This window comes from Lepus europaeus, chromosome 3 (assembly GCF_033115175.1).
Source record: "Lepus europaeus isolate LE1 chromosome 3, mLepTim1.pri, whole genome shotgun sequence".
Taxonomy (NCBI): domain Eukaryota; kingdom Metazoa; phylum Chordata; class Mammalia; order Lagomorpha; family Leporidae; genus Lepus; species Lepus europaeus.
This window is the reverse complement of record NC_084829.1, coordinates 132,152,170-132,224,258: the sequence shown is the minus strand read 5'-3', so window position 1 is coordinate 132,224,258 and position 72,089 is coordinate 132,152,170. Positions and strand designations below refer to the sequence as shown.

Below are 72,089 nucleotides of genomic sequence, written 5' to 3'. Positions count from 1 at the left end.
TTCATGAAATAAAATAAATACTCTTACTATACACAAATACCTAGATAAGTCTCACAAATATGATGCTGGGCCAAAAAACATCCATAGACCAAAAGTTCATATTGTATAATTCTATTTACCTAAAATTCAAGATCAAAATTAACATACAAAGATAAAAGTCAGGATTGTATCTTTCCTGGTGGAGTCAGGCAATACCTTTAGAGAACCTAAAGAGTGTTGCCAAAGCTTTGACAATATTCTTGTTATCGATTCAGGCAGAGCATGTTAAATTTACAACAATTCATAGAGCTAGCTGAACATTTAACAGTTACACATTTTTCTGTATGTGCATTATATCAAGTAAATGTTTTCCAAATGAAAGAGCATTTCTGAACAAGAAAGTACAAAGGAAAATCTCCAGGGTTCAAGGAGGAAGAGGAAGTAGTTAATGGAGAGATAAATGAGGCTTGAAATTAAATCTGTCCTGAGGTCATTGCCTGATCTCAAGAACTCAGGGAGCACTGAATTTTAACTTAGATACCTGCAAGAACAGTGAAGCGAAATGGAGATCCTGGACATACGGTTGGATCCTCTAAGTAGGAGGCAGGAGAATGTGTCTCGAAGGTATTCATCTCTAAGAAAATAGAAGTGCCAAAACACTTCTTATCCTTTATGCAGACTTTTGGGGAAAGATACTCAAAACTTAAAATACTCAAACTTAAAATTCCCTGTGGGGTCTGAAAAGCCCAAAGCAAGGAATTAAAGCATTACGAGGTATGTGACATCCCAGGACGCTTGGTTGAAGCAAACAATGTCCTCTATGCAGGCACACACTCCCAGCTGGGCAGCAAAGGAATTCTAACAGAGTCGTTTCTGAAGATGAACTCAAATTACAAATTTTAAAGAAAATAATCTATTGCACACATTCAATGTCATTTTTCTACTTAGAATAAACTTTAAGTAAAATTTAAGTCTAAATCCTAATGATTGATACCTAAATCTTGGATAAATGCAAGTAGCAAGTATTGTGTTTTACATTTTTTTTTTTTTTGACAGGCAGAGTGGACAGTGAGAGGGAGAGACAGAGAGAAAGGTCTTCCTTTGCCATTGGTTCACCCCCCAATGGCCGCCACGGCCAGCGCACTGCGCTGATCTGAAGTCAGGAGCCAGGTGCTTCTCCTGGTCTCCCATGGGGTGCAGGGCCCAAGCATTTGGGCCATCCTCCACTGCACTCCCGGGCCACAGCAGAGAGCTGGCCTGGAAGAGGGGCAACTGGGACAGAATCCGGCGCCCCAACCAGGACTAGAACCCGGTGTGCCGGTTCCGCAAGTAGGAGGATTAGCCTATTGAGCCGCGGCGCCGGCCCTGTGTTTTACATTTTTATGTGATATATAGGAAACTGATTTCTTTTCAGAGCTAAAAATGAAAAAGATAAGTCAAATATATAGAAGATTGAAAATGGAAAAATCTAATGATATGAATCCTATTTGCTAGGATTATGGAGTTTCAAAGACTTTGATGTGTTATAGATGACAAGACAAATACATATCCAAATGAAAAGACAAGATCTTTAGGGAGATGGCCATCTAACTCAAAGTAACTCTGTATCCTTGGCTCCCATGTACATTTTTTGTAGGATACACTTGTTACAAGGACTTATACATTTAACACATAATTGTGAATGACTGGGTAATATTTCTAGAAAATACATGAAGTCAGTTTCCCTTCCCTTTGTGTTGGAATGGGTTTGCAACCATTTGAGTTAACAAAAGGTGAAAACAAGAAATAGTATCAGTAAGTTGCTTAGATGCTAGGAATAAACATACACAAACTGTCCTCTGCTCTGCATGAATAACCATAGGCAGGAGCAACATGATGCAGCAGCTAAAACCAAGCATTATAAACATAGCAGGACTTTTGAAGAGTCCAAACAGCTGTGAAGTACACTTTAGGTCAGAGCTTATTTTATGCTGTGACGCCGTCATGGTTTTGTTCCATTGCTAATAATCAAGATGGCACACACCTTCTACTATATAATTTGCATTGTCTCAATCACACACACACAAATAACAGAAAGTAAATTTAAGTAAAACAAAAAAACAATTTTTTTAAATTTTCCAAAGTTTGAAGACTTTTGAGGATAAAGTTTTTAATTCAATAATACACTATGAGAAACAATGTCTTGACCAGCCTTTGTCCTGACTGTCGAGGAATAACTTAATACTTTATTCCTTTTAGTATTTTTTGTTCTATTTAATACCATTGGTTGAAATCTTTAATTAACACACAATTATTCTTAGGTGTTTAAATTTAACTGAAAAGTGATCCCTGTTAAATTTAAGAGTGGGAATAAGAGAGGGAGATGTACAGTTCAGCACATGCTCACTCGGACTTAACCCTAATGGTAGAGTTAGAAATGTGCCAGGGGATTCTAATTCAATCCCATCAAGGTGGCATGTACCAATGCCATCTCACTAGTCAAAGTGATCAGTTTCAGTTCATAATTGATTATAATGATAGGATTAAGTGTCAAAGGGATCACATAAACAAGACTAGTGTCTGCTAATACTAACTGATATAATTAAAAAGGAGAGAACAATCTAACATGGGAAGTGGGATACACAGCAGACTCATAGAATGGCAGATGTCCTAAACAACACTCTGGCCTCAGAATCAGCCGTTAAGGCATTTGGATCTGGCTAAAATCCATGAGAGAATTTCAGGCATGGAAAGCCAAGACACTCTGGCAAAAACAACAACAACAACAACAACAAAACCTAAATGAAAGATCTCTGTGAGTGAGATCCTGGTGGAAAGAATGGGCCATCAAAGAAGGAGGTACTTTTCTCTGAAGGGAGGAGAGAACTTCCACTTCGACTATGGCCTTGTCTAAATAAGATCAGAGTTGGTGAACTCAAAAGGCTTCCATAGCCTTGGCAGCTCATGACAAGAGTCTCGGGTGGATACTGACGTCATAAATAAGAGTGTCAATTGTTAAATCAACAACAGGAGTCACTGTGCACTTACCCCCCATGTAGGATCTCTGTCCTTAATGTGTTGTACTATGTGAATTAACGGTATAACTAATCCTCAAATAGTACTTCATACTTTGTGTGTTTTTGTGGGTGCAAATTGTTAAAATCTTTACTTAGTATATACTAAGTTAATCTTTTGTATATAAAGATAATTAAAAATGAATCTTGATGAAGAATGGGACATAATTTCTTTATAGTTGCTTTCAGTGAGAAGGCCAGCCCATATCACTTGCTCTGTCACAGCTGGAAGTGAGTTTCATGTGCTTAACCTGTGATGTTACTTAATTGTCACAGGGCTTTCTTAAGTTTCATGTATCTTCTTTAATCTATCTTTGAAGACTTTTTTTTCAGAAATTTATACTTTACAGTTAACTTTTTCAGGTAAAAAGTAGCTCATAGTATCCTCTTGCTTTCATCTCATTGACTGAAGCATTCATTCATTTCTAGTATTACTTTTTTGTGGCTTATTTTTCTTGACCAATTTCAGTGGAGGTTTGTCATATATATTGGCCTTTCCAATGAACTAATTTTTTGCTATGTTGATCCTTTGTATTGAGTATTCCTCTACTCTTATTTGCAATTCTTATCTTTATTCTTCCCTTCCTTCTATTTCCTTTGGGTTAATATTTTGTTTTTCAAGACTATATATGATTCATTAGCAAGTCAGAGTCATTTCTTTGGTAGTATGATTTTGGGAAAAATCATATTGATACCAATTGACAATATTCATAAGGACAGAAACAAAACTTTCTCATCTTTGTATTTTCCTAACCTAGCAAGTATCTATACTTAGTCAACACTCCCCTCCCCCCATCACTACTTTTTAAGCATCTATAAAAGTGCATTGTAGTGCAGTTAATCTTTGGAAAACCTCAAAGCATTTGGTCCATGTTGCAACACTGGCCCAAAATATAGTCTTTAAGAAATCACTGGGAAATGCTTGTGTGTATCACTAATGCTGCAAATATAGTTTTGTGAAACTTCATTTTGTACCTTTGTCAGACCAGTGGTTAAGAGTGTTACACTACCACAGTTTCAATGATCATTGATTACTTAAAAATGTACTGTATATGGGTGAAATGGTCATTTTTTGCATTCAATTATTGTCTACATTCCCCTTAAACTAGGGTCTTTTTGCTTTTTAGTTGTTAAATTCCTTATTCAAATTCCTTACTAAATTCCTAATTCAAGATTAAGCCTTATTACAGTACTGTAAATTTAAAATATGTTATCTCAAAAGCTAAAAAAAAAAAAAGAAAGGATGGTGTGAGGGAGAAAAGAAGAGGGAGGCAATATCTTTAAAATTCCATCTACAAACCATGTTAAACCAGTTAAAGACTAATTAATTTTTTCTTTAAGATTTATTTATTAAGATCTAAGTTTGTGAAACTCAAGAGGCTTCCATAGCCTTGGCAGCTTATGACAAGAGCCTCAGGTGATTACTGACGTCATAAATAAGAGTGTCAATTGTTAAATCAACAATGGGAGTCACTGTGCAACTACTCCTCATGTAGGATCTCTGTCCTTAATGTGTTGTATTATACAAATTACCGGTAAAACTACTATTCAAACAGTACTTTATACTTTGTATATCTGTGTGGTTGCAAACTGTTGAAATCTTTACTTAGTATATACTAAATTGATCTTCTGTATATAAAGATAATTGAAAATGAATCTTGATGTAAATGGGATGGGAGAGGGAGTGGGAGATGGGATGGTTGTGGGTTGGAGGGAGGTTATGGGGGGAAAAGCCATTATAATCCAAAAGTTGTACTTTGGAAATTTATACTTATTAAATAAAAGTTAAAAAAAGAGAAAGGAAAAGAAAAAAGATTTATTTATTTATTTATTTGAAAGGCAAAGTTACAGAGATGCAGAGGCAGAAGCAGAGAAAGAGGTCTTCCATCCACTGGTTCACTTGGGCATCTTCTCCTGCTGTTCCATCCCATAGCAGAGAGCTGGATAGGAAGTAGAGCACCTAGGATTCTAACCAGCGCCGATATGGAATGCTGGCACTGCAGGTGGCAGATTTACCTGCTATGCCACAGTACCACCCCAAAAACTAATTATATTTTAAAAAATAAATAAAAATAAAAATTTAAAGAATAAAAAGAGAAAAAAATCACTGGGATTGTCCAAGCCGTATTAAGATATAGCATAATGCATCTATTTCAGTCCCCTCAAATCATTGTCTGTATCAATGCATAGAAGCAACAATATTGAATAGCTTCTTAATATCTCCAATTTTCTCTGAAATATCTTTGGAGTTCTTAAAAGGCAAAGCAGGGTAAATTTTCTTTCTAATTTCACTTGGATCTGAGGATAATATTTGGCTAGCTGGCACCTACAAGTAACTGTAAATAACATTAAAAATTGAGGTAGTTTATCTTATAAATAAGTCACATAAATTAATGTTATTTATTATTAACTATAACTAACCATCACAATTTGATTTCTATAGGGCTTCTGTACACTTATGTTGCATGTTTTCAATGTATGGCTCAGATCATCCTTATGAATATTTATTTATTTATATCTGAATAACAATCAAGGAGCCGGTGGTGTGGCATAGGGGGTAAAGCCGCCACCTGCAGTGTCAGCATCCCATATGGGCACTAGTTTGAGTCCCAGCTGCTCCACTTCCAAACCAGCAGTAGAAGATGGCCCAAGTCCTTGGGCCCCTGAACCTGTGTGCGAGACCCGGAAGAAGCTCGTGGCTCCTGGCTTCAGATCAGTGCAGCTCCAGCCACTGAGGCCAATTGGGGAGTAAACCAGTGGATGCAAGACCTCTCTCTCTGCCTCTCCTTCTGTCTCTGTGTAACTCTGACTTTCAAATAAAATAAATAAATCTTTAAATGAATGACACTGAAAAAAAACATAAATAAGATTATTCATTTTGCTACAGGGAGAATATTGAAAACACAGACTGTAGACCCTAACATTCAAATATCTTGTCTTGCCAATCTCATTCCCAAGTTGTTCCATCCTTTAGTCATGAATGAACTCTTAGATACCCATGTATGGAAACAAAGAATCATGCCTGGTGGCAACGACAAATCATTCTAGGGTCCACTTACAGTTATACAGATTCCCTGTAAGGGATATAACGCAATACACACTTTGGATCAAATAGTCTGTATGACTGAAGATGTCTGATTTCAAACCGCATTAGAAAGAACTACCATGAAAGACAGCAAGAGTGAATGAAGCAGAATGGGCTTTAGGTTCTCTTCTGAAGTCTGTTATGAGATTTCATTGATGCTAAAATAACTTTCTAAATCTCATGTTTCAGTAAATATAGTTTTCTTGGCATGGAATTATAAAAATACCATCTCCCAATTTTATGGGCTTCTGGGCCTAAATAAAAATGTTATCTTAGTGCATAACTGAGGCTATACATAAGGGAAAAGAGACCAGAGTGGGGGGGAAAGCCCACGAGTCTGAAACAGATAAATCCACATGCACTCTGTGAAGTATCTAACTGTGGAGACAACCCCGTCATTGCTGAGCAGCCACAAAGGTATGTCTGGAAGTGAGCAAGCCTCTCTGGGGCCCTGATGCCTCGCAGAGGAAGCCAAGAGAGAGCAGGTCAGTGAGATGATTTGCCGACATTTGAAGATCTCACTGGACTGATATTTCGATTCCTTTCTACAATTTGGTCAGACAAATGTTTCTTTTCCAAATATGAATGCGAAGCTAGACAGAAAAGTTCAAGAACTCACTAAGCCTTATTCAAACACAATGCTCTTTTGATTTTGCTTTTTAAAATACATAGATTCATCCATTTAAACTGTAGCATCAATGTGAAATGGAATATTATCATGAAATAGGGAAATATTCTATGAAATGCTCCCAAAGTAGCATTAGCTAATGTGGAAAAGACCACTTCACAAAGCAAAAGAGGTTTAAAATTGGAAATGTTTTAGACAGGAATATTAAGTGCCTTTTAATTCATTTTTATATCTTTTTTTCTAGATCTTCCATGTTTCACTAGCAACAAATACAAATAATGCTTAAAATATCTTACAGTGTTGAGCATTTAACCTAGCAGTTGTTTTAAAGTAACAGTTAAGATCTTGTGTCCCATATTGGAATGCCTGGGTTTGATACCTAGTTCAAGCTCATCATTGTAACTTCCGCTAATGCAGACCCTCAAAGGCAGAAGTGAATACTCAAGTGACTGGGTTCCTGCCACCCATATGAGAGACCTTGTGTTCCTTGCTCCCGGCCTCAGCTCAGCCCAGTACCCACCACCGCATAGTGAGTCAGCAGATGGAACATCTCTCTCTCTCTCTCTTTGTCTCTCTTTAATAAATAAATACATAAAATGTTAAAAGAATTCTTTAGTTAAAATGTATTCTGGCCCAACTTCCCCTCTAAATTCAGGAAGAAATATTCAATATGACTGCAGCTACCACCAATCTGTTGCCTTTATCTTTGTAATCTGACCATACCACACTACAGCACTCGCATAACCTGAACATGTTAGCCCACTTCAAGTGCCTTTCCCTGTACTGTTCCCTCCGTCTAAATCAGTCTTGTCATAAATCTTCTCTTTCCTTCAAGGTCCATCTCAATAAGCTGTGACTTAATCTCGGATCCCTACGCTCCAAAGCCATCTCTGAAGTAAACAAACTGCCATGGTCCTTTGTTCTCCTATCTAACATGTTGTGCTTTGTTTTTAAGTGGGAAAAGAGTAAATCTCAACAGGAAACTGAAGCTCCAAGGGGGTGAACAATTGTACAACAGCTCAAATATCTACAGATAAACTATGCAAAGCTCTATATTGAAAGGATTATACACGCGGCTCACTAGGCTAATCCTCCGCCTTGCGGCGCCGGCACACCGGGTTCTAGTCCCGGTCGGGGCACCGATCCTGTCCCGGTTGCCCCTCTTCCAGGCCAGCTCTCTGCTGTGGCCAGGGAGTGCAGTGGAGGATGGCCCAAGTGCTTGGGCCCTGCACCCCATGGGAGACCAGGAGAAGCACTTGGCTCCTGCCATCGGATCAGCGCTGTGTGCCAGCCGCAGCGTGCCAACCGCAGCGGCCATTGGAGGGTGAACCAATGGCAAAGGAAGACCTTTCTCTCTGTCTCTCTCTCTCTGTCCACTCTGCCTGTCAAAAAAAAAAAGAAAAGAAAAGAAAAAAAGAAAGGATTATACAAGGAAATCTATCAGTTGTTGCCACAATAATTAACTTGTCTCTTCTATTATTTTAACTAGAGTCCATCTACTAATTCTAACACAGATTAAAAAAAGCAATATTGAAATCTGATTTCTAAGCTAAGTCTGTTTCAGACAGAAGTGAGAATGGTTGCTTTCTGCCATTATTTTGTCTGTATCTCCACCTTCTATGAACTCTTCACCATACTCATACTACCAGAAGGGATATCCACTGGGTACCTCCTGAACATCATCACACCTACACAGATGTCCCCTACCCCAAACCTTCCATGCATGCTCCCTATGCTCACTGAACTTCTCTGAAACACTCTCTCTTGGGCAACTCCTTTGATCATTTGATTAGCTTCCAAGGAGTTCTTAAAAATGATGTGCTCAATGTTCTAACCATTCACAACAACATGCTGTACCTACGGCCAAGATATCACCTAAATGAGTGGCTCACTGTATTTGGACTCTGAATTATAATAAGAAAATGAAAGCTTATCATTTATATGACAGTGTGAAGTCTTAATATTTTCACCAATAGTGTGTGGAGGTTAGTCCTTTTCAACAAAAGAGCCTAAAGGCCATTACTGCTTGCTCTCAATCTATCCCCAAATCACAGAAGCAAAGACCGGTTTTGGTTCCACCATTTAGTTATTGTGGGAAAAGGACCAGCCTCAGACACACTGGCTACCCAAAGACTTTGCCAATAATTTGAGAAAATGGACCAAATGAAAATGTAAGTGCAAAAAAAAAAATGTTGAATCCCAAGTTAGAAAAGTCCGAAGTTTTTTGGTTTTTTTCTTTTAAATGAGTTTATAAAACATGCAACTAATGGAACAATCTGTTTCAGGTTTCCGGGACAATTAAGACAGAAAGGAAAATGATTACCTATTGGAGTAACTTTTTAACACAAATAAATTTGTTTTAGTAGTGGATGCCTAGAAGAACTTTTATGAACTGTAATATTCAAGTAAACAAACATACACAACATGTTTATTGCTGTTCCCACAAATCTCTATTTTCTTTAAGTACTTAGTTTCATCACCCATATTTTCATACACTACAGTTCTTTTGACAAGCATGCCATGCAAGATTCAAGAAAGATCACTCTATTTCCAGCCAGGTCTCTATCCCGACCTTAGCTAACTGCTCCATTGAGCAACCATTCGGACTGCTGACACACAGCCAAGGACTGCTTCCCAGGGGCTGTTGAGAAAATGCAAAATTGCTCTCAGTTTGCATTCTGTCACTAAAACCTCCATTTTCCTTCCTGGTTCATGAAAATATTTCCTTTCCTCTGGTGCATACTATTCCTAATGCTTAAAATACTTGGCTCTGTGTACATAGGAGAAGAAATACAATTTGTTCTAGGCAACTATTGTGTTAGGCTATAACGCTTTCAATGTAAATCTCCAAATATTCCACCATTTGATTGTCCCAGCAATGCTATTTTTTAAAAAGATTTATTTATTTAAAAGGCAGAGTTACAGAGAGGCAGAGGCAGAAACAGAGAGGGAGTTCTTCCATACACTAGGTCACTCCCCAGATGGCCGCAACAGCCAGAGCTGTGCCAATCCAAAGCCAGGAGACAGGAGCTTCTTCTGAGTCTCCCACATGGGTGCTGGGGTCCAAGGACTTGGGCCATCTTCTACTACTTTCCCAGGCCATAGCAGAAAGCTGGATTGGAAGTGGAGCAGCCAGAACTCGAAACCGGCGCCTATATGGAATGCTGGCGCTGAAGGCGGCAGCTTTACCAGCTACGCCATGGCTTTACCTGCTATACCACAGTGCCAGCCCCCACCGCAGTCAGCACTATTAAGGATTCCCATTTTCAAAGAGAGCCTCACATTGTACCATTGGAGTTAAGATCAGGTTTAGTACTTGGATTCAAAATTCATTGATTTTTCCATTATAATCTTCTACTCTACCTTATTCAAATTGTTGCTATCTATGAGTATTGCTTATAACATGTATATTAAGAGGGCAACTACCTGTTTCTCTTTGGTTAGCACTTAGCAGAGTTTTATCTAATATTTTTAGAGAAAGTGTGTACCCAACAAAATCAACTGATTCTTCATTTCTTGAAGATAAGAGAAGATATATTTTTACAGGTTAGTCAATGAAATTTTTTCACAAGTATTAGAGCAAAGGGAATGAGAGAGGAAATGGGTCTACTTGATGCCACCATGAACAAGAGCATAATATATCGTAACTTCTCATCTTCATGGCAACCATGCATAGGCTACTGTATCTCATAGATGAGAAACCCTAGCCACAAAGAAGTTAGGCATCTTAGGCAATTCACACAGTATATGGTGCAAATGGGATTTCAAGCTAAGTCTATCTGATTCCAAGTACTATGGTATTCCCATTAAACCATCACACCATCCTCTAGTGTGGTTTCTTAGGCAAATTCTACCAGAAGAAAATTTACTTTGCAAATTAGAAAAAAAAATCAACCTAAGCCTACCTTGATTAAAAGATCATGGTCTATCCCTAACCAGACAGTGATTCTGTGAGACAAATTGGATGTGCACTTGGCACTAATTGCCTGTTTCGTCCTGGAGATACTTGTATTATAATACAAGTATTTCTTTGGGAAGAACCCAATCCTTTAGCCTCTCTGGCACTGTCTAGCATGACTCAAGTCAGACTACAACAGCTCCAAACAACCCCTTCTAAACAAGACCTTAAGAATGTCAGTGACTAAGGTAGTATTGTTCTCAGATGACCTTGGGTGGGGGCCATGTCCCCTCACAAGTATGAAAAATTAAGTGTTGCGAGATGGGGAAACTTAAAGTGAAGGGGTGTTACCATTTTCAGCATGAAAAAAATTGTTTTAATGTACCAACTGACTACATATTTCCTGGTTAATGGAAGCCCTCTCTCAAATCTTATTTTTTCCTCTTTGGTAGAAAGAAAATGAAAGATAAGACTTAAATGAAGTTACCCTCTGAAGCCCTACAGGAAGTGTTTATTTTGTCTTATGTAGAAAACCACAACCAGTCTCCAGAAGAACTTGATGTCCCGGTTAAGAAGGAAAGAGACCATGGTAAACAGCTGGAGGGAGCTGATAGCATGTCACACTGGCTGCATTCTTTGCTAGCCCCTTGAATTGCTCATTTCAAAAAAGGAGAAAACATTTCCTGCCTCAGTGCATAACAGAGGAAGGCAAACTGTCTGGAATGACCTCAGAAGGCTTCAGACTTCAACAGAATTTGCTCAAAGCTTCAATCAACTGAACATTTGCCATACCACTTGGAAAAATGCCTGCATTTAGGAGGAAGAAAGGGAGAAAGCCTCCCCGTGAGAGAGTCTCAACAAGAAATCATTACAACTACTGAAAATATTTTCATCTTTGAGGTGTATGAGTGAGCATATCAGAATTTTTGGTATGTTTCTCCAACGACTCATTCCTAGCCAACTGTATCTTTTTGAAAACAAAGGATCTAATCTACTAATATGTGCAATACCTGGAGAATTTAACATATTCATTCATTGGTCCATAGATATATCTGGAGCATTTGCTGTATTTCTGATACTGATCTAGAAAATGTGGCCTGACTGTGAACCAGGCAGTCAACTGGCCCATCCTTATGAGCTTTCAGACTAGTTCAGTGGTCTTTATCCAGTTTGTGAACCAGAATCACCAGGGTGTTTTCTGGTTTTTGTTGCTTTTTGCTTGTTTTGGGTTTGCTTTTTTTTTAAGACGCAGAGTTACGGGGCGGGGTTGGGGGGTAGGGTGAGGTGGGGGAGTCAGAGAGAGAGGTCTTCCATTCTCTGGTTCACTCTCCAAATGGCAGCAATGGCTGGAGCTGGGCTGATCCAATTTGAAGCCAGGAGCTGCTAAGTCTCTCACGTGGCTGCAGGGGCCCAAGCACTTGGGCCATCTTCCATTGCTTTCCCAGGCATCAGCAGGGAGCTGGATCAAAATTGGAGCAGCTGGGACTTGAACCAGTGCTCATATGGGATGCTGTGCTGCAGGCAGAGGCTTAACCTACTACACCAGAGTGCCAGCTCTACTAGAGGGCTTTTAAAACAGAACACTTCCAAGTCCCTATTTTGCACCAGTTAAGTCAAAGTCACTGGTTTGTAGATGCACAAAATCAAACTGAAAATGAACAATACAGTGTGGTGAACTTAATGACTGAGAAAAATAAGAGCTATTTTGAAAGTCCTCGAAGCATGTTTTAAATGATGATTTATCAATTAGTCTAGAAAACAAAGGGAGCATGGGCATTCTGAACAAAAGTAAAATCCAAAGGCAGGCACATACATTTTTTGGGTAGCACAGTGGTGGTGTTATTGCTGGTGTGAGGTCCAAGGTTCAAGGCCAGTCAGACAATCAAAGAGACTGGATGAGTAGGAGTGAGACAGCAAGAAAACCCCAATTCTCATGCTGAGGAGCCAGTATTTATTCCCAAAACACTTTAACTTTTCAAGCAAGTTTAAGCAAGAAATTCATGTGATATTACTCATTCTTTTAATTCCTTTACACCAGGCCACAGGCATATAAATTTTTGCAGATTTCTAAAAGCAACAAAACAATATAATCTCAAATTGCATCATCTCTTAATGCTGGAGGAAATCAACACTTGATCTGCTACAGCTATCTGTCATCATTGCATTCAAATTCATGCCCAGTAGGTTTATATTTCCTTTCCAGCAGAACCAGCAATTTGTCCTGCTTTAAAGATCTGCCCAAGGGTAAGGCCTGAGTGATGCTGAGGACACATAATGCCCTTGTTCCCAGGAAGAGGAGAAAGCACTGGGGTATGGAAAGAATAATTTGAGCTTTGTGCAAGGCTGCTGGTGGAAGGGAGCACTGACTATTCTGAATTGTTTTTAAAGCATTTTGTCAGTTTGCTTACCAGATAAGGCTAGAATGAGGACCACTTATTTTCCTGGGAAATAATGATAAATTAAACTTGTCTTTGCCTGCTGTGCCTATAACTGCCTCCTGGGTTCCATGAGGCCCCAAAACATGTATTTGTTATTTGTAATTTATTTTTCCACTATTTATAAAATAGTGAGACAGTCCTAACAAATAAGGAAAAAATTCAAGTAGAGTGCCAACTCTTTTGACTTCCATATTTTGATTTGATTTTAAAAACCAATAACTTATTCTATGATCTACATGAAGGATCTATGGAAGTGAGATCCCAGTGGAAAGAAGGGGCCATAAAAGAAGGAGGTACTTTTCTCTGAAAGGAGGAGAGAACTTCCACTTTGCGTATGGCCCTGTCTAAACATTGATGGAATTTGTGCATTCAAAAAGCTTCCATAGTCTTGGAAGCTCATGACAAGAGCCTCGGGTAATCACTGACATCATAAATAAGAGTGTCAATTATTAAATCAACAACAGGACTCATGTGCACTTGCTCCACATGTAGGATTTCTGTCCTTAATGAGTTGTACTATGAGAATTAATGGTAAAACTAGTCTTCAAACAGTACTTTATATATTTGTGTCTTTATGGGTGCAAACTGTTGAAATCTTTACTTAGTATAGAGTTGATCTTCTGTATAAAAAGATAATTGAAAATGAATCTTAATGAAGAATGGGATGGGAGAGAGAGTAGGAGGTAGGACAGTTTGGGGATGGGAGGGCAGATATGAGGGGAAGAACTGGTATATTCCAAAAGTTGTATCTATTTATACATATATATATATATATATGTATAAGTATATATATATATTTATATTTATCAAATAAAAGCTTTCTAAAAAAAACAAGAAAATAACTTATTTTAACCAAATGACCAACATTTTATTCCTGTGCACAAAGAACTCAAAAATTCCGCTGTACCTCCCACATCCCATTAGGTCACAACAGATAATGGCCGCATTGACAAGAACTATTTCCAGTTCCTGTCAAGGGTCATTTCAGAAAGGAAGCTCAAGCTGAAGCCTCACACTATTATTTTTATTTTACAACATTTAAAAATAAATAACAAGTTACTGGCCTCAAGGGTCTTCTTGTTTCTGCAATGACCTTGGGAGAAAGAAGTTTTATGTAGGGGAAGCACCCAGTTGCTCAGATTAAAGAGCCCAAAGACAACAGCTCAGACCTAAATACTAGGGTTCTGGAGCTACTAGTTAGAGACCGGCTTTCCTCCCACTTGGTTTGTTCATGGCCTTGTGTGGTCAATCACAGGAGTTCAATATGGGTATTAGTTCCTTTTTGGGAAACATCAGACAACATAATGCTACACCCAGTGATATAAATACTAATAGCACGGACTGTTTGATGTTTTATACTGTTCTAAACACCAATGCCGTGTGCTCCAAATGTATCCATCTATTCATCTTCTACAATAACCTAATCCTAAGAATCTTACCTGTATTTTGATGACAGGAAAAGGGACACAGCTAGAAAGTGACAAAAGGAATCAGAATCCATTTGTTCATGACATAAAATTGACAGTTTATAACCTGTATGCATGTCTGTCTTTTGGTTACTAACTAGATTTTTCCATACAAATAATTGTGCAAGATTCCTGCGGTGCACATGTGAAAAAGGCACCAAGAAGTGAAATGCTCTCTGAATTGTTACAGACAGTGCCTGTGTTCTAACTGCAAAGACTGAGAATGTTTTCATCTCCAATGAGGATGTAGATACTACCCAGGAGCCAAATGCAGATCACCCAATGTTGCAAAATAATTCAAACATTCATGCCAGGTGGCTCTTTCCAGCCAGGAAAGGGAAATGGAGTATTATTGATGATGCTTTTGTTTTAGATTTGTTAGCCCTGAAGATTGCCTGTTGAAATATTTACTCTTTTCTGTTAACATCCCCAAAGCTACTTGTGACATAGATAGTATAGTCCCATTTAAAGTGACTTTTTGTTTTCTAAATTCTTCCTTCTATTCTAACCTAGAGATTTTTAAAAATTGCAGCATTTCTCATTTTATTGTCCATTTTCTGAATTTTCTAGTTCAAATCAATGTAAGCAATGATCCTTAATAGCCTAAACGAGGATCCTTACTCAAGTGTACGTTTGAGAAAGCAAACGTGTGCTATCAGGGCAGCAGTCTGTCTGGGTTAGGCCTTAGTGCCACTGCTTGTAAGTTACTTGCCCTCTACTTTCCAGAAAATTCTCACATTTTAATACTTGGATATTAATGCCTGCCACAAGGAATTATTGAAAAGATAAAACATGAGATACCAAGGACAAGTATTTGCATTTCCAAAATAAAGGGTAGATATTTTATAAGTGGAATTTAGACCAGTAGTTAAGATGCCTGTGTCCCACATCAGAGTGCCTGGGGCCAATTCCCAGCTCCAGTTCCTGACTCCAACTTCCTGCAGTGGGGATAGCTCAAGTAACTGGGTTCCTGCCACCCACAAGGGAGACCTGGATTGTGTTCCTGGCTCCTAACCCTGGCCTTGGCCCTGGCCCAGCCCCAGTGCTGCAGGCATTTGCATAACAAATCAGCAGAAGGGAGCTCGCTCTCTCTCTGTAAGTCTGCTTCTCAAATTTTTTAAAAAAATTATTAATACAATATTTATAGCCTTATTCCTAAAAAGATGTTTCGAAATTTTAAAGAATACTTTTTAAATAAGCAATATCAAAAATACACTGTACACTAATAAAATCTTCATTGCTACTATATTCAAGAAGTCAATTCCTGATAAAAATTACAAAAAAGAAACAGGTATAGAACTCTTAAAATATAATTAAGAGAATGCAGCCAGTGTCATGGCTCACATGACTAATCCTCCGCCTGCGGTGCTGGCACCCTGGGTTCTAGTCCCGGATGGGGTGCCGGATTCTGTCCCAGTTGCTCCTCTTCCAGTCCAGCTCTCTGCTGTGCCCTGGGAAGGCAGTGGAGGATAGCCCAAGTGCTTGGGCCCTGCACCCGCATGGGAGACCAGGAGGAGGCACTGGCACCTGGCTTCGGATCGGTGCAGCACGCCGGCCGTGGCGGCCATTTTGGGGGTGAGCCAGAGGAAAGGAAGACCTTTCTCTCTGTCTCTGTCTCTGTCTCTCTCTCTCTCTCTCTCACTGTCTAACTCTGCCTGGCAAAGAAACAAAACAAAACAAAACAAAAAAAAAAAAAGAGAGAGAGAGAGAGAGAATGCTATGATTTCCACAAAGACATTTTTATTTCAATTTTTTATTTTATCAGTTCTGACAATTGTGTGTAAAATCCTTTACACAGTAGTCAATGGAGAGGCAGCAAATATTCAGGACATTAAACTGACCTAGACCATGAATTCCTTGGGGGTGAAAAGGCTGAACGGTATAGTGCTCTTTTCTTTTCTTTTTTTTTTTCTTTTTTTTTTTTTTTTGGCCAGGCAGAGTTAGTGAGAGAGACAGAGAGTTATAGACAGTGAGAGAGAGACAGAGAGAAAGGTCTTCCTTCCATTGGTTCACTCCCCTAATGACCACCACGACTGGCGCTGTGCCAATTCGAAGTCAGGAGCCAGGTGCTTTCTCCCGGTCTCCCACGTGGGTGCAGGGACCCAAGCACTTGGGCCATCCTCCGCTGCCCTCCCGGGCCACAGCTGGACTGGAAGAGGAGCAAACCGGGACTAGTACCCGGCACACCAACCGGGACTAGAACCCCGGGGTGCCGGTGCCACAGGCGGAGGATTAACCAAGTGAGCCACAGCACAGGCCAGTATAGGGCTCTTGACAGATGTTTTGGAATCACACTAGAGTTTGGATTCTGGATATCACATATAAAGTGGTCTGATGTTCCTGAACCATTTCCTTATCCATTTGCTGTCCATATACTGCCCATTGCCAGCAATAAATACAATGAGAGTAATGGGCACGCACACACAGGAGGAGCTCAATAAATGCATTTCTTCATCTCATCTCCCTGTCTTTGTATACTAGTATTTGCACTTACTAAGTTAATTAAATGAAAGCAATGTTGTTATCTTAATTGTGCTGTAAAATACTTCACAAAGCCACCTAAGCACATTGGCCTTTTTCTGTCAGTAGGAAGATATGTCTCTTCTCACCTCATTCTCACATAGGCCTGTGGGTACAGATATTTACACATCACATGGAGAAACATATCACACATGTGTGCTGACATGTGAGTCACTCAAGCTGGTTCTAGTTCATCACAATGCATGGCGTCAGGCAGTAACACTGTAAGCATAGTTTTGTTCAGAGTTCCCCAATGCCCAAATTTCCTCAAAGTGACAGGTTAGCAAGCATTTTCAGGGTTGCAGTGGAAACTATACAAGTTTTCCAGTGAGCACACATTTAGCCAGAAAACAAGAAGCCTGTATCCAATATGCAGCTCAGAAGACACTATGACATCCTCCGGAGGCCAATAACATGACTCCCACCAGAAACATAGTAATAATGAAATTAAGAAAACAGATCTACCCTGGTATTCAGCCAATGTATAAGAATCTCCAAATTTCCTAGGTTAGTCTAAACTCATTCTTCTGTCAATGGGAAAAATAGGAAAAAAATAGTAAATTCTTTAATATCCTGCTCAGACAGATTTTATGGTGACAAAGTTCAAACCATTCCAACAGGAAAGAAGCAGAAAAATAAATCAAGAAACATAATTTTCAATGATGTAATTATTTATTTATTCTTCAATTTCCTGATCTACTGTTATACTGGGAACCATAGCAGGTCATTTATTTTCCTGCAATTTTGAATGTATGAATCTTGTTTGGTTGCTAGATAACTGCTTTTATTTATTAATTTCCAATCTCAGGTCTTTAGTAATACATATTTTTTTTTACTAATGAAGAGCCCCTTCCTACTCACCATCTCCCCACCCCACCCAACACACACACATGCATTGGAACTTTTATACCACGAGGCTATTAATGGACAGATGGGCCCCATTTTATGAGACTCTGATGTCGAACTGATGATGTTGACCCACTGCTCTTGCATATTACACTGGTAAATACATGAAGTGGAAATCTTGGGATCATAGCTAAAACATTACAAGGTAAAAACTTCATGTGCTTCAATTAGAAATTGTTCTGTGTGGGTCATAGTTTCCACGTGCAAGATTTTTTGAGTTCCAGTTTCTCTGAGGTTTGATTCAGAATACTAAAATGTTTGCACAGAAAGCTGCTTTGACATTTTCCCCTTTCAGTTTCACAACCAAAACAGAATTTACACTGTGGAGCATATCAAGTCTTCCCCTTCACGATAAACAAACTCCAACAGTTGACAATGAGATCTACACCAGACAGTGCAAACTGTAACTTTATTCAAGTTGAACATACTTAAAAGTGAATTAAAAGTATAACTGAACAGCTCCAGAGGTGTTTAAAAAAAATACTGCTTATCCATTAATGGAAAACCGTCCCAGGTCACAAGGTATTTTATTCCAAAGAGCAAGGGCTTGAACACTACGCCTCCCTTTTGTGGACAGAGGTCATCTAAGAGCAGGGTTGACAAAGTTAACAGGGAAAGTCTACACTGTGATTTTCTACACTGCAAATAATTCAGCAGAGAGACTGAGCTTATCTTACAATAACTCCATTAACTTTAAAAACAGCAAAAATGATTTTTAAGAAACAGTTAAGGCCTGCGCTGCAGCTCAATAGGCTAATCCTCCGCCTTGCAGCGCCGGCACCCCAGGTTCTAGTCCCGATCGGGGCGCCACATTCTGTCCCGGTTGTCCCTCTTCCAGGTTAGCTCTCTGCTGTGGCCCGAGAGTGCAGTGGAGGATGGCCCAAGTGCTTGGGCCCTGCACCCCATGGGAGACCAGGAGAAGCACCTGGCTCCTGGCTTTGGATCAGCGTGGTGCACCGGCCGCAGTGCACCGGCCGTGGCGGCCATTGGAGGGTGAACCAACGGCAAAGGAAGACCTTTCTCTCTGTCTCTCTCTCACTGTCCACTCTGCCTGTCAAAAAAGGAAGAAAAAAAAAGAAGAAGAAGAAGAAACAGTCAAGTGAAAATAGAGTACCTCACATATTCAAGCTGGTTTCAGAAATTTGATTTTGGAGCACACCTATGTTCACATTTCTTGGAGCTTTTCAAAGACTGCCTCAGTTTTCTTTTGTTTCACAAAAAAGTCACTCAAACTTTTTTTTAAAGTTCTTAGCCAATTTATAATCCATTCTTGCAGATCAGCAACATGCTCTGGGTTCAGCTGGGCATTTCTGAACAGAGCTAGACTCACCCAAGAATCTGCAACCAGTCTCTCAGGAGCTGGCTGATCAAGGGATGTAGGGGCAGAGCAGTTACTGCCCCCTCCAAACATGTCCACACTTTAATCTCTGGAACCTGACACAGTAAAGGGTAATTACAACTGCAGATGGAACTGCAGTTGCTAATAAGTTGACCTTAAATAAAGACTTCCTTCTGTTACATGGGTGAGCTCAGTGGAATAACAAGAGTCTTCAAAAGTCCAAAAGGGAATCAAAAGAGAGCCCAGGGATGTGATGTGATAAGGATTCCACCTACTGCTGCTAGATTTGAAGATGGAAGTAGCATCCATAAATCGAGGGATGAAGGCAGCCTAGAGAAGACAGAAAAGGTAAGGAAAAGAATTCTCCCCGCCACAGCCTCCAGGAAAGAACACTGATTTTATAGTCCAGTGAGATCTGTGTTGGACTTCTGATCTATAGCACTGTTACATAACAAATTGGGATCATTTTAAGCTCCAAAATGTATGATCATTTTATGTTACAGCAGCTACAGAGAACTAACACAGATGATCTCATCTGGAGCACTTTCCCTCAGCTCCACATGGTCACTCATTCCCATGCAGGCAGCTTGGAGACTGTTCGCATGAAAAACTGGGCAAAATTCCATGACAGCAAGGTGGAGTTCAGGGTCTGTTGCTAACTAAGCCTAGACTTGGCAGATTATCATTTTTGACATATTCTACCAGTGGCAATACACTGAGATGGAAGGAGTAGAGAAATAAACCCCATCTCTGAGAGCAGTTGCAAAGCAGTTCCAAAAAAAGGGGGTGGGAATAATGAGTCTAGTTTTTGCAAACAATCTACCACAAAATTAAAACTTTCACATCTCACTTTTGTAATTTTTTAGTAATTGGGTTTAAAATCTGGACAATGAGGTTATCTTGAAAACTGAATAGCATGTTGTCTACTTTGAAAAAAAAAATTATTATTTTTGAATTCCTGTACTATTTAGCTTTCTCTAAAGGGCAGACCAATTTCTCCATTTAAATGAAATTAAAATTGCTCAAGGTGTCCAGGTTATCTGGCCATCTAAAGCAATAATAACCAAAAGCAACATCATGGGGGTCACATATATAATTTAGAACTTAAAAAAGTAAAAAATAAACAGTTGAAATAAATTTTAACAGCATATCTATTTAACCAAATGTGTCTAAACCTTGCCATTCAGCATGTATTTAATATAAAAATACTGGTGAGATATTTGATTTTCATTTTTCTCATGTTCAGTCTTAAAACCCAGCATAGATTCTTATGCTTCTTAATGATCTGAAGTAGCCTCATTCACGTGCCCTATTGTCCCAGGTGTCTAGTGACCAGTATATATTTAAAGATTTCAAGAGAAGCCATAAGGAAAGTTATAAAGTGCTGAAAGTTAGTCCTTCGTGTTCCTTTTTGGTCCTTTCCCCACTAGGACATCCACCTACTTCCCTTTTCAGGGCCCACCAGTGACATGCTGCCCATACGTGGGCCATGAAATTGCATACCACACAGCTGGAATACATTCTGGTTTAGACACTTTAGGTTTGAAGCCCAAACTGCCATTTAGTAGACTTTGTAACACAACATAAGCTTCAGATTTCTCATGAATACCAATTTTGCTATTCATCTTAAAATTTTTATAAAGTTCAAGTGCAATATGTAAAGAAGATATTTAACACAATGATTAGCATCGTAAGGGCACTGTGGAAAAAAAAAAAAAAACTACCATTAGTTTTGTTCTTTAAGTCCTGACTGCCAGGAGAAAACAATGGCCAGCTTTAAAATTGCATTGCTTTTAGAGTTCTGGGCCATTCACAGGCTGGAGAAGGTGTTACTTCCAGGGAGCCAAATGAGTTAGGGATACAAACAAACAGTGGAGAAAAAGTTGGCTGGAGAGCAACATCTCCTGGGAAAGTCCTTATATTTTGATTCTTCTATCCTTCTGATATCATGCAAGGAAAATTTAAAAATCTTATTTCAAACATTCACTCAAGATAGAATAATCTCCAGCCCTTTTCATTGTGAAGATTTATTTTTTATTCTGAGTTTGGAGTGAACCATAAATTTCATTTACATTTTCTTTTAAACTAAGAAGCATACTGATTTACCAAAACTGAGTAAACTACAATCTGACTAAGGATGAAAACAAAAATCAGGACAAAAGGACAGATTCATGGATAAGTGACTGTTGTCCTAAACCGACAGTTTTTCCTACAAGGTAGACAAATCTAAATACAGTTACATGATCCCAGCCTAGATCATACTGTCCCAGTGAATCACTGCCCACTCAAGTGAACAAAAATATACAATTATTAACTTCCCAGAAATTGAATATAATGTTGGAAAATTAAAAAAATTGTTCCTTTTGTGAGTCAGTCAGGGTGTTCTGTGCTATTTCCAAGATACACAGAAGCAATTGCAAATGTAATGTCTTTGATCATCGGCCCATGTGATTGGGCACCATACAGGTATCTGACAAATGTGACAGTGGGGCAAAATAGTAAGTGGGCAAGGCATATTCATGAACTAACTGGGTATCTTACCAGACACTAGAATATCTAACTTACTTGATGCCTTAGTCTCCTTGGGATGCTCTAACAAAGTACCAAACAATTGATTGCTATTCCCGGATTCTGCTGGATTGCAGCTCCATAGCTTCAGTCTCTGCCTTTCTCACCACATAGTATCCTCTCTGTGCATCTATCTGTGTTTTCACTTGGCCATCTTCTCATAAGGACATTGAACATATTGGATTAGGATCCCACTCTACTCAAATATGAGTTCCTCTTAACTAATTCCTTCTGTGGACTTTTTAATAAATAAGGTCACATTTTGAGGTACTAGGGGTTGGCACTTCTACATATTTGGAGATTGGTTGGGGAGGGGAGGAGGAATCTACAATAGTTGAAACCACTGGGATATAAATTAATGGTTGAGAGGCAATGAGGTGGAGTGGTTAAAGACATGAACTGTTGAATCTTATCAACTTGGAAGAAGCCATTTAAATTCAAATCCTTCCTTTGTTGATTAGCAGAGTGACCTCCTATAAGCTTCTAACTTCAGATGCCTTAGGAGTTAATGTCTAATTACATGATGATAGTAACAGTAGTGCTTAATTTACAGGACTATGATGAGAATTGATTTAATAAAGTGCCAAGTTAAAGCCCATTATACAGGAATACTATAAGAGTGATTGGTAATCATTATTTTTCCTGGTGTGTTACAGCTATTCTTATCCAAATTTGAAGTTCTAGTCTTCATAGAGGTAGCTATGCTACTATTCTGTTATGTTTTAGTTTTGGTATTGAGGGTATAGTTCTTGTTCTTTCACAATTAAACAACTCTGCTATCACCCTAAGGGCATGTAAACGGATAAACTTTTGGAAGAGGAATTTGACAACACATATCAAATGTCTTAAAAACATATTTATAGTGTCTAATCCAGCCATTTTATTATAGAAAACATTTATTTAACAAATATAAATTTTAAAAGTACAACTTTTGGATTATAGCGGCTTTTGCTCCATAACCTCCCTCCTACTCAAAAACCATCCCATCTCCTACACCCTCTCCCATTCCATTCTTCATTACGATTCATTTTTAATTATCTTTATATACAGAAGATCAACTCTACACTGAGTAAAGCTTTCAGCAGTTTTCACCCACACAGAAACACAAAGTATAAAGTACTGTTTGAAGATTAGTTTTACCGTAAATTTGCATAGTACAATACATTAAGGACAGAGGTCCTACATGGGGAGCAAGTGCACAGTGACTCCCGTTGTTGATTTAACAATTGACACTCTTATTTATGACATCAGTAATTACCTGAGGCTCTTGCCATAAGCTGACAAGGCTATGGAAGCCTCTTGAGTTCACAAACTCTGACCTTATTTAGACAAGGCCATGATCAAAGTGGAAGTTCTCTCCTCCCTTCAGAGAAAGGTACTTCCTTCTTTGATGGCCCATTCTTTCCACCAGGATCTCACTCACAGATATCTTTCATTTAGGTCATTTTTTGCCACTGTGTCTTGTCTTTCCATGCCTGAGATACTCTCATGGGCTTTTTAGCCAGATCCAAATGACTTAAGGGCTGATTCTGAGGCCAGAGTGCTGTTTAGGGCATTTGTCATTCTATGAGTCTGCTGTGTATCCTGTTCCCATGTTAGGTCGTTCCCTCCTTCTTAATTCTGTCAATTATTATTAGTAGAGACTTGTATTTTTTATGTGATCCCTTTGACACTTAATCCTACCTTTATGATCAGTTATAAACTTAAACTGATCACTTTAACTAGTAAGGTCAGCCATTTTATTTCTAAGAATTTATTCTAAATAAAAAACCGAAGATGACAGAAAATGCTCTGCTACATGGGTCATGGGTTCTTGTTTTCTGTTTATTACCAAAATCATATTTAAAATAACAAAAAGTTAAAAATATTATTTTTGCAGAAATTAATTAGTTTCTTGATAGCATGGTGGATTAATGTAATGAAATAATACTTGATAGCTAAAATTTGTGTTGGATATCATCTTTTAAGAAGAAAATATATTCACTATATATTATGGAATAAAATGAGGACAAAACACAGCACTGTAAATAAATTTTCTGCAATGATGAAAATGTTCTATATCCATGATATCTGATGGAACAAGGACAGAAACCTCAGCCATTCTAGTTCATTGCCCAAAAGACAGATAAAATTGGAATTTATCTCTTGTCCCTGAAATTCAATTTGGTCTCACACCCTATTGTCTCTTCCCACCACACCTCCACATTCTTCCCCAGGTTTGGAAGCCTGATTTATTTTCTATGAATAAATTCGGTCTCCTCTCCATTATGCGCCCCTTTTTCTGACAATATACAAAATGGTAGTCCCTGGCCACAGGTGAAAACTGGAGTGTTGAAATGGGATTCTATAACTAAGGAAATTAATTTTTATTTCTTGTCATTAACTCAAATTTAAACAGATGTGGCTCCTCACTATGGTAACCATAACAATGGTCTGTAGTATCATTTGATTATTGATTTCTCTTTCCTTTCTTTTTTTTTTCTTTTCTTTTCTTTTTTTTTTTTTTTTTTTTTTGACAGGCAGAGTGAATAGTGAGAGAGAGAGAGAGAGAGAGAGAGAGAGAGAGAGAGAAAGGTCTTCCTTTTGCCGTTGGTTCACTCTCCAATGGCTGCTGCGGCCAGCGTACTACAGCCAGCACACTGAGCTGATCCGAAGCCAGGAGCCAGGTGCTTCTCCTGGTCTCCCATGGGGTGCAGGGCCCAAGCACTTGGGCCATCCTCCACTGTACTCCCTGGCCATAGCAGAGAGCTGGCCTGGAAGAGGGGCAACTGGGACAGAATCCAGCGCCCCAACCAGGACTAGAACCCGGGGTGCTGGCTCCGCAAGGCGGAGGATTAGCCTATTGAGCCACGGCGCCGGCCTCTCTTTCCTTTCTAAAATGTCTCCCTCTCCTGTGTCCCTCCCTCTGTATCTACTTCACAGGTAATGTTCACTCATTATTCTATTTTATCACTCAGTATTATCTTCTTTGGGGACATAACTAACCCAATGAATGAAGTTATTTCAAGGCATAATGAGGCTTAATATACCACAGATTGAGTATCCTTTATCCATACTATTTGGGACCAACAGTATTTCTGATTTCAAACTTTTTTCCAATTTTGGAATATTTGCATACTAATGGTGAGATTTTGGGGGTACAGAATTGAAGTCTAAATAAAAAATTCACTTATTTTCAGGCACCTTATATAAACAAGCTGAAGATAATTTTTTATGCAATATTTTTAACATGCCTGCATTTAGACTGTAACCTGTCACATGAGATTAGGTGTGGAATTTTCCACTTGCGACATCATGTTGGTGCTCAAAATGTTTTGTATTTTGGAGTGGACACTTAACTTACGATTTAAGATGCCCATGTTCCACAGGGGCGTACCTGGGTTCAGTTTCTGACTCTCACTCCTGATTCCAGCTTCCTGCCAATGCAGAACCTTGGAAACAGAAGTGATAATACAAGCAAATGGGTTTCTGCCACCCATGTGGGAGACTTGGATTGTGTTCCTATTTTGGCCGTGGCCCAGGCTTGGCTGTTACTAGCATTTGTGAAGTGAACAAGCAGATAGGAGCTCTGCCTCTGTGTGTGTGTCTGTCTCTCTCTGTCTTTGCCCCTCATATACATTCTTAAAAATATTTCAGATTTTGAAACACTTCATATTTTGAATTTTCAGATTAGGGAAGCTCAACTTGTAGTACTTGTATCAGTATTTAGAATTTGACCTCCTGCTAAAATAGTCTCATGGTAATTTCATGTATTAAACTAAACGCAGGGGTAATAAATTGTTAGTTTTGATCATATAATAGCAGACTTTCTATAATCACAGTTGGAAACATTCAGTATTGCTTTAGAGACAAGTTACTTGACTTCTTTAATAAGGATGATGAAGTATTGAACTATAGTCAAAGGTTGGAGCAACTGCACATTTGCTTAGTTTATTAGCTCTAATATTTTACTATTGATTCTTTAGGATTTTCTTTATACAGGATCATGTCATCTTTGAAAAAAAGTCAGTTTTACAACTTTACTTCCAGTATGGATCCTTTTGTTTCTTTTTCTTGTCTAATTGCTCTGGATAGGATTTCCAGAACAGTGTTGAATAGCAGTGGTAAAGTTGGGGAGTCTGTTCTGTTCTTAATGTAATGAGTAAAGTTTTCAGTCTTTTACCACTGAGTATGATGTTAGTTGATTTTGGCTTTTGTCAATAAATTCCCTTTAATGTGTTGAGAAAGTTCTCTTCCAGTCTTATATTTTGAGAGTTTTATAATAAAAGGATGTCAGACTTTGTCACGGTGAATGATTTCCAGATCATTAACATCCTGTAAACAGTACCTAGCATTTAGTTTTGCACAGTCAGTAATTTACTAAGTGTTTGCTGAGTTAAACCGATTTGAAAACAGCAAACACCAAAAACCTGGAATTGTGTGTCAAGAGACATTCTTTGAATAAATTATCCTCAGAGATTTATTTGCAAAAGTTGGATTTTGTTCCCTTTCCACACAAGCCATATAATTCACATAAAAGTAAGAACAAATCTCTTACACAAAATATATTTTAAAAAATTAAAATGGTTAACTCCAACACCTAGTACCATTAGTAAACAGAGTTGTCTAGGAACACTCCTGAATTCTAACAGACTCAAAGTGGCAAGGGGGAAGACAAAGCCTCTAGCCGAAGCCTCCTGTAAAAGCCTCAGTAGCCTATGTAGAAGACTCCTCGGCCAGCGCTGCAGCTCAATAGGCTAATCCTCCGCCTTGCAGCGCCGGCACCCTGGGTTCTAGTCCCAGTCGGGGTGTCGGTTTCTGTCCCGGTTGCTCCCCTTCCAAGCCAGCTCTCTGCTGTGGCCAGGGAGTGCAGTGGAGGATGGCCCAAGTGCTTGGGCCCTGCACCCCATGGGAGACCAGGAGAAGCACCTGGCTCCTGCCTTCGGATCAGCTCACTGCACCGGCCACAGCGCGGCGGCCGCGGCAGCCATTGGAGGGTGAACCAACGGCAAAGGAAGACCTTTCTCTCTGTCTCTCCCTCTCTCACTGTCCACTCAGCCTGCCAAAAAAAAAAAAGACTCCTCAACTGCTTGATGTCAGATTTGATCATCTGAGGGTCTCCTCTCAGTAGATCACATGACATATATTTTTAAAATCTATCAGCATCAAGTAGCATTTTGCAGAGGGACTCTGTGGCTTGTACCAGAAGTCTATAGTTTTCCTCCCCAGTACATCTGTGGCATCTCTTGCGAGGTATGATGGCCCCAGGTATGTGATGTTCCTTTCAGGCATCCTAATTGGATCTTGCTAATGAAAAAAAAAAAATCCACAAGGAACATGCAGTACAAAATAATATTTGTCACTGATGTGGTAGAAATAGAAAATTACACAAACAATTTGGGAATTATAGGTTCATCACCACTGGAGTAAAAGTTATAGACCATTTCTCACCCTCAATTATCCACTGGTTCCCTGTTGTGCTTGAGCCAAATACTTGGTTTCCTTGCATGCTTCTCTGACTTCTACTCACCACGAATGAATGCTAAAGAATGCCAGCCAGGAATGACACTGGCCAGGTTCTTGGTGAATACCTTTGAGGGCAATAATATATGTTTACATGTAACTCATAATTAATCATTAAACTTCCTTTTGAAAAATAAAAACACATTTGGGGGTATATTTTACTGTCTGGGGGGGCAAGAAATGACAGGATGGGAAGAGAGAAGAAGCAAGTATGGTGGGGGTGATTAAAAACATTTGACTTGGCTCAAAATAAAAGTACATATTTCACACATATTTTTAAACCAGCCCCAGAAGACAGGCTGACTTCGAACACACTGAACAGGAAGCCATTTACTGCTGGAATGCTTGCCGAGCCCATCCAAAACACACATGCTCTTAATACCTCTGGGCTATCTAAAAAGGGTTGGGGTGAAAATATTTAATTTATATGTGCAATCCTGCTTCCTGTTTTATTTTTCTCCTCATTGCCAACTATGTTTTTCAAACTTTGTGAAAAATGATAGGAAACCTATTTCAGTTTCCCCTCACCCATTATTGACCCAGCTGTACATTCTACCTCGATTTATAGCTCATGCCTGGCTTGAAGACCAAAGAAAGAAAGAAAGGTAAAGACGGATATGAAACTTGCATTGGTTACTGTGGCTAAGAAGGAATCTGGGTGGAGAAAAGCTTGCCCTGGTGTTGATATCAAGGGAAGAGGGTGTGGAACAGGGGCTTGCCTTAGCTCTCAGAATGTGTGCATTCAGTAGCATGCATTCCACAAAGGGCAAAAGGAAGGGTATAGAGAAAAGAGGGGAAGAGAAAGAATTTTCTAAGTATCAAATGAGTGACTGGAGATACCTGAATCTTCTTTAAAGTCAAAGGAACAGTCTTGGTTATCAAAAGGAATTTTAAATATCTTAGAAGAAAAAAGAGAAAGTTCCAAATGATTACAAATTAGAATTCAAGCATAATATTTTCTAAAGCTTTATTTAATGACATTAGAGTGCATTATACTTGTTATTACATGGAAGGTATGCTTTTAAAATGAAATAAATTCCAGATGGGTGTACTTTATATAGCATACTTGTTACTCTTATTAGCATATTTTGCTTTCTTGAGAATGCTGAGTCAATGTGCAATGAAATATTTGAAGGAAAATCTAAGACCAGGTGGAAATCCAGCAAGTTTGAAGTTCAGATTTCAAAATTCTTGAAATCAATTTGATTTCCCCAGAAAGCTTACCCCACCCTACAGACAGCCATCATATGAAAGGCTTTTTATTGACCAATTTTTTTTAAAATACTTCAAGAGAAGGGGGGAATATCTGCAAATTTTTTAACTCAAATAAGTGCCCACATTTCAACATTGCCTCTCGAAGCTGTGTTTCAATTTCATGTCAGACTCACATTCTAACTGGAATGCCATTTTGGGCAAATCCATCTGTTGTCATGGGCTCTACAATACTTTCATGTCAGGTAACTGGTTTTCCTTGAACTTTTGTTGGAAGTTTTTAAGGCAAGGCAAAAAACTTTCATATTGTTGTGAAAATATTCTTTTTTTACTTTTATTTAATGAATATAAATTTCCAAAGTACAGCTTATGGGTTACAATAGCTTTTTCCCCTCCATAACTTCCCTGCCACTCACACCCCTCCCTTCTTCCGCTCCCTCTCCCCGTCCATTCACATTAAGATTCATTTTCAATTCTCTTTATGTACAGAAGATCAATTTAGCATATATTAAGTAAAGCTTTCAACAGTTTGCACCCACACAGAAACACAAAGTGTAAAATACTCTTTCAGTACTAGTTATAGCATTGAATCACAATGTACAGCACATTAAGGACAGAGATCCTACATGAGGAGTTAAGTGCACAGTGACTCCTGTTGTTGACTTAACAAATTGACACTCTTGTTTATGGCCTCAGTAATCACCCTAGGCTCTTGTCGTGAGTTGCCAAGGCTATGGAGGCCTTTTGAGTTTGCTGACTCTGATCATATTTAGACAAGGTCATAGTCAAAGTGGAAGTTCTCTCCTCCCTTCAGAGAAAGGTACCTCCTTCTTTGATGACCTGTTCTTTCCACTGGGATCTCACTTGCAGAGATCTTTCATTTAGGTCATTTTTTTTTTGACAGAGTGTCTTCACTTTCCATGCCTGAAATACTCTCATGGGCTTTTTAGCCAGATCCAAATGCCTTAAGGGCTGATTCTGAGGCCAGAGTGCTGTTTAGGACATCTGCCATTCTATGAGTCTGCTGTGTATCCCACTTCCCATGTTGGATCGTTCTCTCCCTTTTTCATTCTATCAGTAAGTACTTGCAGACACTAGTCTTGTTTATGTGTTCCCTATGACTCTTAGTCCTATCATTATGATCAATTGTGAACAGAAATTGATCACTTTGACTAGTGAGATGGCATCAACTTTATAATAATGCAGTGTATTATATCCTTTGTCAAATCAGCCCTCAAAGCTTATAAGCAATACATGTGATAAAAATCTATTTGCCTTGCTACTAACCTACAAGTTCTGCGTGGCCACAGATGTACATTATCCTGTGCATTGCATTTAACATTAAATTACCAATTCTTGCTGTAACATATTTCTGCCATTTTTCATATATTTTTAACATGAACTAGAGTGTATTATGAGGCTTGCTATCCTGACCTAGCTGTGTGCCAACTGTGGATAATAATTGTTAAGGCTGCTGCTATAAAGCTCCCAGGATTAAGTTTCACATAAACTTGGATCACCTGTAATAATGAGCTATTTTAATATTGTATTGAATCACCTGTGAATTGTGCCAACCAGTGGTGTGGAAAAGAGGTTGACAGCAGTCTTTGATGATTTCTATGTTTTTTTTCTTTTTTTTTTTTTTTGACAGGCAGAGTTAGACAGTGAGAGAGAGAGAGAGAGAGACAGACAGAGAGAAAGGTCTTCCTTCCGTTGGTTCACCCTGAAATGGCTGCTACAGCTGGCGCGCTGCGCCGATCCGAAGCCAGGAGCCAGATGCCTCCTCCTGCTCTCCCATGTGGGTGCAGGGTCCAAGCACTTGGGCCATCTTCCACTGCCTTCCCAGGCCACAGCAGAGAGCTGGACTGGAAGAGGAGCAACCGGGACTAGAACCCGGCACCCATATGGGATGCCGGCACCGGCCAACTTCTATGTTATAAATATATACTGCCCTTACAATCAATTTCAAGGTTCCAAATTGATGTCACTGAGAACAGGGCCAGGCTGGATCTAGCACACCACTCAAATCAGCCCAGCCCAGCCCAACAGCATGTGCAGAAGGATAGATTCACCCCTCCCACGTATACATGGTTCCAGGCACCTCACATTCTATGTCTACTGACCAAAAATGCTGAAGCCTGAGTCACCAGGATCAACTTTGGCTGAGCAGGTTTTCAGATCTACTTTGGAGAGTCCAGTTGGCCTTTGGTACAAATGAGTTTTGAAATCCAATCCTGATTAAATGAACTTTTTGTAGATCTCTCAAACATGGTAGTACAGAATAAATGTTAGCTATGGATATTTTTAGTGATATTGTTTTTACTTCAAACATAGGATCTTACAACCAGACTACTAAATGATTTCCTTCCTATCACTTTGTCTCCGTGCAATCCACACAGCAACAGAAGTGATCCTTTTTTTTTTTTAAAGATTTATTTACTTACTTGAAAGTCAGAGTTACACAGAGAGAGAAGGAGAGGCAGCGAGAGAGAGAGAGAGAGAGAGGTCTTCCATCTGCTGGTTCACTCCCCAGATGGCTGCATCGGCCAGAGCTGCACTGCTCTGAAGCCAGGAGCCAGGAGCTTCCTCCGGGTCTCCCACACGGGTGCAGGGGCCCAAGCACTTGGGTCATCTTCTACTGCTTTCCCAGACCATAGCAGAGAGTTGGATCAGAAGAGGAGCAGGCAGGTCTTGAACTGGCACCCATATGGTATACTGGCACTGCAGGCTGAGGCTTTACCCACTATGCCACAGCGCCGGTCCCAGAAGTGATCCTTCTAAAACCTGAATCTGATAAAGGTCTTAGATTGCAAATTTGCCAAAGATTTCCAACCTTTCCCACCAAACAGAAGTAGAATACCAATTTCTCTCCCAAACCTAGAAAGACCTGCAAGATCTGGCCCCTGCCTAACTTTTTAACCGTCTTTCTGATCCTTAGCTCAAACTTCTAACTTCCATAATATCTTTATTCTTGTTCTTCTTCCCCCAAAGTGACAATGGCTTTTTCAAAGTCATCAGATCTTGGATTAAATGGCACCACTTCACAGAGGTCTTCCCTGATGACCTAATTTAGATAACCATCAAATCACTTTTTTTTTATTTGTATGTATCTCATAAATACAACATTAGGAACATAGTAATTCTTCCCACTGTACCCACCCTCCCACCCATTCCCCCTTCCTCTTCCTCCTCCTTCTTCTGTTTAGTCCTAGAAAGAAAAATAAATATAAAGAAAGAAAAAAAGGAAGAATGGAATAAAAAAAACTAAGAGAACTGTTTCTCAAAAGTCTAGACAAGGGCTGTTCTGTTGTTGCTTCTCAAAGGTGATTTCGCTCCCCGCCCCCTTTCTCTTTTCCCTTCCTTCCTCCTCTTCTTTTTTTAGAAACTTAATTGTCCTTAAAAAAGAACCCAAGGATGATACATCTTTTGTGAGCTCTTAGACATAACTATAACTTATGAGACATAATGATACCCCCATTTAATACACTAAAAGGAAGTGATTCTTGAGAACAAGATTGACTATTAAGTTTCATGGTACAACTCTTTAGGGACAGAGGTCCTGCATGGGAAGTCGGTGCACAGTGACTCTTATTGTTTATTTAACAAATAACACTCTTATGTATGACATCAGTAATCACCTACACTTTTGGATCCACTAGCTCGACAAATCACTTTCTATTAACTCATTTTAATCCTCTGTGGAGCAGTTTCATCCTTATCTGTGGTTTCCATTATTTAGTTATTCATTTGTTTTACATCTTTCCTACCAAAATATAAGCAGAGATACTATCTCGCTGACCATTGTATTCTTCTAGCACCTAGTTTGTAAAACATCTGTTAAGCTTACAAACTGTACAGATGGCATGCAGGTATTGTATATTCCTTGCAATGGAGCCTTGAATTTATCCCATTTATAACTCACATTAAACTGTGTTCTTTTCTGAAATAAATCACATCATAATCCTCACCCAATATTGAAAATTATAGGCAACAGTATCTATGTTCCAGATCTCATCAGTTAGTTCCTATGGCAAGTCCAACCAGGGCTTTTACTGTGGCATACCAGGTTAAGGCAACCACCTGCAGTACCAGCATCCCATATGGGCACCAGTTCTAGACCTGGCTGCTCCACTTCCAGTTCAGCTCCCTGCTAATGAGCCAGAAAAGTATTGGAAGATGGCCCAAGTCCTTGGGCCTCTGAACCCACATAGGAGACCTGGAATAAGCTCTTGGCTCCTGGTTTCATACTGGCCCAACTCCAGCTGTTGCAACCATTTGGGGAGTGAACCAGTAGATGGAAGATCTCTCTCTCTGACTCTGCTTCTCCCTCTCTGCCTTTCAAATAAATAAATAAATCTTAGGGAAAAAAAAAAAAGAACCAATTATTTCCCAGAGTGGAAAGTCATTTGCTGTATTTTTCCCAAGTCCTAATCTTGATGTCACCAGAAATCACTTAAGTGCCTCATTATGTAAATGAGAAGTCATATACTATAAAACCTGGTTCTCTGAAATGCGGACTTTGTCATTTTAAGTATCCTTATTACAACAAGTAGACTGACTCATCTCTATTTACTGCAGTAAGATGAATAGGGGGTGAAGGAGACTAAAAGCTGTTCTACAGTAGTAGAGTTTCCTGAGCATGGGTGGGGAATCCTCTAAGGAACACTCAACCTTCTAGAGTCAGGACTGAAGTCATGGCATTTTGGAGCAAGTCATAGAAATGCGTGGACAATAAATAGCAAAGGGTTTGGCTGAAAGTATTTTCACATATGAAGCAAGTTCCTCAGTACTATGTCTATTTAATTAGCAGAGAAAAAAATTTAAGAAAAATAGCAGTTCATAAAATATGTTTCATAGTAAATTAGGAGTTAGTCAACTGAAGCTTGACCATTGTAGACATAGAGACTGATAAATTAGCAATGGTGACTGCCAAATAGTGGTAAGGGAAACTGAGAACTTGGCAGCAGTGACTCATCTGCCATGGACCAGCAAGAGAAAAACATGACGGACACCAGAGTAAGAGAGAAGAGAGGTCCAAACAAAATGAGAACATGGAGACTTGAGTGGGGTCTCTCTGAGTTTCACTGAAACATGAAACCACCTGTAGCCCTACTCATGTATTGTTTGTAGTTGCTTCAAGTGTGAAATATCTAATAGTATCAAAAGTTGTGAAAGAACTAAATAGGATCCACTCCACAAGTTGTGTTTGACTCTAAACTCATTACTTCATTTTTAAAGACTGAACTAAAGAGCACATCTTTGGAAATTATTGAGAGATATAACTTGACTTAAGTGGATGTATTCTACATTTTAGTAATTTATCTACTAATATAAAGTAGCTTACAATTGTTATGGTTTCATTAAAACGCTGTGTCTGTCATAAGTTGTTCTCAATAAAGAGCAGGAGGAAGTATCTCTACATGCTCACATCTTTTTTGAGAACCCTGGATGAAATGCATTAAAACTTTAATGTTCCGATGCTTCCACAAGCTAATGTGCAAGATGTATCTCCAAGGGTGTAGCATAACACTTCCAGATGACCATGGAGTTCTTTCTTCTAGAAATATTTGTTAGCATCTGAAGATCATTGCCACAGGAAACAGTGCCTACAATGTTTGACACAAATGGGAAGCACCTTGACTTGCACCAACAGATGTTAAAATGTACTATGTAACATTACACTAATAAAACAGTATGGTACAGGAAGAAAAATAAACACACCAGAAAGATAACACGTGGCTCATAAATAACATTTAGTGTATTATAATAGATTTCTAAAGTTATAAGGAAAGGAGGGCTTATTCAATAAACAGTTCTGTGGAAATGGTTAGTTATTACTTGGAGAATAGCACTATGTAGCATTAGTCTTTAGCTTAAATTATAATTAAAATATACTATATATTCCAGATGAGCTAAAGAGTTTGTTTATATTAAATGTAAAATACATTTAAGTATATAACACATATATATGATATACATTACATGTCATATATTATCACATACACATATCATATGTATCATATGTAATATGTAATATATAAAATATATATTATTTATTGTCTCCATCTATCTATATATATATAAGAAGCCTTTTAAAAAAAGTCTTACTCCCTATGGGTAAGGAAATCTTGTAATCTTAGATTTACTAAGATTAAGGGTTATAGAAAAAATGTATTAAGGTCCAGCTCATATGTCTTAAAAAACTGAAAAATACAAGAAACACAAACTCATCACCCCAAAATTATAAAGACAAAAATTTAGGAAAAGAAGTTGCCAAAAATATGATAGATATCCAACTGAAATCTTAACGTATCAAGGATATCTACCAAAAAAATTAAATAAATAAGAGAAAGGCAATGAATGGACAACTTACAAGTGAAAATTATAATAAAATATATTTTTAAAAAACTTCTAAAATAGTTGTCAAGGAAGTAAAGTTAAATTGATGTTTATTAGTATAAGATGCTTTAAATAAAAACTCTCAGTACTGTCAACAATGTGGTGGGAAAGACAAGCTCCTAAGTTGGAAGTGGGAAGATAGAATCTTGCAATGTTTGAGAAATGCAACTTAATTGTATGTTAAATTCTCTTGTCTCTGCATTCCTACTTCTGAGGAAATATTCAGCTGGAAAAAAAGACTTAATTTTCAGTGATAGAAATGAAAAATAACTTTTTTGAAGAGCATATTAATAATGATATCATTATATCATGATATAATAATGATATCATGTCTAATACTTACCTTGAGCCCAGCACTATTCTAAATATTTGATGAACACATTCAGTGAATCTTGAAAAGAGCCCTACGAATTTGATTTTAATCTCATTTTAGAACTGAGGAAACAGAAACACAGCCATTAAGTAAGTTGCTCAAAGATGCCCAGCTGTCAGTCAGCAGAGCCACAGTTCAGACCCAGGGAGTCTGAGCCTATGATCTGAAACCCCTACACATACCACCCCACGCATCTGTGCATAAAATGGAACATGATACAGTCATTAATTACAATGTTTTCAAACACTGTTTAATGATGTAGGGTCACACATTATAATTAGAGAGGAAATCACCACACAAAAATATGCACAGGATGTTTTCCTGATTTGGTAACAGGCAAAATACAGATGAACAGAAAACATTAGAAGGAATTATCTGTAGAAGTCAAAGCTACTATTCTTGCCTGATAAGGATGCTGTGATTTAAAATTTTTAAATAATTTATGTGCTTTTTTTTTTAACAGGTAGAGTTATAGACAGTGAGAGAGAGGCAGAAAGGTCTTCCTTCTGTTGGTTCACTCCCCAAATGGCCGCTACGGCTGGTGTTGCACTGATCCGAAGCCAGGAGCCAGGTACTTCCTCCCAGTCTCCCATGCGGGTGCAGGGCCCAAGCACTTAGGCCATCCTGCACTGCCTTCCCGGGCCACAGCAGAGAGATGGACTGGAAGAGGAGCAACCGGGACTAGAACCCGGTGCCCATACGGGATGCCGGCGCTGCAGGCGGAGGATTAACAAAGTGCGCCACGGCGCCAGCTCCCTAATTTATGTGTTTTACAAAAGTTCTAATGAAGACATATAATGCTTTTATAAAAATCAGAGGATAGCACAAGTCACTTTTTAAAAGACAGTAAATGGCCTGGCGTTGTGGCATAAAGCTGATACCTGCTACACTGGCATCCCTTACGGGCGGAGTTCAGTTGTTCCACTTCTGATCTGGCTCCCTGCTGATGCACCTGGGAAAGCACTGGAGGAGGGCCCAAATGCTTGGGCCCCTGCAACCACCTGGGAGACCCAGAAGCAGCTCATGACTTCTGTCTGGGCCAGCCCTGGCCGTTGTGGCAATCTGGGGAGTGAACCAGAGGATCTCCCCCCCACCCCCAACCCCATGTCTCTCCAAATCTCTCTCTGTAACTGTGCCTTTCAGATAAATAAAATAAATCTTTAAAAAAAAAAAAAGTAAAACATATTGGTAGAATATACCCAGGTACAACAAAATATAAACTACCTATAAATTCTAGTCATAATGAGGATAATTTACATACTCTGGCCTTGGCTGACTTTCTGATTACATTCTCAGGCTAGAACTAGCTGGCCTTAACTATATGCACAGCCATGTGAGAACTGTAGCCACGTCTTCAAGGCCATCACAGTGGATGATCTGCAGTGCTGGAGTCATCTCTCAAGAACACCATGTCACCCCTGCTGCCTCAGGACCTGCCAGAGACTTAGAACTTCCATTCCCACCTATTGAAAGAAAGGAAGAAAGAAAGAAGATTTATAAAGAGAAAATTATTCCTTCCTTTATTCTGTATTTTTATTTTTTGGCAAGGACATGACATTCCTGTCTGGAGCCCCTGCCATATTTCTTTCATCTATAACTGATTACCATGTGAAAATAGCACACTTGCCCCCTCGGTTTGTTCCGAGTAACACAGATCCAGCCCAGGCTTCTAAACCAACTGAAAAACCTTATCATGTAGAACCTGCTTTTGAAAGGCAAAACTATTAACGACAGACGAAATACATACACCTCTCTCTCTATAAAAAGTGAACACACTTTTACCAAAGTATGTCACTTTATCCTTACAACATCCCTTTAAGGGAATAAAGATGCAACCCCTAAGGCCCCTGTTGGGAGGGTTTCCAAATAAAGTTAAATTATGACTGACTTACAAACAAAAAAAGCCTGAAGTATTAAAGCTATTCGCATACCACAGAGTTTCAAAGGCTAAAAGCTGACCACGAGGAATAAAAAGCAATGCACAAGTAAACGAATGCAGGAATTATGGTTAAGGCGGATTGCTATTTGGGGTCTGGCTAAAAGATCTGCAACGGAGCCCTGGCGAGGTTAGAATGATCTTCTCACCCTACCATGGGAGATTTTCATACATAACTGAATGCAAACTATTTGTTTTTTTTTTCCCAGTTCTTCTTGTCCTTGTCCTTATCCAACACTACTTCAAAGAAGAAGAGGAGAAGGAAGAGGAGGGGGAGGAGGAGAAGGAGGAGGAAGAAGAGGGGGAGGAGGAGGAGGAGAAGGAACAACTCTAGCTCCTAAATCACTGAATAAGAGTTTTTAAATCCATCACCCAGCTGAACACAGCAGTGGGTCTGTGGACTCTACCACCAAGGGAGGCTATGGGAGGGAACCACTGAGTTAGCCAATCACAGCCTTTGGCTTGCCCAGAGGCAGGACAAAAATACCAGTGCTAACTTTATTTTCATCCCTGGCTGGGAACACAGAAAGTGGCTTAAAGTTTCTCTTCCTCACACCTCATAAAGAAAGAACTAGCTGGGCAATCAGTGAGGCCAAGATGACACAGGCAGAGTTTGATCTAATGATACCTGATGGGATCTCTTCTTCCGCCCACATTTCAGCAGCAGCCCTATTCCATGGGGTGTAAAGTCCAAAGCCCCTAACCTGCCCTGGGAGCCCCTCCACAATCTGACCTTTCACGTATTCCCCAAATCAAGCTACCAGCCCCATGTGTAGCTGGTACACATTTCTCAGAAGGCAACCTGCCCTGTCTGTCCCCTGAAGCTTTGATCTTGGCTTTCTCCAAGGTGCACCCACCTTTGTGTGAAACAAAGGTAACTGTGATCACTATGGGAGCTCCTAAAGGTTAACAACTAGCACCTCACGTGTACTTTGCAGCGAGCCTGTGTCCCTCCTCTTCACACTGTTTCCTTCACAAAGGAGAAAAGAGTACTCAGATGTTGGAAAACTGTTTCTCCACCATCCCAAGTATGTGGACTTTGTGTGTTTTGTGTTTTACTTCATATTATGCTCATCTAATCATTGCTTTCTTCTGCTGTTACTGTTCATGCCTGCTTTAGCTCAGTCTTAAAACCTGCCTCGTATGGCCTCTACTTGTTCCGTGAACCCGGGACACTAGAGAGAGCCATCTCTCACACAGAGGTGCAGGCTTCTTGCAGTACCTGGGAGCCTTTTAGGGGCTCTGTGAAGTCAAAATTGTTTTTATAAACAACACAGATAAGGGTTTATTTGCTCCTATGATGTGCAGTGTCACAACACACACACACACACAACTGCAGAACCACATAGAAAAGCACTGTCTCCTCTTAAAGCAGACATTAAAATATTTTTAGAATGTAAGGAAAACCTACTTTTTCCACTTTTTTAATCCCAGAACAGTTATTTTCAGAAAAATGTGATTATATTTATATCACAATGAGTTTACCTTTAAAGAAAGATTAAAAATGTTTTCAGATATGATTTCTAATATGGCAACTATGGGTAAGTTTAATCCACATAAACAAAAGCTCACAAATGGTCAACTTCCTCCAAACTCTCCTTTCTATTGACAATCACAGATTGACATTGCCGGAAGTCACTAAAAGGAGTGTTTATTTTCACACAAAGGTTTCCGTAAGATATGCAGTGCCCACACCTCTGCAACAAAGCTGAGGGCACTTGATTCACTTGTGGCAAAGTGGCTCCTGCACATGCCATCCTGCCATTCACACAGGTGCCTCAGCCACATTCCAGATTATACACATCATGAGCATAACCAAAGGAAACTATGTTCTTGCTTCTCTTCTACAGAAAACTGCACCACACTCTTTCGTATCCTCATATTGTACTTGGTACTGACTTTCTTGTATAATAGGTGCTAAATGAATGTTTATTGAAAGAGATTTGACTATGACAACGTGTCTTGAATTACCAGGAAGTGTTTTAGAAATATACATTTTCCTTATTAAAAAGATTATTTATTTGAAAGGCAGCGTTACAGAGAGGCAGAGGCAGAGAGAGAGAGAGAGAGGAGAGGTCTTCCATCTACTGGTTCACTCCCCAAATGGCCTCAATGGCTGGAGCTGGGCCGTTCCGAAGCCAGGAGCCTGGAGCTTCGTCCAGGTCTCCACGCAGGTGCAGGGGCCCACGGACTTGGGCCATCTTCTACTGCTGTCACAGGCAACAGCAGAGCTGGATCAGAAGAGGAACAGCTGGGATGCAAATCAGCGCCCAACATAGGATGCCCGCTTTACCCACTACACCAGAGCGCTGGCGCCAAATACACATTTTCTAAAAAATGATTGACAGAGTACTTACAAGATTTTCATTTCTCCTCATGCAAGTAGTTCTGCCTTCTCTTAAAGTTATCATATGAGCTTGAAAATAATAATTTCATTTCAAAGATACTATTATTCATAATTTATGATAATTATATGCTGGCCTTGTTACAAATGGTAATTATTAGTACATTATATTGTTATATTGTAATATACTAAAACAACTAAAAATTAATATACAGGTGGTATTATACTATGTTGTGAAATGTCCTTAAAAGGTAAAGTTATTCTTCTGCAGTAGATGAGTAAAGAGGCCGAGATAAATATTCCACAATAAGATGCTAACCTGGGCCTTGTGTGTGATACAAATCAGTCTGGAAGTGGCCTGAGGTATTCGCTTCTGGCTCAGGCAGAATCCCCATGAAAACAGCCCCACTACTTTGAGTTAGTTCTTCTCATTCTGACGCTAATGAATACAATGAAATGGAATGCTAGAAGTAGGGAAGGGAAATCCTCATTATACCAGTGTACTATACTTGACTCATTGTAAGTACTGTTGTTTTTACCAACAAACTTGCACAACTTTCATCATTACCAAGAAACACTAGGGAAGGCATTTGAAACAGCACGGTTCAGATGCCATGTGGAATGCCTGGGTTCCAGTTCCAGCTCCACGCCCAATTCTAGCTTCCTGCTAATGAGAACTTGAGGAGCAGCAAGTGGTGGCTGAAGCACCTGGGTCCCTGCACCCATGTAGGAGACTTGGATTGAGTTCCACTGTGAGCATTTTGATGGGAGATCTCTGTCTCTATCTTTCAGAATAAATTTTTAAAAAACCAAAGAAGCATGTTTTCCTACAGAGAAATGTTTACATGAACCAATTAAGGGCATACATTGGGAACTAGTAATCAAATCCACATCTCACTGGTTAACTCCATCAGTTTAATTATCGTGCTATTCTTTTATGTGGATGAAAACAATATTTTAAAATCTAAATTTAGACTAATTGACTATTTCTTCTTGTGATATAAATTTGTTTTACAACCTTTCTTTATCTTCCCTCATTATTTCAGCAAGCATGTATTAGAAGACCAACATGGAGTTGTCATTGTGACATAGAGGGTAAAGCCTCTGACTGCTAAGCAGGCATCCCATATGGTTACCAGTTCAAGTCCCAGGTGTTCCACTTCTGATCCATGTCCCTGCTAACGCGCTTGGGAAAGCAGCAGATGATGGCCCAAGAACCCCTGCAACCATGGGGGAGACCCAGAGGAAGCTCCTGGCTTCAATCTGGCTCAGATCTGGCCATTGTGGCCATTTGGGAAGTGATCCAGAGGATGGAAGATTTCTCTCTCTCATTCTCTCCTTCTGTCTCTCTCTCTCTGTAATTGTGCCTTTCAAATAAATAAAATAAATCTTAAAAAATAAAAACCAACAATGTGCCAGGAATAATGCAGGCAATAGGGATCCCAATGTGAGCAGGATATAGGCCCTTCCTTTTTAGATTTTTACATATTATAGGAGCGATGCAGAGATCCCATAAATATTGAAGTACCAACAATGATGGGTGCTGAAAAGACAATGATAAACTGTTTTTGTGGAGCATTACAGAACCTAATTTCAATGGGATAAAAGTAACATGCTTATTAATTTATAATCATAATCAGAAGAGTACTGCCTTTAATCACTAGGTGAATATTATCACAAAATGTAAAACATATATAGCTTTTACACATATATATTCATACGTCATTTATTTTCATGACGTTTACATCTTTCTCATGTGATAGAAGTTCATATGTGAGTGTAAACTCTTTTTGTAGTATTTGTTTATATTTTTATCAAAAGACATTGCCGTAATATGTAGCTTTTTATGCTGATGCTGCTAAGTGAAAATGGCTAGTACCAACCTATCCTCACCCCTACTTGCCACTTCTCCCAGGCATGGCTAGTATTATGCTGCCTTACTCAAAAAACTGCAGCTGAGGATTCCTTGCTCTTCTGACCAGTGAAGGGGAAGAATGTGACCTCATTCTCAAAACATACTTTCAGAGTCCCGGCTTTTTTAAAACATGGAAACTATTTCCATTATCAAATCAAACGTTCACATCTTCAACAAGACCTTTCTTGGTTTTAAGACCCTTTAAATTTCAGAATTAAAGAACTTTAATATGGTCTTTCATTGCCAAGAAGTAAGATGTTATGAAAGCTAGTACTAATGATTCCACAGGACTCAGAATAAAGCTTACTATTTATGTCTTTTCAAACAAGATACATGATTCACTTTCTGAATCTAAAGACTAGATTTGATCCATTTGCCTTTTCTGAGAAATTGGTATTGGAAATACATCTTATTATTACTTAAAAAACAAAATTACCTATTTTGATAACTGACTATGATTTAATATGAAAAAAATGTTAGAACTCAAGAACAAAACAAAATGGAAAAAATGTTTACCTCATGGTTAAGATGCCTTATCCCACATTAGAGTACCTGGGCTCACTGCCCAGCTCTGGCTCCTGACTAGCTTCTTGCCAATGCATAGAGGCAGCAATGAAGGCTCAAGTAATTGGGTTCTTGTCATCCACATGAGAGAACTGGATTAAGTTCCTGGTTCCTGGCTGCAACCTCAGTCCAGCACTGTCCCAGTCCTGGCTGCCATGGGCATTCAGGAAGCTCTTACTCTCCCTGTTTCTCTCACCAAAAAAATAAAATAATAATCAAAAACTTCAGTAACAGCAAATTTGCTGATGCAAACCAAGGGGGGAAATAAAAGCATGTATCTTAGCAATTAGGAAACAAGCTTTCTATTTTCATTGCATTGTTTGTCATCACATAAACATCATGTAAACACAGGCTTTGAATCAGTTATTGATGAGCTTAATGACTCCCTAGTAGATTTTTGTGAGAGCTTTTCTACAATAAATTACCTTCATTTTGAGAAATAAGACTGATGCTTTATGTTTAAGCAAAGATTATGTGCCTTCTTAGACACTGTAGTCTACATTTCATAAGTAGAACCTCAGAAACTCAGTTGCTCAAATTGTTTTTCTGCTTTTGGAAAGTTTTACTCCCTTTGGACAGTCAGATTTTTACTGTAGCCTTTTCCATAATTCATTTTGGGTGCAGTAGGTCATACATGTTTATCTGGAGCTATTCCTCCTGTGATGAAACACCAGTAAAACTAAAAACTTGTGAAACAGGCTCAATATTAGGTAAAATGTGGACTTTTTTTCCTTCATATAAAAATATTGGCTCAGGGAATATAATTGCCCAATGGATAAACTATCAGATGTAGTAAAAGGAAACAGTATTAGATTTTCGTGAAAACTAATGAGGGTGCTTAATTTCTTAAGGAGTTCCCAAAATAATTTGGCTAATTAGCACAAGTTAACCTACTTTATTATCAAAGTGTCATTTTGTATCTATTAAAATAGTAATTCAAAATAATAGCACCAAATCTTGTTTTAGTACTAGTAATTCATTGTTATTAATCAAACAATGAACACAAATGTCTTTATTTAATATTTGAATGATGTGTTTTCATGTAGCTTCAATTGCAATGTTACTTTGCATATTCTTAAATAACATTTTCTGGAACAAGAAATTATTTTAAAGTTTTTTGTTATTTTTTTCCAATTTATTGAAAAGCAGAGTTATACACACACTACAGAGAGAGAGAAAGAGACAGAGATAAAGATCTTCCATCTGCTGGTTCACTCCCCAGATGCCCACAACAGCTGGGACTGGGACAGGCTGAAACCAAGAGCCAGGAAGCCAGTCTGGGTCTCCCAAATGAGTATCAGGGACTCAAGTACTTGAATCACCTCCTGCTACCTCCCGAGGAAGCACTATAGGAAGCTGGATCAGAAGCACAGGAGCTGGAACTCAAACCAGGCATCCTGATGTGGGATGTGGGTGTCCCAAGTAGTAACCTAAACACTGTGAGAAATCTTTTCAAATCTATAATAATAATAATAATATGCTCTCTTCACTTTTACAGAAGACCAGAAGTGGATGATATAGAGCATCCCTCTTTTTTATCTTCCAAGGCTTACAGATTTAAAAAAAAAACAACTTCAATCTATGTTAATAAATGATAAAGAATTCCTTGACCTAAATTTTGTACTTCCTCCATTTTAATTTTAAATGGAACAGAGAAGTGTTGAAAGGGAAAGCATTATGAACCAATGCCTTGAAAATGAAAATGAGGAAAAGAATGGTTGAGTGTGTAAGTGTCAAAATAGAAAGGGAAGTAGGTAGGATTGCTGTCAAGGGACAAAACATATAATTCTGTTTTGCAGTCCACACTCAGAATTGGATATCTACGAATCTAGCAAAAAAAAAATACATTATTAGCATATAAAATCTCAAATACAATCCATTTTATATTAAAAAAAAAACTATTGGTTAGTATCAGTGCTATTATTCCAGTGCCTGATCTGAAATAAACCAGAGATAAAGAGAGAAATACTAAAATTTATTTTATCATGTTCTACTCAATATGTTACTTTATTAATGACCAATTCCATAAAGCCAAAGAGAAATTTGTTTGAAAGATGGAATGGAAACTAGAACAGACTTTCCCCTAGTTTTTTAATTCTCTTTCTTATTTGGATCAATTACCATAACATGAATTAACTGAGAAAGCTTATAAAACTATGCAAATAGTTTTTATTATTACTAAGTCAATAATATTTAAATAGGACTTCAGATTCTACAAATTATCCCTTTGTACCCAGGACTCCCAGTAAAGAAGACAAAAATCAGCTTTGATGTTAATCAAGTATTCCCTATTTGTTTAAGCAAGTTTTAATTTTATACAAACTTGGGGAAAATCTCAGATGTGTTCTAAATCAACTTACATTCAAAAGATAAGATTTTTAGGGGCAGGCACTGTGTTACAGCAGGTTAAGCCATTACTTGGGATACCTGCCTTCATCCTGTATCAGAGAGCCTGGGATCAATTTCTGTCTCTGCTTCCAATCCAGCTTCCTGCTCATGTACTTGGGAGGCAGTAGATGATGGCCCAAATACCTTGATCCTTGCTACCTACACGGGAGACTCAGATGGAGCTCCTGCCTCTGGTTTCCGCCTAGCCTACCCGAGGCTGTTGCAGGCTTATGGGAACCAGCAGATTCTCTCTCTTCCTCTCTCTCTCTCTCTCTCTCTCTCTCTCTCTCTCTCTCTCTGCCTTTCCAATACATTTTTTAAAGACAAAATTTTTTAAAACATTGTATATTATGCCAATATTCACTATTTTATACTAATGCACAGTTATAAGCAGAAAAGTGGAGGGAACTGTTTGATTTTCATGACCCATTATTTTTTATATCCCATTTGCCCTTAAACCTCAGTCAAAGTGAATTTCTGACACTAAACTTCCAGGAAATTATATCTGGAACTAAAGTGATATTCTGGTACCCTTCAATCTATTATCTAATCAGATTTCTGAATCAAAGATATTAAATGTTTATTTAGACAAGACAGAACTTAAAGACACTCACTTGGGGCTAGTGCTGTAGCATTGTAGGTAAAGCCACAACCTGCAGTGCCGGCATACCATATGGGCACCGGTTCAAGTCCTGGATGCTCCACTTCTGATCCAGCTCTCTGCTATGGCCTGGGAAAGTAGTAGAAGATGGTCCAAGTCCTTGGGCTCCTGCACTGCTGGGGAAGACCCAGGGGAGACTCCTGGCTCCTGGCTTCGATCAACACAGCTCCAGCCATTGTGGCCATTTGGTGAGTGAACCCACAGATGGAAGACCTCTCTCTCTCTCTCTCTCTGCCTCTGCCTCTCTGTAACTCTGCCCTTCAAATAAATAAATGAATCTTTAAAAAAAAAGATATTCATTTATTTAGACCATAGAGAGACCCAACTCTGTTCCCTTCATCTTCCTGTTCAATGTATGAGTCGTAATTTAAGTCCCAGTTCTAAAAACAGTACTACTTAGGCATCACATATTAATGTTAAGTAATTTTTTTTGACAGGCAGAGTGGACAGTGAGAGAGAGAGAGAGAGAGAGAGAGAGAAAGGTCTTCCTTTTCCGTTGGTTCACCCCCCAAATGGCCGCTGTGGCCGGCGCACCGCTCTGATCCAAAGCCAGGAGCCAGGTGCTTCTCCTGGTCTCCCATGTGGGTACAGGGCCCAAGGACCTGGGACATCCTCCACTGCACTCCCTGGCCACAGCAGAGAGCTGGACTGGAAGAGGAGCAACCAGGACAGAAACCAGTGCCCCGACCGGGACTAGAACCGGGTGTGCCAGCACCGTAGGCAGAGGATTAGCCTAATGAGCCGCGGCACCAGCCGTTAAGTAATTTTTTTATGTATCAAACTTCCCCCTATATGAGTAAGACTATCCAATGCAGAATTTGAACAATTTCTCTCTAGGATCAACATGTTAGGTTAATTTGCACATAGTCAATCATAGCCACACCATGACCTTCAATACCCTTAAGGGAACCAATCACAAAAAAGGAATTCTTCTTGACTGGGTATGAAAACCCTGAGCTTTCACAGTCAATGGCCATGTTGCTTCCACTGCAAGAAGCATGACACCCTTCTAGCATCTATAGTTCTATCAGATTTCTGGAGCAAGATTCTCAGCCTCTGCCTCATCTCGAAGGAAGCATTAATAAGCCAGGTCCCCTGCTGACCTAGGCAGGAGGGAGACCAAGAGCATCCACATTGACAAGGCAAGGAAATGAGTGGAACAAAGCAGATTCTTACTTAGATCTCCTGGCCTTCAACCCTCATAGAATAAACTGGGTCAAATTTCAACCCACTCATGAAATGAATAAAGCATCATATCTGAGACCCTGGGAAAGTTCATGAAACTGAGATTTGTTTTTATAATTGCAGGAGTGTAGGAACAGGGTATAAATTTCTAATTTTTTATATGAATCAATATTGTCAGCCAGTGTTCTTCATAGTCAATAAATAAAGGGAAAGTCAATATATATCTGCTCTGTTTCTCTACTCCCATTTTTTCAGTCAAAACTCTTTTTTAAAAAATATTTACTTATTTATTTGAAAGGCAGAGTTACAAAGAGGGAGAGACAGAGAGAGATCAGAGAGAGATCCTCCATCTGATGGTTCGCTCCCCACATAGTCACAATGGCCAGGGCTGGGCCAGGCCAAAGCCAGGGCTCTGGAACTCTATCGGGGTCTCCCATAGGGGTGGTAGGGGCCCAAAAACATGGGCCATTTTCTGCTGCTTTCCCAGGCCGATTAGCAGAGAGCTGTATCTGAAGTGGAGCAGCCAGGATTCAAACCAGTGCTCACACGGGATGTACACATCACAAGCAGCAGCCTAACCCACTGTGCCACAATGCCAGCCCCTCAGTCACAATTCTAATGCTGAATTACAGAGTTACAGAGAATGTTCCTCAGGGTCCCATGAAGAAAGCTTACTGATTTCACTTTGTAGCACATGGTGGTCTCATCTACATTTGGTCGAGTCTAGTCTGGCCCCTACACAAGCCACTACCAAGGATGCTAAAGTTGGGAGCCAGAGAGGCTTTCCATAAATCCTCCAGAGCCGAGGAAGTAGAAACCACCCATGTTATCAAGCAGAAGAGAATTCCATCATGGCTTGGGGGATCGGTAAATGGCCTTGTCTCTGGGATAGAACAGCACCATCACACTTCCCTATTTGGTAAGACACTTCCCTGAATGTAAAGCAGGAGTTTGAAGCCACTCATCTGCCTTTCTCTAGCTTTTATTTAACCTTTCTACAGAGACCTTACTGTCTAGTCCTTGTGAATGTACTATGGTCCGGAATCTTAAATTATCTACCTTCTAACTAAAATAGAAAGTATTGAAGGTCACTGTATTTTATGTGTTCCGCCAAAGCTATTTCTTGGCAAGTTGGGTTTGGATTCTTATTTGCAAATGTTACCTCTCTGGAAGCTGCAGTAGATCACAAGCAAAAGAGGAAGCATATCCAGCCAGTCACATACAGTCAGTTCCCTTCCCTCTCTAAATCAGTCTCAGTGCTTTTCTGTGTGCCCCAACCACTTCCTTCCACAAATTCTACCTTGGTCTACCGAGAATTCTCCCTAGGATTATAGGGGATTCCCTAACATCTCTAGTTTTATTAGATTCTCATCTTTCTCCCTTTAAGGTGGAGCATATATGACAGATATAATGGTGTAAGGGGCATGCATGTGATGCAAAGAATAAGTTGAACCTTGGAATGCCTGCATCCCATATTGGTGTGCCTGGTTTGAGTCCTGGCTATTCCACTTCTGATTCAGCTTCCTGTTAATATGCACCTGGGGTGGCAGCAGGTGATGATTCAAGTAGTTGGATCTCAACCACTCACATGGGAAACCTGGATTAAGTTTCTGGCACCTGGCCTCAGCCAGGACCAAGGCTGGTTGTTGTGGACATTTGGGGATTGAACCAGCAGACTGAAGATCTCCTCCCCCTACCTTGCTGTGTGTGTGTGTGTGTGTGCGCGCGCGCGCATGCATGCATGCATGCCCCATTCTCTCCCCCTTTCAAATAAAATGAAAAGAAGTAAATGCAAATATCATAATGACATGAAAGAAGAAATGGAAAGGAAAGAAATGTGAGCTGAGTTGAATTATTTCTTGATTCTTCCTTGTTCATCACACTGCCCTTTCTCGAGCCTTTCCATCTGATCTCCCCAGTCATGACCAAGACTGCTCTGTTCCTGAAATGAAAATTTGGCACAAGGAATCTGCTTCCCTATTCTATTTCTTTTTGCATCTAAAACCACACCAGTATATAACACTGTCTCTCCTGGAACTAAATAACAAACACAAAAGACAAACAAAACTCAGATGAGGTGGTTATAGATAAGATTTTTATGTCCTTTGTGTTTCATGCTGTTTCAAAGCAAAAGCAAAAACAATAAAATCAAAAAACAGCACTGAAATATAGCTGAGGAAATCTGATAAGACCATTTTCACACACATTGTCTTAAATATAATGTTTTACAATTAGTGAATGCTAATGGATTTTAATGGAGCATCATATATTTCAAGCACCCTTCTAGGCAAGGTTGAGAACCTAATAGAGAACAATTCAGCTTTCACATATTGGCCATTATCACCTATACACACTTTCCAACCAAGTTTGGTTTAAATCTTAAATTTTCCATTTGCTATCAGTGTAATTGTGGAAAGATAATTTAGTCATTTTGTGTGTGACTCAATTTTTACTACTCTGCAAGATGATACCTACCAAAGGGGTTATCAAAGGGGAATAAGTGAACCAGTGATACACAGGATGCACTGAGAAACGTACTTAGCACAGGTAAGCAGGCAACGCCATTGCTACTATGATTATTATTACATGGCATTCTCTTTCTGCATAGGTTGCAAATTTCCAAACACTGGGATGAACTAAAATATAGAAATAAATGAGTTGGGACTTTTGTAAATTCCTTTGACAGAAATTTTAGCGTCATGTCCAAATTTGTGTGAGTAGAGTAACAGATTGTTCTCCTTCAGCTCAGCTAATAAATAATAACAAATATGTTTGAGTTGAAAACCTAGGATTTGGCCAGCGCCATGCCTCAATAGGCTAATCCTCCACCTGTGGCGCCAGCACCCTGGGTTCTAGTTCCAGTGGGGCACTGGATTCTGTCCCAGTTGCTCCTCTTCCAGTCCAGCTCTCTGCTGTGGCCCGGGAGTGCAGTGAAGGATGGCCCAAGTGCTTGGGCCCTGCACCCCATGGGAGACCAGGAGAAGCACCTGGCTCCTGGCTTCAGATCAGCGGGGTGTGCCGGCCGCAGTGGCCATTGGAGGGTGAACCAACGGCAAAGGAAGATCTTTCTCTCTGTCTCTCTCTCACTGTCCACTCTGCCTGTCAAAAAAAAGAAAGAAAGAAAGAAAGAAAGAAAGAAAGAAAGAAAGAAAGAAAGAAAGAAAGAAAGAAAGAGAAAACCTAGGATTTTAATTAACACAAGACATCTTTAGGGGCCACAGCACAGAATCAACCTTCAGGGGATCATGTTGTAATATTTCCTTCAGTAAAAATTAAGAAATGAACAGCAAATTCTCTTCTCTGGTTGATTTAAAATCCAACACCCAAAAGGCAGACTGTCAGCTATTTGACTCTGGCGGTTCTTCGCAGCCCCATTACTCCACTTTGATACAGCTATTAGTGGTCAGACTCTGGAGAGTTTCTTTGTAACCTTCCAAGTTCAGGGCCTCATGAAGGCTTGATTTCAGCTCTACAAGATAGGATTTTTCAGGAATGGACAGCTCTTCAATACAGAAAGTAACTGCTGGTTTCCAGAGCCTCTTGTGACTAATATAATGCTCCTATAGTGGACAATCTACGGTAGCTAAAGGTTGATAGGATAGCCAGATGGTAATAAGAAGGAAACACTATAATAAGTTAACAGGAGTAGGAGTAGGGTGGGTGGGTCGGTGTTATGGCGTAGCAGGTAAAGCTGCTACCTGTCATGCCAATGTCCCACATGGGTACCATTCAAGTCCCAGCTGCTCTACTTCCCATCCAGATCCCTGCTAATGGTCTGAGAAAAGCAGTGGGAGATGGCTCATCTGCTTAGACCCCTGCATCCACATGGGACCCAAAAGAAATTATTGGTTCCTGGCTTCAGCTTGGCCCAGTCCCGGCCATTGTAGCCACTTGCGGAGTAAACCACTGGATGGAAGACCTCTGTCTCTCTCTCCCTCTCTGTAACTCTGCCTTTCAAATAATAAAATGAATCTTCAAAAAAAAAAGCTCACTCAGGTACAACAATCCCTTATATAGCAGTAGACTATATGAGTACCTAGGCTCCCCTCCCAGCCTGCTACAAAAACTAGAAGGCAGCATTAACCTCAGTCCAAGAGATTAAAGAAACAAGGGCAGTGCCATTGCCCTTCTGATCTAGTGGGTTCTGGGGAAGCTGCACTGAACTCTCCACTGTCCCTCTCCTATGCACATCAGGAAGTTTCAAAAAACCAGCCCGTTCCCAAGTGTCCTCTGTTAAAACATCCAATAGGGCTGCTTGGCTTGGTAGTAAACTACAGGGAATGAACTTGAACAAGTGGAAGTTCTTCTAACCCAGGCCACCCATTTGTTAGTCTGACCTACTTTACCTCTCATTTACTGTTAAGAATGGGTATGGCATCATGCCAATCCAACCAGGTATGCTCATCATAGTCTATTAGTCTGGAAAGTAACAGATGTCAGCCCCTCTCATACACATGCCCTTTCAATAATACCTAAACAATATACACAATGTGACAGCAAAAGCAAGCTATTACACCTCTATCATTAAGATCCCTATTGTGATATTTAGGAATGCTTCTTTTTCTTTAATAATAACAAAAATTAGGCAAATACAAATTCAGTTATCAGAAACCATTCTCCATTTCTAATTTGAGAACCTCTAATTTTTAAGGCTGTTTTCTGCATACCAAATTCTTTCTCCCACCCCTGATATATCTAATATTAAGCAATAACAACATGCCAAATTCTATAAAATGCAAAACCTTAAAAAAGGACATTTTATTTGAAAGGCAGAGTTACAGAGAGAGGGAGAGAGAGACAGCAAGATCTACCTGTAGGTTCACTTCTCAAAAGGCTACCATAGCCCAATGTGGGCCAGACCAAAGCCACCAGCCAAAAACTGCTTCTGGGTCTCCCACATGGGTGGCTGAGGCACAAGCACTTGAGCCACCATCCACTACTTTCCCAAGGACATTAGCAGGAGTTTGATCAGAAGGGAAGCAGCCTGGACACAAACCAGCACTCCTATTGGATGCAAGTTTGTGCAGGTGGCAGATTAACCTGCTGTGCCACATCAGCAGCCCCACAACATCCTTCCGTTTTATGGGCTGGCTTCAGAATCCACACTTCAACTGACTACAACAGTTGAAGCTGTACCTGAGATTTTCCTGTACTTGGAGCTAATCCCATAAGAAACCTCTTCCCACTAGGATTGTTAGTGTCAGCAACAGCTCCTCGAGAACATGTGTTGAAATGATATTTCATCATTCCAACAACAGCATTAATGGGGTCTAAAAAAACCAATCTCACAAATGCCACAGATTCCAAGGGACTCAGAGTGTCTGCCTATTCACCATCTGAATATCATAGCTCGGGAGCCCAGAAGCTGTCCCTGTGGCCATCCCCGGGACCCAACATCACCTGTTGCCCCAAAATTAACCTTTGAAAGGGGCATCATGCTCAGGATGCACGGGGCACATCTGGATTAAATTTCTACTGCGACCCAATGTGCAAAAATCTTCCCCCTACCACTCTTACCCTTTTGTAAATTGCCAGAACAATAACAAAAATGCTTCTCTTGTACTTCACGTTGTCTCTCTGCCCTCCCACATGCAAAGTCTAAAAGACTAGGGAGCTCTAGCCTCAAGAGTGCTACTCTGTTCTTTAGAGATGGTTTCTTTACAAGGCAATGAGGTGGCAAAGGACATGCCTTTCCTGCATACCTTGGCAACCATGCACTGCTGGCTGCTGTGCTCATGAATGCTGGCCTTTCACTGCCATCTGGACATGCCCACGGGTATAAACATTTTTTCATGAAGAGCACCAGGGAATACACATTACACCAATAAACTTCTTGAATGACAAACACAGCCATGCCATATGTTGGGGCAGCTATATCACATCAGAGCTGAGATAACATACGCCTGCCTCTAATGGACAAGGTCAAATAAATGTCCATTTATACATCCTTCAGCGAATGGCCTGAGTTAGACTGGGGAAAGAAACATATAGAGGGAGGTAGAAAGAGGCCGCTACTTTAAAAAAGGAAGACCATTGAGTTGGCCCCAATAGTAAACACACCCCTTTAAAGAGTCCAGGGAAAGCCATTCATTCCTCACCCACGCAGCCCTATGTGGAAGCCCTAGAGTAAGAGCTCCTTCCCTTGGCTTGGTGAAATAAGACTGGCACCTACTCCACTCAAAAACATTTTTATGTTCTTCATAGACAAACATTACAGACAAAATTCTTAGTATATTTATTTATTTATTTATTTAAAGATTTATTTTATTTATTTGAAAGACAGAGTTACAGAGAGAGGTAGAGACAGAGAGAGATGTCTTCCATCCGATGGTTCACTCCCCAATTGACCACAACAGCTGGAGCTGCGCCGATCCAAAGCCAGGAGTCAGGAGCTTGTTCCAGGTCTCCCATGTGGGAGCAGGGGCCCAAGGACTTGGGCCATCTTCTACTGCTTTCTGAGGCCATAGCAGAGAGCTGGATCGGAAGAGGAGCAGCCGGGACATGAACTGGCGCCCATATGGGATGCTGGGGCTTCAGGCCAGGGCTTTAACCCACTGTGCCACAGTGGTGGCCCCTCTTAGCATATTTATAAGAATACAGACTTTGTATTTGATTGGGGGTGGCAGAGGAAAGTATTGAATGAGGCCTCTTTTAAGTTTTCCTGTAAACATGGTTGTTATCAATTAGATAGGGTATCAATCATAGCCTGTTTTAAACGTAATTCTTCAGTGTGTCCACTTTTTTATTTGGATGCTATGAGCCTTGGTATAAAACATTTTAGTAATTTACTAGTTCCTTAGGTGTGATATATTTTATATATCTAGACCATGTTCATTCATAACAGACACAGACAGAAACAATATAGAATTCTAGCCACACTCAAGCTTAGACAAGAAAAATAAATTCTCCCCATGAATCATGACATCTCATAAAAGTGGGTTATGGGACAGAAATGTTAGGCAAAGAATTGACAATGATATTCCTACTATGACAAAAATAAATAAATAAGTAAATAAATAGCAACAGGAAGAAAGAGCCAAGAGCTATGGGCAGGGAGCAGCCTCAGAGCTTTCCCAATCTTGCCACTTGTGAAAAAGACACGTCTTCTAGAAGCTTTTATGGATGGATGAAAGGACCAAAGAGATGTCCAGGTACATTTTCATAAAAATTATATCACTCCTAATATCCCTTCCACAACCACTGACTAATCTGGTCTGGTCTCAAACATAACTTGGGAGGGTACTGAGAATTGTCAAACAATATGTCCTCTTGCCATCCCAAGAAATGATATCTTAAGTTTTCCAGTTCAGTTAAAAAAAAAATCTTTGTTAACCAGTTATAAAAATGTTCATTTTCAAGCTATTAAATTGGCCCTGTTTTTTTTCTCTCCCACTTCCACCTCCGCCTTTTGCCTTTAAAAGTTCAGGATGTCTCCAACAGAAACTGTTACATTCTGTCTAGCAAGCCTGCACTGTGGACAGTGATCTAACCTCTTGGAAAAAAACATGGAGTTCACCCAAAAACTGAGAGAGACATTCTCTCGCCCCAGCCGCCAGCTCAGAGCTTTCAAAGCCCTGGGACAGACCTCATGAACAGCCTGGGGCTCTAGCTTGTAAGCTGGCAGCGCCAACTCAAACACAGAAAGCACTTCAGCAGGTATAAACAGCAGCCACACACCAGGCCAGGCCCAGAAGGCAGGCTGGGAGGGGGGCAGCCAGCCAACCAACAGGCTCCTGCCTGCGTCACTCTCCCTCGGCCTCCTCCTGTGTCTGGGGACACATGGAAAAAAAGTCACTCTCCAACTGGACTGGAAGTTGAGGAAATCAAAAATCTCAGATTAAACAAATATAAAAATATCTTTCCTCTGAAAAAGAAGGAAGGCCTTGCTGGTGCACACACACACACACAAACATCCACGTAGCAAGAAGTCGCCTGTAATCATCTTGATTTGCTTGAAGACAGCAACACTGGCCTTTGATGGGGTAGAATTAAAAAATACAGCTCTTTCCCCCTCCTCCTTCTGCTCATTGGTCTTAGAGTCTTCTCAGCGCCTGGCCTTCCCCAGGAGCCCACCACACCCTTTTAAACACACGTGGCTTTCACTGCATGACACCGATGGCTGGCTTGGTTTGCCACTCTGCCATAGCTCTCATCTCGGTGATTCCAGATCAAGATGCCTGACTGCACATTTGAATAAGAAAAGCGAATAGCCCTCCCACTTCAAAGGTCATCAAGCCTCCGTGCAGACACTGAGCACCCCCGGGAGCACTCCCTCCACCTACTCAGTTTGTAAAGCAAGATCATCCATTGCTAGTACTACTCATTCACACATCAACAGTTTTCTACATTTCATTCCCCTAGGAGAGTTTGTGGGCAAAGGTACCTTCTAATAAGGAATACTGTTTACTTTTAAGCCTATATTTCCTTATACTTGTACTCTATTTTGTATCTAGTTAAAGTTCTCTTAGTAACCTCTGTTTCAAAAATTAACAAATTACTGTCCTGCACTCATTCACTCAAGTAGCATTTATTGAGTGTCTACCGGATGCACTATGTAGCTATTAGATATAACTAATTTCAAGTCCTTATCATCAAGAAACATGGCATTTATGATGATACTTCAAAAGGTTCAAGGCAAGGGATATTATGAAAACACTATGGATTACAACATTTGTACCAAAATAAAATTATCTTTTATTTTATTTTTTTTATTTGACAGGTAGAGTGAGACAGTGAGAGAGACAGAAAGAAAGGTCTTCCTTCTGTTGGTTCACTCCCCAAATGGCTGTCATGGCTGGCACTGCACCGATCCAACGCCTGGAGCCAGGAGCTTCTTCCTGGTCTCCCATGTGGTGCAGGGCTCAAGCACTTGGGCCATCCTCCACTGCTCTCCTGGGCCACAGCAGAGAGCTGGACTGGAAGAGGAGCAACCAGGACTAGAACCTGGTGCCCATATGGGATGTAAAAGCAGTAACAATAAGGCCTGGCTAATTTTACTAAATTAGTTTCACCATAAAACTTCTATATTACAAAAGACAGAAACATGTCTTAAGTTCTTTTATGTTTTTATAATTTATGTCCTTTATTCTTAAGATTCATTTTATTACTGTTGAAATCTTTACTTAATATATACTAAATTGATCTTCTGTATATAAAGAGAATTGAAAATGAATCTTGATGTGAATGGAAGGGGAGAGGGAGCGGGAAAGGGGAGGGTTGCGGGTGGGAGGGAAGTTTGGGAGGGGGGAAGCCATTATAATCCATAAGCTGTACATTGGAAATTTATATTCATTAAATAAAAGTAAAAAAAAAAACAATGAAAACAAATAAAGTGAAGAAAACAGAGGGGCCGGCACTATAGTGTAGCGGGAAAAGCCACCGCCTGCAGTGCCAGCATCCCATATGGGCACCGGTTCTAGTCCTTGCTGCTCTACTTCTGAACCAGCTCTCTGCTGTGGCCTGGGAAAGCAGTAGAAGATGGCCCAAGTCCTTGGGCCCCTGTACCTGCACAGAAGACCCAGAGGAAGGTCCTGGCTCCTGGCTTCAGATCCACACAGCTCTGGCCATTGCATCCATCTGGGGAGTGAACCAGTGGATGGAAAATCTCTGTCTCTACCTCTCTAATTCTTTCAAATAAATAAAATAAATCTTTAAAAAAAAGATTCATATTATTTATTTGAAAGGTATAGTTACACAAAGAGAGAGGATGGGGAGAAAGCAGAGAGAGGGAGAGAGAGAGATCTATTTTCCAACCCCTGGTCACACCCCAGATGGCTCCAACAACTGGGCTTGGGCTAGGCCAAAGTCAGGAGTCTGGAACTATATCCAAGTCTGCTATGGGTGGAGGGGTCCAAACATTTGAGCCCTCTTCCTCTGCTTTCACAGGTCTGTTAGCAGGGATCTACATCAGAACTGGAGCAACCTGAACTCAAACCAGCACTCATGTGGGATTGCTGGCATTGCAGGAAGTGGCTTAACTTGCTATACCACAATGCGTCACCTACAGCATTTTTCAATAAAGGCCACAGAATCAATTGGACACCCATACAAAGTAAATACAACTATTGACCACTTTCTTTTTTTTTTCATTTATTAAACTTTTATTTAATGAATATAAATTTCCAATGTACAGCTTATGGATTACAATGGCTTCCCCCCTCCCATAACTTCCCTCCCACCCGAAACCCTCCCCTTTCCCGCTCCCTCTCCCCTTCCATTCACATCAAGATTCATTTTCAATTCTCTTTATATACAGAAGATCAGTTTAGTATATATTAGGTAACAATTTCAACAGTTTGCCCCCACATAGCAACACAAAGTGAAAAAATACTGTTGGAGTACTAGTTATAGCATTAAATAAGAGTGTACAGCACATTAAAGACAGAGATCCTACATAATTTTTTTAAAAAAAAATTAATTAATTTTCTATGCCATTTCCAATTTAACACCAGGTTTTTTTTTTTTTCATTTCCAATTATCTTTATATACAGAAGATCGGTTCTGTATATAATTAGTAAAGATTTCATCAGTTTGCACCCACACAGAAACACAAAGTGTAAAAATACTGTTTCAGTACTAGTTATAGCATCACTGCACATTAGACAACACATTAAGGACAGATCCCACATGAGATGTAAGTACACAGTGACTCCTGTTGCTGACTTAACAATTTGACACTCTTGTTTATGGCGTCAGTAATCTCCCTAGGATCTAGTCATGAGTTGCCAAGACCACTTTCTTATATCACATAAAATCAGTTAAAGATGAACTGTAAATCCAGTGAAGAAAGAAAAAATAATAAAACCTCTAGTACAAAACAGAGGAGAATGCCTTCATGACTGTAGGCCAAGACTTCTTAAGCAAGACACAATATGTACTAATTATAAAGGAAAATTTTGAAAACAATAGAGTTTATTAAAATTAAGAACTAGTCATTTATTTCATTTGAAAGGCAAAGAGACACAAAAAGACAGACAGAACTTCCATTTTGTCTCCAAATGCCCACCTCTGCTTGGGCCATATATGGCAGGCTGGAGCCGGGAGCCAGGAACTCAATCCAGGTTTTTCATAGTGTGGTAGGGACCCAATCACCTGAGCCATTTCCTGCTGCCTTTCAGGGTACATATTAGAAGCAAGCAGAAACTAGAATGCAGCCCAGACTTGAATGCAGGCACTCCAACATGAGATATGGGTTTCTCAAGTTGTGTGTCTTAACCTTTAGGCCATCTGCCCCAAAACATACTAAAGACATGATTAAGAGACAAAAAAAATCTCTGGTTACATGTATTATAACATATTATATATATGCAAGGATATATATCCAGAAAAATAAAGAACACTTACAAATAAATACAACTTGATTTTTTTAAAGGTGAAAAAGATTTAAAAAGTTGCTTCACAAAAAGAGAACATCCAAAGGATCAATAACCACAGGAAAGATGTTAAACCTCACCAATTATAAGGAAAATAAATACCACTGTTATTTGCCACTACATACCTATCATAAAGACCACAATTTTAAAAATAAGTAATGCCAAGAATTGGCAAGAATATACAACTGGTACTGGCCTCCATTGCTGGCACTATGATAAATTGGCACCATGACTTTGGAAAATTGGCAGTGCCATTTAATGTTGACTGGACACTTACCCAGTGAAGTAACACTTCTACTGAGGAAAATATCCAAAAGAAATATGCATATATATGTATATATATATATATATATGTGTATGTATGTTGAAGGCATGTAGAAGAGTCTTAATGGGGTAATAGTCAACCATATAAAAAGGCAGCGAATGATTTACAGTATGTATATTCTCACAATAAAATACCTACAGATCAATGAATATGGATACTTAGAACAACAGGGATAAGCATGATCATCTCATACAAACACAGTGTTGAGGGAAAGAACTCAGACATAAAAGGAGATAAAATGAATGGTTGGTGCTACAAATAGGATGGGGCTTAAAGTGGAGTGGGAGAGTCTAATAAGCACCGTGGGGAATCAAGTGAGGCTGATGGAGTGATGGGAATGCACACAGTCTTGATTGGGGGTTGGCTACATATTTTGTCTCACTATGTTGAGCCAATCCATATAATATGTATGCATCATTCCGTATGTCTGTGCTACTTCCACTGATAGTTTAACTTAAATAGTGTAGAGAAAACAAATATTCTTTATTCACCAACAAAGGATCTATAACTTGTTCCTTGGAGAGCAATTTGGAAATGCTAAATAATTGAATAATCTGATTTCTAGGAGTTTATCACATGGACATATTCGTTTGTAATGACAATAAAAAGATATTAAATGCATAATTTTTGAAATATTTAGATGTCAGGCATTCTTTTAGAAACTTTACACATATACATGTACTGATTGATTCCATTAAACCTATGGGATAGCTGTTGTTATTTCCCCCAGATTAACAGCATTATTTGTAACAATAAAAATGAGAAACTTGGGGCCGGAACTGTGTCATAGTGGTTAAAGTTGCCTCCTGCAGTGCCAGCATCCCATATGGGCACTGGTTCAAGTTCCAACAGCTCTACTTCTGATCCAGCTCTCTGCTATGGCCTGGAAAAGCAGTAGAAGATGGCCCAGGTGCTTGGGCCCCTACACCCATATGGGAGACTGGGAAGAAGCTTCTGGCTCCTGGCTTTGGATCAGCGCAGCTCCAGCCATTGCAGCTATCTGGGAAGTGAACCATCGGATGGAAGATTCTCTCTCTCTGCCTCTGGCTCTCTGAAAATCTGCCTTTCAAATAAATAAATAAATAAAACTTTTTAAAAATGAGAAACTTAAATAATCCCAATGAGAAAATAAATAATACATCTTTTTTTAAAAAAAAAATTATTTATTTGAGAGGCAGAGTTAGAGAGAGAGGGAGAGACAGAGAAAAAGATCTTCTGTCCACTGGTTCACTCCCCAATTGGCTACAATGGCTGGGGCTGGGCTGATCCAAAGCCAGGAGCTAGGAGTTTCCCCTGGGTCTCACACATGGGAGCACAGGCCTGGGACATCTTCCACTGTTTTCCCACGCCATTAGGAGGGAGCTGGATTAGAAGTGGAGCAGCCAGGACTTGAACTGGCACCCATATGGGATGCTGGCACCACAGGCAGAGGTTTAACCTACTGTGCCACAGCATTGGCCCAAATAATATATCATTATATAATAAAATGAATGAGGTAAACATATATCGAAATGATTCTTAATTTATTTTAAAATTAAAAATACAGACTAAAATTATTATTTTAGAGGTCATTCTGCTTTAAAACCTAAAGATAAGCATATAAGGATACTTCAAAAAGCTCATGGGAAAACAGAATTAAAATGAATATTTTTGTACAAAAACATGTTTTTTAATTTGTTTTTTATTCAAGAAGCAGAGAGAAAGATAGTGAACAGAAGCAGACATAGACACACATATAGAGCTCCCCATCACTGGTTAACTTCTCAAGTGCCTGCAATGGCAGGGACTAGGTCTGGCCAAACCCAGGAGCCAGGAAGTCAGTACAGATCTCCCACGTGGGTGTCAGCAACTCAAGTAGCTGAGCCATCATCTGTTGCCTCCCAGGGTGTGCATCAACAGGAAGCTGGAATCTGAAACGGAAACAGGACTCAAACCCAGGCACTCTGATGTGGGATGCAGGCATCACCACCTGCATCTTACCAGCAAGCTGAATGCTTACTTTGGTGCAAAAACAGTTTTGAAATGTATGCATATGAATTTTCATAATATGCATTTTCCACGTATCAGAAAAAACTGGTGCCAAAATAAGCTCTTTTAATTCATTTTTCTATGAAGTTTTTAAAGTAGCTCATATACATACATAGAAATAAAGCTGGGAGGATACAAACTGTTGAGCTGTTAAGGTTGCTCTGGCAGGTGGGACTGTGGGAAGTGTTAATTTTTTTTTTAATTTACACATTTCTCTATTGAAGGACTACAGTGAGTAATGTATTCTATATATGATTAGGAATAAAAGTGTAAAGCCATTCTTCAACAAAGGTAATAATACATCTTAATTCGTCCATCCATAAGCTCAACTAGAACCCAAAGGAATATGGAATAAATAAAGAGAACAAATCATCTTAAAATACAAATAGTAAGGATTAAACAAAATACGTTCCAACATTCATATACCTAAACACTTTCACATTTTTTTTCAGCCAGCTCTTGAGAGTGATCTTTAAATCCATTTCCTCTTAAGACCGACCAACATACAGGATTATTTTTTAGTATTCTCTGTGAAAAAAAAAATGTCTCTAAACTTCTTGCCTCTTTGTTTTAGTAACATTGAATAGAAACTTTAATTCACAAGATTTTAAAGTAAATTTTGTAAAATAATGCAAGTGTAAAAACCATTAGTGGCAACAGCACTCGCTAAATACTGACATCTGACTGTGTGATAGATCAAGTTTAGCAGCTTTGAGGTATCTACTTCGAAAAATGAAGGTATATGGAAGGAAAATAAGAAGTCCTTGGCACTCAGGTCAACAGAACTTCTACTTAGAGAACTGGCGTTCAGCCTTACCTAACTAAAAAAGAATGTTGTCAAGAGTTGGATTTCAAAATATGTGGGCTAAATTGTAAGACATAAACAGGGTATTTATATGTACACAAAGAATTTAGGAGAATCCATAGCCAGGAGACATGTAATTCAAACTGAAATATTTACAGCCTTTCCTCCTCCTCCCTCCCTCTCTCTCTCTCTCTCCCTCTCTCTCTCTCTCCCTCTCTAGGTCTTCTGATTAAACAATTCATCAAGAAGATAGATGGCAAGCCCTTTGGTAGTCATGCCTAAAAGGTCAGAAGATGCTGGCCAGAAGAAGGGAAAAAAAGAGAAAGAAACAAAAACAAACAAGGGACTTGAAAGTACTGTGAGAATCCAAAGCCTGGCATTAGATTTGGCAACAGGTGAATTTTCTTTGGAGGGTATTAATTTTGTAAGTCAAAGCTATTAAAACCTGACTTCCCGTTTCACGTCTGGAAGGCATAATGCACGGGCCTCCTGCTCCAGCTCTCCCTAGGGGCTGTATTTTATCCAACTAGTCCCACTCCCTTCACAGACTCATATTTTAAGTGCAAGATCTACTGGCCGACACCATTCATTTAGTCTTGCCACATACTGTGCGGAAGTCTATGTCAATGTTAATCTGGCCTTCCCGGATGAGTATACATGCCCCTACTAAATGCACAAAACCACGGTTCCCAAAAATGCCTCATAATACTTTTAAATTTCAGGAAAATGTCCAATATCCTTTTCCCGCAAAACTCAGTTGGAAATAGACTAATTGCCATTCATTTATAAAACAGGCATTCACCACCCTTTATTTTCTGCTTATTCCTTTAAGATGTCTGACTCAGAATCTTTTGAGCACACTGGGATCTATCTATCACATTTTCTTAACATGTAGAGTCTGCTACTCTCTATCCTAAAGGATTGTCTTCCGCCTTTTCCATGTTTCCTCTTAAACCTCAATTCCTAATATATTCTGTCTCATCAGTGCCATTGAAGGGGATGAATCAATGTCCCTCTCTGACCACAATCCTTCCGCTGCTTGTGTCCCAACTCTCAGCCCCTCTTACCCAATCTCCCTTCTCTTTCCTATATCATTCATTCTTCCCCTCCCCTTCTACTAACTATTATGTAAATAAAACCACTACTCTTCTCATCTTTCAAAACCCTCTCTTGAAACCACTTATCCCCTACGGTACTGCCATTTTCCTCTGCCTGCTGTCACAAGACCCCCAGGAGTACTATTTACAGGGGCTGCCTCCAATTCACTCCGGCCATTCTCTCTTCAGCTCATTTCACATCACCACTCCACAGGACCTGATTTGGTCAACAGTGCCAAGAACTTAGACACTGCTAGGTCCCACGGTCATTCCTTGCTCATCATTTAATTGTTCAGTTGTCAACATCTGATGTAAATACTGCAATGTCCTGAGATCATGTTTGCTCCCTCACTTAACCCAGCTCTAAGACAAGACTACTTTTCTGACGTTCCCTGACCCATCCATTTCTTCTCGGTCTCCTTTCTGGGTCTACAACCTCTCCCAATTCGCAGTTCCTCAAGACCCCATCGTAAGTGCTGTTCTCTGAGGTTACCTGCCCTCTAGGTAATTTCATCCAGGCTCATGTTTTTAGTATCCTGTGTTTGCTTAGCACTCCAAGATTTATATTTCCACCCTGACCTCTTCCCTCACAAGCTGAGCGCTTGACACCTACCATGGGCTGATACATATCACAAACTGAACTGCTAAAAACTGAGTTCCTCCACACCCCACTTTTGTGTTTCTGTGTGGGTGCAAACTGATGAAATCTTTACTTAATATATACTAAACTGATCTTCTGTATATAAAGAGAATTGAAAATGAATCTTGATGTGAATGGAATGAGAGAGGGAGCAGGAGATGGGAGGGGTGCGAGTGAGAGGGAAATTATGGGGGGGGGGAAGCCATCATAATCCATAAACTGTACTTTGGAAATTTATATTTACTAAATAAAAAAAATTGTGCCTCCCATACTCTTTTCTACCACAATAAATGGCAACGCTATCTGTCTATTGGCTCAGGGCAATTCATCCTGTAATCTTCCTTTGCTCTCCCATTTTAAATACAACAGGAAGCTCCGCTGGATTTAGTTACGAAATATATCCAGAAAGCAAGCAGTATTTACCACCTCACCTGCTATTACCCTGGGTCCACATCCCTATCACAATCATTTAGCTTACTGCAAAAAATGCCTAACTAGTCTTCCTATTTGTACCATTCTTTATTCACTCTCCACTCAACACAGCTGACAGAGGCCCTTTTTAAAACACAATGTGTTACGTCACTCCTCTGCTCAAAACCTTGCAATAGCTCCTTTTGTGAAAGTGAAAAGCATAGTCCTTACCACAGTATTCAAGGACTCCTTCTCATTCTTGCTCCCTTTACCTATTACCATCACTTAATTGCTGGGTACAGTACTATTCTACCACTTTAACTGTATCATGATTTATCTGAAGCAAAAACTTTCCATTTGGGTATCTTCAATAAAATCTTCATTTCAGAAATGGAACCAAGTGAAATCTTTCATTTCTAGACTTGTGTTCTGGACATCTGCCAAGTTAAGGCTACTTGTTGCTAATACCAGCATAGCTCTGTCTGACATGTAGAGCACCTTTTCTTGGAAGTATATTTGGATGATTCAAAAAGTTCATGAAGAAATTGAAAAGCTAAGTTTACTCTGGTGCAGAAAACATTCGAAACCCATGCATAGTTTTTGCATAATGTCATTTTCCTTAAACTTTTTGAAGACCCCTCAAATTTCCTAAGAAAGTTCTACAGAAGGCCGGCGCCGCGGCTCAGTAGGCTAATCCTCCGCCTTGTGGCGCCGGCACCCCGGGTTCTAGTCCCCGTCAGGGCACCGATCCTGTCCCGGTTGCCTCTCTTCCAGGCCAGCTCTCTGCTGTGGCCCGGGAGTGCAGTGGAGGATGGCCCAAGTGCTTGGGCCCTGCACCCCATGGGAGACCAGGATAAGCACCTGGCTCCTGCCATCGGAACAGCGCGGTGCGCCAGCCACAGCGCACCTACCGCGGCGGCCATTGGAGGGTGAACCAATGGCAAAAAGGAAAACCTTTCTCTCTGTCTCCCTCTACTGTCCACTCTGCCTGTCAAAAATAAAAAAAAAAAAAGAAAGAAAATTCTACAGAAGAAACAACAAGCAGCCCTCCACAATCTTTAAAATTTAGTTAAATGGTACTCTACAATCAAATTGAATGATAATGACACTTTGTTAACTTTTCAACTTGTGTTTTTCTCTAATTATTGGCACCAGGATTCCTACATTCTGTGAACTTCTTGGCAAAAACCACATGTGATGTTTCTTTAAAGAGAGTCCATTACATCCTCTAGATTTGTTTCATTCACTTTTCAAAATTGGGAGGAAAAATCATTTATAACAAAATTGGAAGAAATTGAAGACAGCGCCATTGGCAAAGAATTTCTTAATGACCTACTTCTTGTTTCTGAATCTGAAGTCCCATTTCTTTAAATAAAGCACTGCTACAGCTAACCGCTGCTGAATCAGGCTTTGGGTGGTAGCTTCTACCCAAAAGTGGCTGGGCCTGCTGTATGGCCACCAAAACTCTTCCTGTACCTCCGCATGACACTGCCATGCCCCTTGCACTTGGATCCAGTCGTACAGCTGGTGCCTCCTGTGTGATTTTATTCCACAATTCAGGCTGAGGCACTATGAAAACTCTCATGTGATTTCCTCCGTGCCCTCACTTTCTGGCTGGACACAGAAGAGCTAGCAGAAGATGCTGGGTCCTAAAATATAGCAGAGTAAATCTGGATTCCCAAAGAACCACAAGGCAGACTGCTCACTGGCCAGGAACATCCACTTTGGATCTGGTGTGAGTAAGACAGACTTTTACAGAGGTAGCCCACTGAGATTTTGGAGTTTATCATAGCAGTCAATGTTACCTATCTTAAGTAAAACAGTACTAGCAGCTGTGCCCTCAGAGGTAATTGGCATATAGCCCCATCCAAGGCATGTCCTCCAGGTGTCTGGCAAGAGCGCATACAAAACAAACAAACAGCACAACATCCAGAAAAACCGACTTTCATCTGTTTTACTCAATGACTACCACAGCACGGCAGAAGTAAATTAAAGTTTCCCAGAACTAAGGAAAGAGTTTTTACATACAAATTGAAATGATGTGGCATGTAGCTGATTAGTGAATAAGAACCTTTCTTCATTCTTTAAATCAAAGTCGAATTGAATTTTCACCTTTATACTCCCAATAGTAATCAGGCTAGTATTTCAGAATCTTTTTCCCAAGAAGAAAGACTACCAAAGAGCAGCCCCTCACCTGCACCCAGTGGCTTTGATTCGTGTCTGGCCTATGAAGAAATGCAGGCCCAAATGTCTTCTCAGAACACAGAGACAGAGTGCAGCTGCTGATGTCAACTGCCCTACAGAAAGCAAGGGCTGCATCCCTGTGGACTACTACTATCGCACGTGGGCTACCGATGTTATTCATGTTATTTGGCTGCTCTGAACCTCCAGTTTCCTCCGTGTAAAAAGAGAGGGGTAAAAGGGCGTATTTCATAGGGATATTCTTTTTTTTTTCTTAAACATTTATTTAATGAATATAAATTTCCAAAGTACAGCTTATGGGTTACAATGGCTTCCCCCTCCCAAAACTTTCCTCCCACCCACAACCCTCCCCTTTCCCGCTCCCTCTCCCCTTCCAATCACATCATGATTCATTTTCAATTCTCTTTATATACAGAAGATCAGTTTAGTATATATTAGGTAACAATTTCAACAGTTTGCCCCCATATAGCAACACAAAGTGAAAAAAAATACTGTTGGAGTACTAGTTATAGCATTAAATAAGAATGTACAGCACATTAAAGTCATAGGGATATTCTAAGAATTAAATGAGGTGTGACAGGTAAAGGACTCCCACACAGTGTTTGGCACATAGTAAGGAACTCTGTAAGCGGTGGCTATTTCCTTATTTCAGCACCTTATATGCAAAATATCCAAGGTTCTAAGATAAACTTATTTTTAACATCATCCATCCTTTCAATCAATCAGAAAAGTAAAAACAGTAAACCTCCTCCAGTATCTGAATGATGTGGTTTTGAACACATGAGGAGAATATTCTGTAAATATGTTTGGACACAAAAGATGCTTCAAGTATTTAATAAGAGGTCTTCATAAAGATTTCCCCACACTGAATGACAAAGATGAACAAGGAATTATTCCCCACACACACACTTTATGATCATGACCAAATGACTCAACACATGTGAGAACAGGTTTTGGAGACTGCCCACAGAAGTGTATTTGATAAAATTTTTTTTTTTTCAGGGCCGGCGCTGTGGCACAGTGGGTGAACGCCCTGGCCTGAAGCACCAGCATCCCATATAGATGCTGGTTCGAGTCCCAGCTGCTCCTCTTCCGATCCAGCTCTCTGCTATGGCCTGGGAAAGCAGTAGAAGATGGCCCAAGTCCTTGGGCCCCTGCACCCATGTGGGAGACCCGGAAGAAGCTCCTGGCTTTTGGCTTCGGATCAGCACAGCTCCAGCAACTGCGGCCAACTGGAGAGTGAACCATTGGATGGAAGACCTCTCTCTCTCTCTCTCTCGCTCTTTCTCTGCTTCTCTCTCTGTGTAACTGACTTTCAAATAAATAAATACATCTTTTAAAACATTTTTTTCCTTTTGGTTAGGAATTGATTTCCAGGAGCCAATCAACTAAAGGAAGATGATGACCCTTCAGTTACTGAATCATCAAGAAATGGTGTATGTAAAGGGATCTGGGACAGAGCAGTGATACGAGGCAGGCTGGGCACTCAAGAGACTTGGAGTAATGGCTAACAATCAACCATCATGGAAACACATCAGTACTTTACCAGCCTGAATGGCTATCGTGCCTGCCCAGTGATTATCAGCTGGCCTTAACTTGCCTCATATCCCCCCAAAATGGGGAAACTAACTTAGAATTCTTAGTACTTATCTCTCATTTGCTACCCTACTGACCTTCCCTTTGTTCTTACTAGAAAATTCTTAGTTATAAAGCACGTGAGACATAGTCCTGTTGCTACACATATACATGTATTTTTCAAAATTAGTAGAAGCTCAAAATATAGTTAGTGCTCAACTATTCATGTACAAAACAAGTTATTTCTGAGTTATGCATATCAGATAAAGGTTTTTTTAAACCTGAAATAGAAGACTTTCTACACTCATTTGGTTCCACTTTTCCCCACACCACATAGGCAGACAGTCACTGAGAATATAGTTGCATTTTATGAGGTTCTAAAAAAACCAAAAAGACAGTCTCCTGTCAACCAATCCCCTAAAACATACTGGCTATTCAATGTTGCATTCTCTGAGGCTTGTCTCCTCTTCCGAAAAGTGAAAAAGACCAAATAATTTTGGAAGTTCTTTCCAGACATAATGTTCTGAGATCCTACCTTGAAGTTGAGATCCTCAATCACAGTGAATCACATGGACAGCCAAAGTAGTCTAGTGAGACTGTATCCAGTGTTGGAACCCTGATGCAACATCTGCTTGACCATCTCCATTGAAAGGAAATTTACTGCTGCCTGATGCAGTACAATCAAACGTCTACCAGCTATTTGCAATAGTAGGTTCTTCCTTATAGTAGAGTTCTCCAAGGAAGCAGAACAAATTTCAAATATATAACTGGTTCTGTGTGTGTGTGTGTGTGTGTATAATTGGTTTGAGGTATACACATCTACAGAATGTATGAGTACATATTTATAGCGTCATGCAATGATGGAGGCTGAGAAATACCAGGCTGCCATCTGCTAGCTGGAGACTCCAGAAAGTCAGTGATAGAATTCTGATCTGAGCCCAGCAGACTGAGAAACTGCAGAGTCGTGGTGTAAATCCAGTCCAAGGGCAGGAGATGAGATGAGATGTCCTTACTCAAGCAGATAAGCAAAAAGAGCCAAATTCCTCCTTCCTCCACCTACTCAGGCACTCCATGGATTGGATGCTGCTCTCCCCAGTCTACTTTACTGACTTCTCGGACACGAATGTTGATCTCAACTAGAAATGTTCAGACACACACACACACACACAGAAATAGTGGGCACCCTGTGCACAGCCAACTTAACACAAAAATGACCATCGTACTCTCTAAAATTGTTATATATAGATTGTAAAAATGAAATATTATATGTAAGTATACATCTCTGTTAGTATTACTATGTTGAATTTAACAATTCTCTTAACATTCAAATACAGTGTATATAAACAATCTAGCTTTTGCCTGTTGCCATAGCTGAGGAGAGTGGACATCAATTCTTGAGTTATGCAGTTCTGAACCAGACCCTATGTATTTCTATGTTCTATTTCTACACTGAGCTTCCTCTCAAGCAAATGTTCTAAGGTGTACTCATATTCTTGATATCTGTGTCTGCATTTTCATGTGGATTTTGGGTTGATATACTTAAAGAATATGCAAAATTTATGACATATATATTCAAAAAGGGTAGTATTCAGATATTTTCAAAGGATCATCACATTCACTCAAATGTAGTATTACCACTAGCACTTACTAATAATATATTTGAAACAATCACATTAATAATATGTAAGGGAGGGGATGGCACTGTGGCGCAATGGGTTAACGCCCTGGCCTGAAGCGCCAGCATCCCATATGGGCACCAGTTCCAGATCCAGCTGATTCACTTCTGATCCAGCTCTCTGCTATGGCCTGGGAAAGCAGTAGAAGATGGCCCAACACCTTGGGCCCACGTGGCAGACACAGAAGAAGCTCCTGGCTCCTGGCTTCGGATCAGCGCAGCTCCAGCTGTAGCCACCAACTGGGGAGTGAACCTTCGGACGGAAGACCCCTCTCACTCTCTCTGCCTCTACTCTCTCTGTGTAACTCTGACTTTCAAATAAATAAATGAATCTTTAAAAAAAAATAATATGTAAGAGAGCTCTTATAAGGCCAGCGCCGTGGCTTAACAGGCTAATCCTCCACCTTGCGGCGCCAGCACACCGGGTTCTAGTCCCGGTTGGGGCGCTGGATTCTATCCCGGTTGCCCCTCTTCCAGGCCAGCTCTCTGCTGTGGCCCGGGAGTGCAGTGGAGGATGGCCCAAGTCCTTAGGCCCTGCACCCGCATGGGAGACCAGGAGAAGCACCTGGCTCCTGGCTTCGGATCAGCACAGTGCGCTGGCCGCAGCGGCCATTGGAGGGTGAACCAACGGCAAAAAGGAAGACCTTTCTCTCTGTCTCTCTCTCTCTCACTATCCACTCTGCCTGTCAAAGAAAAATAAATAAATGAATAAATAAATAAATCTTAAAAAAAAGAGAGCTCTTATAAACCAGGTTATAAGATAACAAGCTTCATTTAGTTAAACTCTGTGAATAATATTCATTTTAAACTTTTATTTGCCAAAGCTGTATCATAATACTATATAAATGAAGTTCAAATCCTCCTCATTTTAATCATAAATTGATGACTGTTCCAGGAATTGGGATTTACCTCATTGACTCTATACTTTCAAATTAGCATTAAATTATAATTCCTCACAAGGCTTTCTTACACCAGAACAACATATTTAATATCTTGATTCTAGGAAGGCATACAAATTACACACAATCACTACACAGTTAAGCTTTTGCGTATACATACGCATACATATGCATAAAGTGAGGAGTTGTGTTTGCATTCACAAACTTCACAAACATTACTGGAAACAGACCTAAGAACTACTGTATTTCAGAATAACCTTGATCTCTAACTAGATCAAGACATTTAAATACATAGGAGTGCTTATCAGGCAAAAGGAACACCCTGTGCAAAGCAACAAAACAATTTGCTGTGTACAATGTGCTTCCATTTCCTGACCAGTAAAACAGAAGTAATACCACCTAACTGTTCTGCCAGATAGGGCAATTGTAGCCACCAGAAAAGAAAAAGTGCAAAAGAATATACTACCGAAACCTTTAGCAAGTAGCCAACAGGCATGAAGAGGTTAGAAGAGTTGCAACCAGGGTTGCTATTCATCATGTGAGTTTCCATTCTTATTTGAATGTTAACCTGTCTAAATTTCATAGTTAAAAAAAAATTCAAGCCAGAATTTTCTTGAGAACAAACTTCCTTAAGACATTTTAGAATTTCCTGCTTACTTTACTTCTAGCCAAAAGCACTGCAGAAACAGCCACTCGTAATTCTTTCACACCTCTGTTTCCAATCCTGGCCAGACTCTCAAATACGAAAAAGACGTGTTAAGATAGTCAGGGGAAAAGTTCAGTGGATGCTACTGAACCTCTAAAACAAACTTTGGAACAAAAGTAATGGTAGCTATTTTTTGGTAGTCAGCTTGCGGTCCTTCTATCTGCTGGGATGGTAAATTTGCCGCCTGGAGTTTTGCTGATTAAACATCTTAATTTCTTGTCATGTCTTCTTTATATTTGTATTTCTTTTTATTTATTTATTTTTTTGACAGGCAGAGTGGACAGTGAGAGAGAGAGACAGAGAGAAAGGTCTTCCTTTGCCATTGGTTCACCCTCCAATGGCCACCTCGGCTGGTGCGCTGCGGCTGGCGCACCGCGCTGATCCGAAGGCAAGAGCCAGGTGCTTCTCTTGGTCTCCCATGGGGTACAGGGCCCAAGCACTTGGGCCATCCTCCACTGCACTCCTGAGCCATAGCAGAGAGCTGGCCTGGAAGAGGGGAAACCGAGACAGAATCCAGCACCCCGACCAGGACTAGAACCCGGGGTGCCGGCGCCACTAGGCTGAGGATTAGCCTGTTAAGCCACAGCGCCGGCCATATTTGTATTTCTAATTCTAAGAAGAATAATCCTAAGATTGCCTAAGGCAACAGAACATACAGAAGGATGCAAACTTCTGAACTTTTAACAACACCAAGGCTACATATGTAATATTCAGTAATTTTAGCAATGGAAACACTTGAGAATAAAGTTTTATTTATTTCCTCTTTAATCCATACTAATAAGAATGCCCAAGAGACTCAGAGGTGTATGGAAAGAATAACGGCCATCAGGTTCCCATGGGATAACCTCAATGTCAAATGATTTCCCTCCAGTTTGGATCAAAGGAGTATTGAAGGAGTCTGTGTAGACCTTCTTCAACTAATGGGACATTGAAGACTTTGTAAGGTAGACAAATGCTAAGATGGGGAACAACACGAAGAAAATAGTAGAATTCTTATGGTGAAAAATCTCTATAAGCAAAAGGAGAAATAAGATTCAGCAGATGAATTTTAAGGTACTTTGATGATGCTACCCTTTTAAGGGCCATTAGAAGTTAGTGAGTTATTTAAAGGTAAAGGTTAGATGGGCTTAGGGGAATTAAATCCCACAATTTCCAGAAAATACAAATCGTGCACCTACCCTCAGAGGCCTTAGAGTGTGTAATTAGAAGAAGTGGCATTCACACATTTCTAGCCATGGCAGCCAGGACTCCTGTGTTTTGCTTCTTGTTTTTTTTCTTTTTTTTTTTTTTTTTTAACCTAAAAGAAGAAAAACAACAGTGAAACCGAAACCACCAAGTTCAATTTCATGGACCAAATCCCAAAAATAGATCAGACTCAACTTTCTCATGGAAACAAATACAAAGAAAGAAAGAAAGAAAGAAATCTGAACTGTTTTGCAGTCATCTGAATTTAATGCCAAGTCCACAAAGGTAACTTGGTTTTCAGGGGCCTCATGTGAGCTGAATTAAACTCCATATGTTCACAAGTGAGCACACGATAGTAAAAATATAAAGGTTACTTAAAAAATACATGCTTAGCTCTTTATACCATTGTGCTAATATGTAATTGATGGGCCAGTTTTGTGGCTTAGTAGGTTAAGCCACTGCCTGCAACACCATCATCCCATATGGGTGCTAGTTCCATTCCTACATGTTCCACTTCCAATCCAGCTCCCTGTTAATGCACCTGGAAGAAGCTTTAGAAGATGATCCAAATGTTTGGGCCCCTGCAACCTTTTGTCAGACCCAAAGGAAGTTCCAGGCTTGTAGCTTCGGCCTGGCCTAGCCCCAGCCATTGCGGCCATCTGGGGAATGAACCAGGGGATAGAGGATCTCTCTCCCTCTCTATCTCTCCCTCTCTTTCTCTGTAATTCTGCCTTTCAAATAAAATAAATTGAAAAAAATAAAAATATATACAATTGCAAATTATTATAGAAAAACTTTTCATAGCTGCAT

At 39.9% G+C, this 72,089-nt stretch overlaps 1 long non-coding RNA gene across 2 annotated transcripts; it reads left to right on the top strand.

Moving 5' to 3' along the window:
- The first annotated feature begins 12,765 nt into the window (after window positions 1-12,765).
- Window positions 12,766-66,546, top strand: LOC133756195 (uncharacterized). 2 transcript variants are annotated; one of them, XR_009865524.1, is made up of 3 exons: window positions 12,766-12,953; window positions 61,110-61,284; window positions 66,242-66,546. It is a non-coding gene; the product is annotated as an uncharacterized LOC133756195 (long non-coding RNA). The 2 variants fall into 2 exon arrangements; XR_009865523.1 differs by having other exon boundaries at window positions 12,849-12,887.
- The last annotated feature ends 5,543 nt before the right edge of the window (window positions 66,547-72,089 follow it).